This window comes from Miscanthus floridulus, chromosome 2 (assembly GCF_019320115.1).
Source record: "Miscanthus floridulus cultivar M001 chromosome 2, ASM1932011v1, whole genome shotgun sequence".
Classification (NCBI taxonomy): Eukaryota; Viridiplantae; Streptophyta; class Magnoliopsida; order Poales; family Poaceae; genus Miscanthus; species Miscanthus floridulus.
The window spans coordinates 77,151,870-77,223,958 of NC_089581.1; the positions used below are offsets into that span (position 1 = coordinate 77,151,870).

General features: G+C 47.0%; 1 long non-coding RNA gene and 1 pseudogene across 10 annotated transcripts; both read left to right on the top strand.

Moving 5' to 3' along the window:
• Window positions 1-39,637: 39,637 nt before the first annotated feature.
• LOC136539156 (protein unc-13 homolog) lies at window positions 39,638-42,185 on the top strand (annotated as a pseudogene).
• Window positions 42,186-43,756: 1,571 nt separating this feature from the next.
• Window positions 43,757-48,746, top strand: LOC136526307 (uncharacterized). 10 transcript variants are annotated; one of them, XR_010776545.1, is made up of 8 exons: window positions 43,757-43,945; window positions 44,008-44,088; window positions 44,859-44,927; window positions 45,438-46,583; window positions 46,783-46,992; window positions 47,610-47,665; window positions 47,739-47,969; window positions 48,085-48,746. It is a non-coding gene; the product is annotated as an uncharacterized lncRNA (long non-coding RNA). The 10 variants fall into 10 exon arrangements; XR_010776540.1 differs by lacking the exon at window positions 46,783-46,992 and adding an exon at window positions 46,681-46,752 and having other exon boundaries at window positions 43,760-43,945; window positions 45,438-46,133; window positions 46,400-46,583; window positions 47,610-47,969; window positions 48,085-48,743; XR_010776538.1 differs by lacking the exon at window positions 46,783-46,992 and adding an exon at window positions 46,681-46,752 and having other exon boundaries at window positions 43,764-43,945; window positions 48,085-48,740.
• The last annotated feature ends 23,343 nt before the right edge of the window (window positions 48,747-72,089 follow it).

The following is a 72,089-nucleotide window of genomic DNA, read 5'->3' on the forward strand; positions in this document are numbered from 1 at the left end:
GAGTACTCCTGATGGACTTCGCTTGTAAAGTTCATTACCAAGTGCACTGAATGTCTTGGCGTGTCGAGCGATCCATCGCGCTTCAGTCCTTTTGGGTGGGAGAACCTCCTCGAGGAGGAGGTGAGTAGCGGCGCTCGCCAGTTGGTTTGATCGAGTGACAACACGGTGACATAGGCTGGCGATGTCATCACGGAGGCACTGGGGTCGGACCCCCTGAGCACAGGGATGGCATCGGGGTGTGTCTAGATCAAACCTTCCAAGATGTGAGCAAACGGTTCGTGAAGGTCGTTGATGAAGACCCCGTCCAGAGACAGAACCCGCCTGGCAGCCAATTTTGTGAGAAAATCAGCGGCATCGTTGTCCTTTCGGGGGACATGGTGTAGATTGATCCCCTGGAATTTGTCCTTGAAAAGACCTAGGATGTCGCCTAGAGGGGGTGAATAGGTGTTTCTAAAAATTAACACATTTAAATGTGGAAACGATTAGTAAAGAGAGTTTCCAAAATGGAAACTCCAAATTAAGTGTAGTACCACCCCTCACAAGTTAGCCACAGAGTAAACAAGGTATAAAGAATATATATAGAAGTTACAACCCTGCAATACAAAGTTAGAACAGAGAATGAATATATTCAGCACAGGTAGGAAATACCGGACATGTCCGGTAGGTATACCGGACGTGTCCGGTATGCACGTGTTCTGTAGAACAGCCTGTCACAGTGATCAATACCGGACGTGTCCGGTATACACGGTTTCAGTGGAACAGACCTAAACTTGCTTCTTTCGATTTCTAACTTCAAATCAAATTGTAGGTACCTACTAGATATGACAATATACACAGATAACCTACACAAGAGCAAGAGCAACACAAATATCGAATGAAATGCGAATTGAGACACAATATTTGTTTTACCAAAGTTCGGACTCGTTCGAGTCCTACTCTCCATTGAGGGGGCTGCGAGTGACCCAGCGAAGGTCAGCCCAAGAGGATACCATGAAGGTCACTCTAGCCAGAGTCATTTCCAACTCCTTTTCCTCCTTCCACTAGTTGATTCTGAGGTGGCGGAATCGACCGTTACAAACTTTCCGAGGCACACCACAATCTCTCGGGTGCTCTCCGGTGACACCTAACCGTCTAGGATCGAAGAGTCCAAGAGTAACAAATGCGAATCATGAAATAGACAATATGCTAAAGTGCTCAAGTGGTGGCTTGCTCTCTTTTTCAAATTCTCTCTTAGTGCACAAATGGATTTTGCTATTTGGATCACACACTCATTAAGAGAGGGTTTGGGAGAGTTTGCAAGGCTCAAAACGTGTATGTGTATCAGCAGAATCAGCAGCCTCCAAAGGTGGAGGCTTGGGGGTATTTATAGCCCCCTTGGAAAAACTAGTCGTTTTATAGCCGTTGCCATACCGGACATGTCCGGTATGACTTATACTGCCCCAATGGTAACTAAGTTATAGTGACAATGCGAGTTGTCGGAACTCCCGACTCACGTTGGAACTCCCGACCCTCGGCATATTTGAAAACCATGTAACTGAGTTAAAGTATGTGAGGTGTTGGAACTCTCGACTCATGCCGAAACTTCCGACCATCGGAACTCCTGACTTATGTCGAAACTCCCGACTCTCATGGCATTTGAAAACTAGTCATTGGCCTCTAGTCGTCCATACCGGACACGTCCGATATGAATATCAGACACGTCTGGTATGACCACCACAGTCAACTCTCCAAGTCAGTTAAAGCACGAGACGTCGGAACTCCCGATGATTGTCGGAACTCCCGACGAACCAACCCGAGAACAATAATTTTACCATTGCTGGGCACATACCGGATATGTCCGGTATTGTTAGACCAGCAAAACACAAGTTAGCTCTTTTGCCTCTTAAACACTCAAAACTCACATGGGTTGGCTTGAGCACTTATGAAACATTATCTACCTACATGATGCATCCCTCTTAATAGTACGGCATTCCTATTAACTCAAATTTAAAAGTATAACGGATTTAAACATTTTGAGTTGATCTCTTTCAACTAAAGCTGTGTATTCCAATCTTCATCAAGTGAGGGTGCCAACATGTTGATATTGATCTTTTCACTTAAGCATAGTCATCTTGAGCACATGACTTGATTCCATTCATCAAATATGAATAATTCCAAATGTATCAAGTCACTTCCATCAAACACTCCAATAGTGATTTGATCCTTCACATTGACATGACTATCATAGCTTGATTAGTACCTCAACTAAATGCAAGTACTTCCTTCTTCACCCTAGCTAGGTTCTTCGGCTGCCAAGCCGTCGCTTGCCCTTCACCCTTGCTTAGTACCTCGAAGCCTTTCCTCGCTATCTTCACCATCTCAAGCCATCAAGTCACATCTTGTGTTGAATCAACCATTCATTTGTATTGTTATCTTTTTCATTTCAATTTTAGCAAGCTTCAAATATGAGACCATTCCATATGCAATCCCTCATGTCTCATTAATTAATTCTTACGAGCTTGCTTTCACACAGTACATGGAAATCCCGCAATAAATAAGCCTTTGCATGAATTCCATTTGCATTGTTGTCTTGTGCTTGAACAAGATTGTTTATACAACAACGCATCATTTTGGCTTTCATTAAGTACCTGTGAGATAACCTATTACCTGTCCACACTTAGCAAATGGGTTAGACCTTTAATCACGTTGTCATTCAACCATCCAAACCCACTAAAGGACTAGATGCACTTTCAATCTCCCCATTTTTGGTGATTGATGACAACTTGATTAAAGCTTATAAAAGAATATAAACATTTAAACTTTTGGGTTCAATGATTTATGAGAGGCTCCCCCTTAATATGTGCTGATGGTTAGAATTCATGAAATGACCTCAAATGTCAATTGCACATACTAAAACACATAGGAGACTCCCCCTAAATCATTACATCTGTGGAGTGCATGTGTGTGTGACAAAGTAAAACCATGATGCATATGTCAAGATATATCACACAAGAATAAATATAAAGACATCACATCAAATATTTTCATTCTAGCATGCATAGTACTTATGAAAATAAATATAACAAATGTAATGTCACACATAGCACTCATTACAAATTTTCTCAAGTCCACAAGCCACTGATATATAAATAAAGATCATGTCTCAAGAGATACATAGATAAAGCATAAGTGAGTCTTATCTCTCACATGATACAATCTGGCTCAAAAGATTACATTAATGAAGCTCAGAAATTAAAAAGAGTCTCAAGAAACTACAGCCTACAGTACATATCTTTAGGTAAAAGATAAGCAAATGAAACTATCCTAAAGCTTTAATCAGTCTCTCTCCCCCTTTGTCATCTATCACCACAAAGGTCCATGAATGACATACTAAGGACAAAGGGGCTGCAAGCTGTCTCTGAAAGTTGTGATCACTCATCATCATCTTCATCTCTACCAACATCCTCATCATCTGAGCGTGTAGCACCAACTGGATGAGAACCACCCGCACCAGATGGGTCATAGAAACTACCCATGTGGTCACTCCACCAGTCTGAAGCATACTCGTCTACAGCACTAGGATGTGGCTAAGAGTGAGTAGGAACACGAGCTTGTAGTGGTAAAGTGTCAGGGTGCTCTGGAGCCTACTACTGTCGCTGAAGGAACTCAGCAAACTCTACGTCGTACCTGCCCTACTGCTGCTCCTCAGTCTCAGGCTCACTAGCTGCCTCATCTGATAATGGAGACCTAGGAGGATCAAGCTCAAGTCTAGAAGCAATCTGCTTCAAAGTCTGAGTATCCTTCCTCCTAGCCTCCCTCTCCTTCTGCTGATAGGTCCGTATGTCCTTGCACATCCCAAAGATAGCACTGAACATCTTGCGAATAGGAGAAGGAGGACTATGGTGATGTGAAGAAGAATGTGAAGGAGCATGTGGTAGAGGGGAAGCTCATCCTGCTATTGCACCACCTGCAGGTGAATCTACCTCTGGTGCTGTTGCTCCTCCTCCTGGTCCTGCTGGAGGTACCCAAACCTCAGTCAAATCTGTAACAATCTTTAGGGCCTTATGTACCTTGTCATACTCAAAGGTATGCCCTGTGACCTGCTCAATCATGCGCATGATGTAGGGAGCAAAACCATAGCCCTTAAGGGGCCTCTCGCCAACACTCCTGATCTCACAATAGACAAAGTCAAAAATGCTGAAGGGCCAAGCATCAGGTGCCATCCTATGGAGCAGGTTCCTGGAGTAATCTATGATGTTTCCCTTATCTCCACCCTTGTAATCAATGGTCTTCCTGAACATCCTATCCATGTGTCTATAAGTAGGGTGAAGACCTAGAACCTTGCCCACTACTCCTCTCTCACCTCCTGGTGGGTACATGTAGGCCAGCTGCTTTGGAGGAAGTACCTGCTCTATATGGATCCTGTCCCTCTGAAGATCCTCCTCTGAAAAACCAAGCAGGGCAGTGAAAGCATCATAATCCACACTGTACCACTGGCCCTCTAGCATCCACTACATCGCCCCTCATCCTCCTCAACATACAGGGTGGCATAGAACTGAGCTACCACCTCTGTGTTCTAGTCATGCTGGAACTCCATAATCTTATAAACCCCTATATGCTCACAAATGGCAATAGCATGATCAATGGAGTCCTTCTACAAATCTCTAACGTACTGCCAGTCAATCCACTAAGACCTGGCAATCACTAGGTTCTTGGCGAGGATCACACTGGTGTAGAAGTCCATATGAAAGGCTGTCTAAAATCGATGATCAAACTGAATCCTTGACAAGCCCCTTGGATCAATTCTTCTTTCATCTCTGGCCCTTCTGGTCATGCCTTTCCCTTGATAGTCAACTCTAGAAACATAAGAGGGTACACTAGGTGGATGTGGCTCAAGTAAACCATAGTGCATACCCTAACCTGGCTAGTGCTGAGCTGGAGGTACTGCCTGCTCCTCCTCAATCTCTTGCTCATCATCTGAGCTGCCACCATCTGAACCTCTGTTAGTGCTCTTGCTCTTTCTTATACTAGGCTCCACTCTATACTCCTCTGTATCTATCTCAGAGGAAGAACTGTTGTCTCCCTCTTTGTATTGTGGAGCACCTCTAGTAGCCCTAGAGAGTCCTCTGCTACTCCCCTGCTCCTACTGACTATATCTAGGATGCATTTCCTGTCTTGCCTTCTTGTATTTCTCCAAAGCTGGATTATGCCTATGCTTGGACCTAGGCTCCTATCTTCCACTCATAGCTGTTGTCCTGTATCCAAATATTTGCAAGGAATTTTAGATACGTGCCCAAACGATAGCTTATTTTAGTTGATATATAGAAATAAGAATAATTGTCCCATGCTTTGTAATCACCTCAACCAAACTAGGTCAAAAGGTTCACAAAACACAATAGACAATTAAACTTAGTCCTAAGAATCAACCACTGAGAAGATTGAAACAATGGAGCAAAATCTGCTCTGCTATCCCATACCGGACGTGTCTGGTTTGGCTCAATCTTCAACCAATCCAATCCAAACTCTGGGCATTGCTTCTAGACAGGTAATATAGCATCTCTGCCGAAGGGATTTCAAAATCATGCCATAACCGCTTAGATCGGATGAGGTCCGGGATTAGGGTACCTTGTGAGAGTGAATGAAGATACGATTAGAAATCCAAGTCTCGGAGTCTTTGATCTTGATGCAAATCTCCTCTGATCCAATCTACCTCTCTTCCTTTTCACGGTGGAAACTTGAAATCGCCAATGAAGGTCGAGGAGAGGTGGCTGGGTTGGCTGGAAGATAAAAAACCTAACTTGGCTGAAGGGGTACTGGCTGTTTTTATAATTCCGCTCATACCGGACACGTCCGATAGGCATACCGAACACATCCGGTATTTGCAGGCTGGCTGATCTTTTTCCAAATTTCATTCACTTAATTCCAATCCCCTTCTCTATCATTTCTTGATCCAAAACATGTATGTTCTTGATCCAAATAAGGTGTAATTACTTTTCTTATCCAAATGCCATGAATATCACTTCTCTTTTCCAAATATTTGGCATATATAGATTTTAATTACTTGAGAGAGAGGTTGTGAGACATAGTAGATTGTGGACTTAAGAAAGCCATGTCATTTGTAATTAGCCAATCAAACAATCAAGGAGAGCTATAATTATCACATGACAAGGCTAGGTCACAAAGACCAAGATTCAAATAGTTTTTCAAATTCACACCACCTACACATGCTAGTAATGAGTTTTGAAAAACATATCTCCTATGTCACACAAATGCACATTCTAACATATAAAGGGCTTTAGATGCACTTACAATGCATGTATGTAAAGACATACCTTTGCCTTGAGCCCACAAGAATACCACTAAGAAGATACATAGCATGATAATCTTTATGTTGACCTTAATTGCCAAATAATCATGCTAGATACATTTTTATTCAAAGGACTACAAATAATGCTAGATAAATGTGTTAGTCCACAAAGGTGCAAAATAGAAACTGAGCTCCCCCTAAATAAGTGCTTTAAGTAATTTGAATGACTTTCAGCTAGCACTTTATTCTATTAAGAATATGGGAGACAATTTTCTATTTTGAACCATAAACAAATAATTTGCCATATTTAAATTTGATTTCAAGAGATGCTCACAATCCACTTAGATTTGGTAAACCACAAGCTTCTGAGTAAATTGAGGATATATGAAAATATATGGATCAAAGACTCAGTTGTAATCCTATTAGTGTTCTAGTTCCTGCAATACCAGACACGTCTGGAATACGCAGAACAGAAACACTTTCTTTAAGTCCCTAGACATACCAGACACATCCAATGGTAATACCGGACATGTCCGATAGCTGCAGGACAGAAATAATTAATTCACTGCTTGTGATTCTTCGTTTAGCTCTATTATTTATTGTATACCTACAACTCAACAAATGAATTGCTCTACTAGAGAGCTATTAAAAGCATCATATGGCAAACATGATAATTATTAAGTAAAACTAATTAGCCACTTTCAATTTTTCACAAAATGCCTATTTATGAGTCATTGAGCACAAAACAAATAAAGTGGCTATCCTATAAGGTTTAGGTACTTGTTACCAATGGTGAAGATGAAGTAAATGATATATTCATTAAATTATCTTTGGGTCAACCATATAAGAGATTATGATAAGAATTGGTTGATAGATTGAGGGGATATTATCAATTTGCTTGCTCAACCACCCCGAAGCCTTTATCTCATCACCAAGTACCTACATCATTAACCTAAGCACACTTTGGTACCCAACTCTTGTTGGGTCCTTTTGAGTTAGTCAACAAGTGCTTAGGCACCCAAATGGCTTTATCACTAGCTTGTGGTGAACACATCACCTTGCTAGTGCTAACTCCATTTGTGGTCTTCCTAAGCATATCATTATAAACAAATGTGTTCAGCTTAGGTGTGTTACCTGTTTGGGCATTCATAGCTTAAATGCCCCTTTCTTCTACAAGCATAGCATATGCGACCTTTGTTTGCTCCATGCTTGCTTTGCTTGTATGGACATCTATCAACCTTGTGACCCATCTCATTGCATCCATAGCATCTTCTTGTTGCAGCTTGGGCTTCCTTTCTTGCCTCTTTGATCATTGGGCATTTCTTGGTAGGATGCCCCAATTTCTTGCTCATGAGACAAGCGCTTTGTTCATCACTTTTCTTTTGGTTGGCCAACTTGTTTGAGGCCTTTTGTTCGGCCACTTCACACTTGTTGGCCCAACTCTTATGTGGACACATGGCCCACTCATGTCCATATAATCCACAACCATAGCATAACCTTTTTTCATGTTTCTTGCTCTTGGTTGTGTTGGCCTTACTTGAAATGTGATTCTTTTGTTGGGTTTTGGAGGAAGCAAGGTTTGAACCCTTCGCAAGCTTCTTCACCATGTTATCACGGTTATCTTGAGAAAGTTGTGCTTTCTCCTTACCCTTCAACCGAATCACATCCTTCTTTAAACTTTTCACCTCTTCTTTGAGCTCTGTCTTCTATAAGATTTAGCTCAATCGAAGATTGGCTTGCTTGAGGAGCACACTCATCAATACAAGAAATATTTAATTGAGATGGTGTACTAGTGAGTGAATGTGTGAGAGGTTGAGAAAATTTTACCGATGTGATCACAACCTCATGAGCTACCTCAAGCATGAAGCTTGATTCTACTACTTCATCATGAGAGCACATTAGATGAACAAAGTTTGCTTGTAACACATTATACTTGCTTGATAGTTCATCTAGCCTTGCCTTGAGCTCAAAGTTTTCCTTCTCTAGTTGTGAAACACTAGAAGAGGAGTTAGTAACTAAAGCATGCTCAATTGACAATTTTTCATACCTTTCACTTAGAGCCTTTAGTTCTTCCATCTTGGAGGTGAGAAACAATTCTTGCTTTTCAAGTGATTTCTCTTGCTTCTCAATCTCTTCTTCAAGCTCATCATTCTTTTCAACTATCTTCATGATGATGAACTTGTCTTTGCGGTTGAGATGATCAAGGTTGTAGTTGTCTTCAACTTCAATGTCACTCTCATCTTGATCATCTACTTGTACTTTCTCCTTTTCTTGATCTTTCTTGTTACTCTTTTTCTTGCTTTTCTTGGCCATGAGACACAAGTGATGAGTATCATGAGATACTGAGGTTGACTCATCACTTGGTCACCACCGGGCTTGAGCATCGTTGCAAACAGCTGCTTGCTATTCTGCTGCCTTGGTCATACCAGACACTGTCCGGTAGGCATCTGATATGTGTAGGCAGACAGCAAGTCATGCGTTGCTTGCACTTCTTGCTCTGGCTCAGTGCTCTTGAGGTCTTGTGAGGCTTCTTCGCTGCATGAAGACACAATGGACATACTTTCCATTGACTTGATCTCACGTGCATCATCACATTTGGATTTTCCATATAAATCAAAAAGTCTAGTCCAAATGAGATGAGCACTCTCCGGAGGTGGTTGTCCATTGAAGATTGCCTCATCTTGAACCTCTACACTTAATGTACTCAAAATGACATTAATAGCTTGAGCATTGAGTTGCACACATATCTCTTCCTCTTTTGACAAATTTTTGTAGTTGCTCCAATCAACTATAGGAAGAGTTATGCTTGCATCCACAATATGCTCAACAAGAGGACTAATATCCCTAAAAGCATTGAGTACATGAATTGACCAAGGTAGAAAGTTTGAACCATCATTTTGAAGAAGCACCGGCTCCAACTCGATAGGCGTCGACATCCTTTTCTCACGGCGGTGAAGCTTTAGGTGAGAACCTTGCTCCGATACCAATTGAAAGGACCTAGGATGTCGCCTAGAGGGGGGTGAATAGGTGTTTCTGAAAATTAACACCTTTAAATGCGGAAATGATTAGTAAAGATAGTTTCCAAAATGGAAACTCCAAATTAAGTGTAGTACCACCCCTCACAAGTTAGCCATAGAGTAAACAAGGTATAAAGAATATATATAGAAGTTACAACCCTGCAATATAAAGTTAGAACAGAGAATGAATATATTTAGCACAGACAGGAAATACCGGACGTATTCGGTAGGTATACACGGTTTTAGTGGAACAACCCTAAACTTGCTTCTTTCAATTTCTAACTTCAAATCAAATTGTAGGTACCTACTAGATATGACAATATACACAGATAACCTACACAAGAGCAAGAGCAACACAAATATCGAATGAAATGCGAATTGAGACACGATATTTGTTTTATCGAAGTTTAGACTCGTTTGAGTCCTACTCTCCGTTGAGGGGGCTACGGGTGACCCAGGGAAGGTCAGCCCTAGAGGATACCATGAAGGTCACTCTAGCCAGAGTCTTTTCCAACTCCTTTTCCTCCTTCCACTAGTTGATTCCGAGGCGGCAGAATCGACCATTACAAACTTTCCGAGGCACACCACAATCTCTCGGGTGCTCTCCGGCGACGCCTAACCGTCTAGGACTGAAGAGTCCAAGAGTAATAAATGCGAATCACGAAATATACAATATGCACAAGTGCTCAAGTGGTGGCTTGCTCTCTTTTTCAAATTCTCTCTTAACCCACAAATGGATTTTGCTATTTGGATCACACACTCACTAAGAGAGGGTTTGGGAGAGTTTGCAAGGCTCAAAACATGTATGTATATCAGCAGAATCAGCAGCCTCCAAAGGTGGAGGCTTGGGGGTATTTATAGCCCCCTTGGAAAAACTAGTCGTTGCCTACCAGACACGTCTGTTATGACTTATACTGCCCCAATGGTAACTAAGTTACAGTGACAATGTGAGGCATCAGAACTCTCGATGAATGCCAAAACTCCAGACCCTCAGCATATTTGAAAACCATGTAACTGAGTTAAAGTATGTGAGGTGTCGGAACTCCCGACTCATGCCAGAACTTTCGACCATCGAAACTCCCGACTCTCAAGGCATTTGAAAACTAGCCGTTGGCCACTAGTCGTCCATATTGAACACGTCCGGTATGAATACCGGACACGTCCAGTATGACCACCACAGTGAACTCTCCAAGTCAGTTAAAGCGTGAGATGTCGGAACTCCCAATGATTGTCAAAACTCTCCGACCATTGGAACTCCTGACTTATGTCGGAACTCCCGATGAACCAACCCGAGAACAACAATTTTAACATTGCTGGGCACATACAGGACACGTCCGGTATTGCCAGACCAGCAAAACACAAGTTAGCTCTTTTGTCTCTCAAACACTCAAAACTCACATGGGTTGGCTTGAGCACTTATGAAACATTATCTACCAACATGATGCATCCCTCTTAATACTATGGCATTCCTATTAACTCAAATTTAAAAGTATAACGGATTTAAACCTTTTGAGTTGATCTCTTTCAACCGAAACCGTGTATTCCAATCTTCATCAAGTGAGGGTGCCAACATGTTGATAATGATCTTTTCACTTGAGCATAGTCATCTTGAGCACGTGACTTGATTCCATTCATCAAATTTGAATAATCCCAAATGTATCAACTCACTTCCATCAAACACTCTAATAGTGATTTGATCCTTCACATTGACATGACTATCATAGCTTGATTAGTACCTCAACTAAATGCAAGTACTTCCTTCTTCACCCTAGCTAGGTTCTTCGGCCACCAAGCCGTCACTTGCCCTTCACCCTTGCTTAGTACCTCGAAGCCTTTCCTTGCTATCTTCACCATCTCAAGCCATCAAGTCACATCTTGTGTTGAATCAACCATTCATTTGTATTGTTATCTTTTTCATTTCAATTTTAGCAAGCTTCAAATATGAGACCATTCCATATGCAATCCCTCATGTCTCATTAATTAATTCTTACGAGCTTACTTTCACACAGTACATAGAAATCCCATAATAAATAAGCCTTTGCATGAATTCCATTTGCATTGTTGTCTTGTGCTTGAACTAGATTGTTTATACAACAATGCATCATTTTGGCTTTCATTAAGTACCTATGAGATAACTTATTACCTGTCCACACTTAGCAAATGGGTTAGACCTTTAATCATATTATCATTCAACCATCTAATACCCACTAAAGGACTAGATGCACTTTCAGTCCTCGAGCTTGCGCACCTCCTAGCAGTATGCTATCATGAGGGGGCTTTTACAAGAGGACTTCTTTGTGACCTGGTCGACAACCAGCTCTGAGTTGCCATGAACGTAGAGTCGCGTAGTGCCAAGCTCGATGGCGATGCGTAGCCCATTGATGAGGGCCTCGTATTCCGCAGCATTATTTAAGGCTAAAAAATGGAGGCGACTGGCATAGCAGAGCTGCTCCCATCCGGGTAGATTAGAACCACTCTAGCCCCTGAGACAGGCGCCATTACGGACCCATTGAAGTACATCATCCAGTACTCATGGGTGACGTTCGGGGTTGAGAGCTAGACCTCCATCCATTCGGCGACAAAGTCCACGAGAGCCTGAGACTTAATAGCGGTACGGGGGATATACCTGATGTCATCGCACATTAGCTTGAGTGCCCATTTGGAGATTCATCCCGTGGTGTCGCGATTGTGAATGATGTCTCTGAGCGGGTATGAAGTGATGACCAAGACTTCATGGTCGGTGAAGTAGTGCAGGAGCTTCCAAGTCACCGTCAGCACAACATATAGGAGTTTTTGCACCTAGGGGTACCAGACCATGGGGTCGTTGAGTACCTCACCGACGAAGTATACGGGTCATTGGACCTTAAGGTGGTGTCCCGGCTCCTCCCTTTCGACGACTAGGGTGGCGCTTACCACGTGGTTGCTTGCCACGACATAGAGGAGAAGGGGTTCTCCCCATTCGGAAGCGACGAGGATTGGGGCTGATGTCAGTGACACTTTGAGGCTCTCCAAAGCCTATTGTGCTTCCTCGGTCCAGACGAAAGCGTCCATCTTTTTGAGAAGCATGTAGAGAGGCATCCCCCATTCGCCGAGCCAGGAGATGAATCGGCTCAGGGCGGCCAAACAGCCGGTGAGCCTTTGTACGCCGTTGACGTTGCATATGGGGCCCATGTTGGAGATGGCCATGATTTTTTGGGGTTGGCCTTGATACCGTGTTCGGACACGATGTATCCAAGCAGCTTCCCCTTTGGAACCCCAAAAACACATTTTTTGAGATTCAATTTGATGTTGAACCTTTGGATGTTCATGAACATTGCGGCCAAGTTTGCGATCAGGTCGCAAGCTTGAGCCATTTTGACCACTATGTCATCAACATAGACGGCGATTGTTGGTTTTGGCCGCTTGATTTGGTCAGGCTAATCGAGCGGGTCGATTTGATCGTTGAAGCATTGCTGCATGCACTATTGATAGGTGGCGCTAGTGTTTTTTAGACCAAAAGGCATGGTTATGTAATAGTACGAACCATATAGAGTGATGAACGAAGTCACAAACTGGTCGAACTCTTTCAACGTGATCTGGTGATAGCCTGAGTAGGCATCTAGAAAGGAGAGGATTTCACATCCTGAGGTGAAGTCAACTATCTGGTCTATGCGTGGTAAAGGAAAATCATCCTTTGGACATGCCTTGTTGAGGCCAGTATAATCAACGCACATTCTCTATTTTCCAGTCTTCTTTTTAACAAGAACAGGATTGGCAAGCTAGTCGGAGTGGTATACCTCTTTGATGAATCCAGCTGCCATGAGTTTGGCGACCTCCTCGCCTATGGCCCTATGCCTCTCGTCATCAAAGCGACATAGGCGTTGCTTGGTAGGCTTTGAGCCAGGGACGAGGCGTAGTGCATGCTCGACGACCTCCCACGGTATGCCTAGCATGTCAGAAGGTTTCCATGTGAAGACATCGCGATTGGTGCATAGAAAGTTAGTGAGCTCACATTCCTATTTGGCTAGGAGCTAGGTCCTGATCCTACACCATCTTGGTAGGGTTAGTGGGGTCGATCCCTACTGCCTTAGTTTCCTCGAGTGGGCGGAAGGCAGACGAGGAGGCTAGGCTTGTTGTAGTCCAGGACTGCTGGGGTTGACAACTCCCTGAGCCATGGGAGCTTGGAAGAGTTGATGACAATAGTGGCGAGCTCATAATGCTCGCGATCGCACGTGTAGGCAGTGCGAAAAGGTGCTTCCCATAGTGATGACGCCATTCGGTCCCGACATCTTCAACTTCAGGTAGGTGTAGTTGGGGACTGCCATGAACTTGGCATAGCATGGCTGCCCCAAGATGGCATGGTCAGACCCTAGGAAGTCCACCACCTCGAAGGTAAGTACCTCCGAGTGGAAGTTGGCTCAGTCGCCAAATGTGATGGGCAGGTCGATCTGCCCGAGCAGGTATGCCTGTGCTCCAAGGATCACGCTGTCGAAGGGAGAGCTCGCCGGGCGGAGCTTCGATCGGGGATGCTCATGGCGTCGAGGGTGTCGACGTAGAGAATGTTGAGGTCGCTGCCTTCGTCCATCAGCACCTTGGTGAGGCACTTCTTGCGTACGACGGGGTCGATGATGAGAGGGTAGAGACCCTGGTCTATCGACATGGGATGGATGGTCCCTCTAATCAAAAGTGATCGAAGATTCTGACCAACGAAGGAAGGAGGGGACGGCCATTTCGGCGACGCATGCCTCTCTGTAGCGCACTTTGTGTTGGCGCTTGGAGTAGATGGCATCGGATCCCCTGAAGATCATGATGCATTCCTTGGGGTCAGGAAAGTTGTCCCCATCCTTGCCCGTTGTGCCTCCTTTCTTGGCTGCTACCACCTTGCCTTTTCCTTCTTTTGGCCTATCGGCCTGTCGCAGGAAGTGTTTGAGGAGCTTGCAGTCCCTGTAGAGGTGCTTGATGGGGTAGGCATGGTTGGTGTATCGGCTATCCATGAGCTTGTTGAAGTGATCAGGCTGGCCCTGCTGGGGCTGCTTGCCCGCACGATCAGCCGCAGTGACCAACGTAGAGTTGGCTAGTCAGCGCCAATCCTTCTTGTCCTTTTTGCCCCTCTGAGTAGAGGGGCCCTCTTCTTGGTCCTCGCGCTTGGCCTTTCCCTTGTCCCGACCTCCACTAAAGATCGCTCCGACCGCCTCCTCGCTAGAGGTGTGGTTCGTGGCAACATCGAGCAGGTCACGGGTGGTATGGGGCTTTAGGCAGCCAAGCTTATGGATCAGGGACTCGTAGGTTGTCCTAGAGAGGAACGCGCTGATGATGTCCTCATCGACGACATCAAGAAGGGAGTTGCACTGCTTCGAGAACCTATGGATGTAGTCCCGTAGGGACTCATTGGGCTCCTGCTAGTAGCTCTTGAGGTCCCAGGAGTTCCCCGAGCGGACATACGTACCCTGGAAATTCCCAATGAAGATCCTCTTAAGGTCTGCCTAGTTGCAAATGCAGTCATGCGGGAGGAATTCGAGCCATGCTCGAACATGTTCCCCCATGCAGATATGGAGGTACTAAATGATGAAGTGGTCATCATCCACTCCTCTGGCTTGGTAGGTTAGTCAGAAGTCTTCGAGTCATATACCAGGGTTTGTCTCTCTGGTATACTTGGCGATGTTGGTAGGCGGTCTGAAGCGCTGTGGGAACGGCGCTCTCTGGATACGTCGGCCAAAGGCCCGTGGTCCTAGGCCATCCGGGCTGGGACTTCGGTCATCGGATCAGCGACCATGTCTGAGGCGCATTTCGCCGCTCCCCTCAATGGTCTGGCCGGGACCCGTGTCGCCTGCGCTCACCACTGCCCGGTGGACGTCATCATCATGCTGGGCCCAACGCCGATTGTTGATGATGCTGCGAGCATCTTGGTTTGGCCTGAGGCATTTGCGCACAGGTGGCCGGTGTGGAGCAGGCACCAGGTCAGGCCCTAGTGCAGCTGTGGCCTCCTATTCCATGCTCAATGGCTATAGTGGTGAGCGGATGTAGCGGTTGGACTAGCGCGCCCCCATTCCTCCGGTAGGGAAAGACGTCGCTGAGTTTGTGGCATGACATGGAGCTTTCCACCTGTTGAATAGCGGCGGTCTCCACCAGTACCTGGAGGTTCCAGTGGATCTGCCTGCTCCTGTGGGTCGACAGGCTCAGGAAGGCCGCGCAGAAGCATCGCCGCCGCTGATGATGTTCTGGCCAGCTCGAGCGAAACTGTGGGGGATCATTCCCTCCATCGATGATGTTGTGCTGGACCTGGCGGGCAGTGACCCCAAGCGCCGCTCATTGGGTTACGCGCATAGGGCACAATGTGGTGTGCCGAATGCGCCGGCGTAGGTGGCGGTTAGTTCTGCCGCCTTTGTCATAGCTCCTCGTCATGCTCCTATGCACACACGAGGGCCTCGCGTGAGGGTCCAGAGGGGTGTGGGTCTGTAGAGACTCCGCTACCACCGGTGACTGTCCTAGGGCATCTGCCATAGCGCACTCCTAGGACAGAGGGTGGCTGGGTGCCATGACATCACCGATGCTGGAGCCGTCACTCTCAACCTTGTCATCCATGAGGTCGTGGAAAGAAGTGGGAGCATAGCTCACCATCCCCATGAATTTGGATGTGAGAGGGGGCGATGCCAGCATCCTTCGGAGCCCCCAGGGTGTACGCATCCACGGGGGACACGAGGCCGTAGGGGAACCAGTCGTATGGCGGTCAGTGGCAGGGACAACAGGGGTCCCTCCAGGAGAATCGGTGGAAAATAGTAATCAGCGAGTAAATACCAATATGTACGTTACTCACAATAGGGTTTGAGCCTAGCGTAGGCTCAGAGCGAAGCGCAGGCGCCTCATCGTTGAGGTCACCAGGGGTTTCGGAGTCGATAGAGGGCGCCCCTCCGACGGGCGCTGAAACAAGTGCCTTCTCGCGAAGGCGAAGCACACCGAGCTTGGTCAGCGATGAAGTCCAGGCTTCTAAAGAGGAAGGCCTAGGATGGCTCGAAGATGGGAGGAACCCACATCCCAACAAGTGAGAGCGCTGGGAAACTCCAATGAGACAAAACGAGTCATATCGCTTGAGCCCGCCATGATGAAGATGGCAGAAAGGTAGGCCATCCGATGACCAAAAGCGTTAATGTACGGTGTCCTCTCCACGGACGGCGCTAACTATCAGTGCAAAAAGTGACCAACACATAAATATTTGTAGTTTTACCATACGTTGCGATCAGATGTGGCCTAGCACTCAATGACACAGGATTTATACTGGTTCAGGCAATGTGCCCTATGTCCAGTTTGAGTCGGTCGGTGACTTTATTCCTAAGCCTACGTGCTCAAAGTCTATGGGGTTACAAACAAGAGGGAGTAAGACGGGGGGTATCAGAAGTCCGATCTGGACTCCGGACCGAAGGGACGAGTGCGATGGGAGCTCCGACGTGCGGTAAGTGTTTCGAACGTCTGTTGTTCGTTGGAATCGTTGGGTGGTTGTTCGACTTGTTCATGAATTGATCGTCCTCGTTTTGGAGAGAGCGCATCCCCTTTTATAGATGAAGGGGACTGACTTTACAAGAGAGAGAGTGAGAGAAAGAGTGTGCGTGTGCTACCTAGTCTTGTTGCCCACACCGTCGGGTACAAGATGGTTTGTCGGTGCCCATAACACTATTGACGTTCAGATGCATGTGGTAGGTTCCATTGTCTTCTTCTGGTATGGCAGATGTCGGTGCCTACCATACTATAGGATAAATGTCGGTGCCCATAACATTGTTCATGTTCTAACATGTCTAGGAAGGTTGCGGTGCATCCTCCTGACACGGCCTGACAGTACTGTCCTACAGGTGTGCAGGGTACGGCCCTTGTTATTGCGGTTTGACTGGAGCGCCCTGTCTTACTTGCTTTGTCTATTTCCTGGGTCTTCACCGAGCGGGCGTCCCCGGTCGGTAGTTCCCCAGTTGGCTCCGACCTCCCGGTCAGAGAAGAGCTGTAAGAAGAGGTTCAATGTACTCTCGATCGGAGAAGCGAGTCAGAGTCGGAGGCGAGCGTCCTCTCTTCTCGGCCAGGCCTTCCAGTCGGAGGGGTGGGTCGAAGTCGGAGGCGAGCGAGGCCTTCCGGTCGAAGAGGCGGGCTGGAGTCGGAAGCGAGCGCCATTCCTTTCCTTGGCTAGGCCTTTCGGTCGGAGATGTGGGCCAGAGTCAGAAGCGAGCGAGGCCTTCCGGCCGTAGAGGCGGGCCGGAGTCGGAAGCAAGCGTCGTTCCTCTCCTTGGCCTAGCCTTCCAGTCAGAGAGGCAGGCCAGAGTCAGAAGCGAGCATCGTTCCTCCTTGGCTAGGCCTTCCAGTCGGAGACTGGATCGTCCTTCTAGCCTGTCGTTAGGTTTCTTGGGTCGGCCCAGGAGTTGCGCGTCGTTCACAACGTCGTCTGCTGGGCTGAGCTTTTGCTGGGAAGCAGGTCCATGAGGGACCCTGGGTTTATGAACCCGACACCCCCATTCCGTCCTAGTGGACCCACTTGCTAGCATGAATTTGGACATCCCTTCAATAGAGACAGCATCATCTTTCACCCACTCTCTCATTCTCCACCCCCTCACTCTCTCTATCTCAAGAAAGATGAATAAAGTAAGAACTAGAGAGAGAAAGGAACAAGGATGGAGGAGGAAAGGAAAAGGGAGAAGGCAAAGGGCAACAAGATCAACACCTCATCAACCTCAAGGGCATCTCCATTTCAACCTCTAGTCATGGTTAGCTCAAGAGCTCTCATTCCATTTTTCTTGAAATCGTCTCCAAACCCACTAACCCCCCAATCTCTCCATGCATGGATGAAGCATGAAGCTTGGTGATCTCTCCACCATCTCAAGGGTGAGATCAAGGCCAACCTTAGCTCAATCTCTTCACTGAGCTTCTCCAATCTCTCGCTCATCAATTTTCATAAATTTTTGCAAGGAAAAATCATGAATGCCCAAATCCACCTCTTTAAGCTTGGGATCAAGGTTGCTCAAGGCCCTAGCTTCAATCTTCGTGGTTTGGGAAGCCATTTCAGAGCTAAGTTGTCATTGCCCAATCTCAAGCTTTATCTCTCTTTTCTCATGCATAAAACAAATTCATAAATCATTAGTTGCACTTGATAATTAAGGCCTAAAACCTAGCTATCATTAGCCTATCATGTCACCAAAAGAAACATGGACACATCTCACACATGCATAGTGAACCCAACCCTCAAACTAGGTTTGAATCAAACTTAACACTATGAACATGGGTTCTGTCGACAGGGACGGAGTGTCTGTTGTCTTGGACAGAATGTCCGTCAACCCTGCACTTAACCAAAACTCATAACTACGACCTATACCTTCACTATAAACAAATTCATAGAGTATCCATAGAGAATCACGGACTGTCCGTCAGTGATTACAAAGACACTAGGGGTACACATTAACCCCACCAAAGACAAGGGATATCACTCATATGACCCGTTGGTACATAAGGGATACCTCGATGTCTCAACCTTTAATTTCCCTAGTCCGGCCAAGTATGTCCATGAACGATGTCGCGGGGTAGAAACCGCACCAAGCATTGTTGTTCGTCGGGTGTCACTGATGAGTGTGGGTCTTCGTGGCTCGGATGGACTCAAGAACAGAGAGAAGACACAATGATGGGCATGGGAAAGTACCAATTGACATAGGAGTGGTGATAGACTGGGCAATGGAAGGTTGCCTTCACCTCTCCGTCGATAACCAGACAGAAGAGAACGGCATGAACAATGCTCTGGCAGTAAGATGGAAACCTCCGAGGCAAGGGACTCTGAAGATCAACATAGATGGTGCCTTTTTTAGTGATTCCTGCACGGGTGCAACTGGGGCTGTGGTTCGTTGCAGCAATGGAAGCTGCTTTGCTGCATCAGCTCGTTGACTTGGCTCTGTTGGCTTGGCCTTGCTAGCAGAAGCGGAGGCAATACGAGATGGAATTATTATAGTGGAGACAGATGCCTAAGAGCTGGTTTCGCTATGGCAAGACAGAGCAAGGCAACGTTCAGAAGCTACAACTATCCTGGACGACATTGAGGAGATCGCGACGGCCTTCACATCCTTGAGAGTAACACATACATGGAAATCGTCAAATTTCGTGGCGCATCTTTGTGCCCAGCATGCCTTGGCTACGTTAGAGAGTTTTCTTTGGCTCACACCCCCTAGCTTTTTGCAGAGACGTTTGCAAACTAATTGTAATAATGAATCTATTTGAGTAATGAAGCTTTTGTTCATAAAATATGGTTGAAGAGAAGAGAATGCGTGGAGTATAGGAGAACGAGAAGGAGAGATGCGGTGTTTGCTTTGTAAATAAAAAAAAGAAACCAGCTAATGGTTTGGTGGCCGGTGAAAATTTTGGGTTTGGGTGACCTGCTTTCCCTACTGTCAAAGAATTTACCAGGAATAATATATGCCACCATGACAGTTAGGTGGGACCATCTTCCAAACTATATATATAATAATAACTAGAAAAAGATAAAATTCCTAGAAAAAAACATGAGTTTCCCAACGATTATAGAATCTCGCTCTAGGAAAAAACAATCTTCCCTATACGGTACTTCAAAAAAATTCGTAAGAAAAAGAACAATCGTAGGGAAACCATAGTATATTGTCTTGGTGGCAACTGAAAATAGCATCATGCAGTATGTGTTTTCCATGCTAAACTAAGGTTTCGTTTGTTAAATGTGGTGAGCTACTTGGCCTTATCCAGTTTATTTCAAGCTGTAAATTGTTCATACATGTATGGTTAAACAAAAATATTGATATTGTGTGACATGTAAGACAATAAAGTAGAGTAACAATCATTTGCATGTCTTTTAATTTTATCGCTGCATGGCAGTGGAGATTCCTGTCATTGCACTTGGCACGTGTGTTATTTCTCGTACATACTAGTACTAGTTACTGTATCTTGTAATTTGTGCTGGAATTCTATGTTTGCACTAGCTAGGGGTCGTACATGCATGCTGAGTATATTTTGAAGAATCTCTCTAATTTACCCAAACAAGAAGAAGGTAGAGTTGGTTTCCTGGATTTCCTAGAACAAACAACTTTATAATTCGCGTTCGCCGCCCCCCACTACAGCATGCATGGTCATTTTTTTTTTTTTTGACAACAAACAACTTTATAATTAGCAGCAACGCGCTGCAAGTATTGTTACACCAGTTAAGCCTACAGATTGTAGTGCTTGTAGAACATTACATTGAGGCATATGATGCTCTGAAGAAGGAAAAAGTCTACTTCACCCCCCACCTTTCATACTTGGTCTACTTCACCCCCAAACTATGAAACTGCCTGTTTTACCCCCTGAACTTTCTAAAACCGTCTATTTTACCCCTGGGCGGTTTTCAGCGGCGGGTTGCTACAGTAACAGCGGGTCTGCTACAGCGGCAGCGTGGTTTGCTACAGTGCCGGTGGTTTTGAATTTTATTTTTTTATTTATTTTCGGTGAATTTTTGAAAAATCATAGTAAATCATAGAAAAATCATAAAATGAAAAATCTAATTTTATTGGACTCCACATGAGTAGATCTACACAGTGAATATATAATACGGTATGCTTTAGTACAAATTTTTTTTTGTAGCTTTAGATTAATTGGAAAATCCAATTTTTTTTTTAGCTTTAGATTAATTGGAAAAACCGTCCGAGGGTAAAATAGACGGTTTTGGAAAATTCAGGGGGTAAAATAGACGGTTTCATAGTTGAGGGTGAAGTAGACCATGTATGAAAGGTGGGGGTTAAGTAGACTTTTTCCTCTAATGAACAGGAGAATTCCATAGCAGAGTTGTGGAATGCGGAAAGTTGCACAGCTTGGCGGGCCAGAGCATCGGCCGTGGTGTTGAGACTTCTGTGGACCTTGAAGATGTTGGACGAACTGCTTCTTGTGTAGTTAGGCCAAGGTTTGTGTGAAATACTTGATCCACCAGTCAGACAGATTGGAGATGTCATTCTTGTTCAGGAAGTGGACTAACTGTTCACAGTCCGATAAGAAGTTAACACCTGAAAGGCTTTAGGTTGTGGCTGACTGCAGAGGAAAGGGCGAGACTAGCAGCCTCCGCCATGATTACTGAGGAGCAATCATCAAGCCTGGCTTTGACGTAGATCGCCTGGGGCATCTGTTCCTGAAAAAGGAGGATGAATACACCCAAACCAGCAGATCTGGGACTGGAGTTTTGTTGGTCTGGTTCGATGGATGCATCCACGTAGCATCTTGTACCATGAAGCAGGCCTGGTATAGCAATGACATGGCTCTTCATCCTTTGTGCTTGCTGTGTTGCAAGAGGTATACCTTGGGTACCTGGGTGAGTGGGTGACGTTGTGGTTGTGTCTGTAGTTTGTGGTGGCGGCTGAGCGGCGTCATTTGGTCCTGCAATGGAAATCAGCATACCTTGCTGCATGTGGGGAGACTGCTGCGGTAAGTGAGCCCTTGTTTAGTTCCTCCATCAAAACTTTACATACTATCACATCGAATGTTTGGACACATGCATAGAGTATTAAATATAGACTAAAAATAACTAATTGCACAGATTGCGACTACTTTGCGAGACGAATCTTTTAAACCTAATTAGTCCATGATTTGACAATAAAGTGCTACAGTAACACACGCGCTAATGATGGATTAATTATGCTTAATAATTTCGTATGGCGGTTTACTGACGGATTCTGTAATTTATCTTTTTATTAGTATCCGAACACCTCATGCGACACCCCATATAACATCTGATGTGATACTCCAAAACTTTACACCCTTGATCTAAACACCACCTGAGTGTCATCTGAGGTTGTAGTAGGGGATTTTTAACTTTTAACCATCCTTACAGATGCCACTCCTCCATTTGCCAGTTTTACGTGTGCTCCTACACAATTGCCATCGCAAACAGTGAACTTTCTACGCTTTTGCCACTTTCGTTGATGTGGCATGCCAAGTGGGCATGCCAGCGTGGCAGCGAGCCTCGAAATCTCTACAAGGCATGCAAAATTACTTGTTTACCCCTGCTACTTCTCTCTCCCTCCTCTCGCTAACGCGTGGGCCCTACACATCAGCTTCTCCCTTCAACCCCATCTCTTCTGTGCAGAAGTCAGTGCCGGTGATGGTGGCCGTCAGCGCCAGAGCTTCCCGGCCCCCTCCTTCCCGGACGAGCGCAGCTCCACTAGCGCCGACACGCCCAGGGGGAAGCATGACGCGTCCGCCATCACCGAGGCCGAGACCTCCACCGCCTCCACCGAGTCCCGCTGCCGCCGAGCCTGGGCCAGGGCCTCGGCTTCTCCGTCGGCGCGGGCAACAGCGAGGATGGGAGCAGCAGATCCTCCATGGCTGCGAGCGCGCCGCGCATTCCGCTCCAGCGGTGCAACCATGCCTCGGTGGCGCTCTCCCCGCGAGAGCATGAGCGGGGACGGGCCGCCGGAGCCAGAGCTTCCCGGCCCCTTCCTCCCCGGATGAGACGCCTCTACGCCTGCGTGTGAGGGCAAGGATGCCACCGACGGATCAGTGGAGGCCGAGTCGGGTGAACTCATGCACGAACTGGACTCTGACTGATCCCGGCTGACGGAGGTGGGGGCCGGAGGCGAGCTGCGGCGCGCAAGCACCACCACCACCACCACCACCACCCCCCCCCCCCCCGAGCCCGTGGGTGCTCTCTGCGCAGCCTAGAATGGCACGCAGTGGTCTGCCCGTGTGCACTCGCGGTGGTCATGGTAGCTTCGCCGGCGGCGGTGAGCTGCGGTGAAGGAGCCGAGCCGGCCGGAGGAGAGGCGCGAACGGCAAGGCGCGGTGCAGTGGAGGCGGCGGCGCAGTCGGAGGGGGCAGAGGAGCGACGAACGAGGCCCCTCCGGTGTCCTCTGGTTCGGCAACGATGACGGCCATGGAGGTGAGGCGTGGTAAGGGAAAGAGATGGGGTTGAAGGAGAAGCTGACGTACAGGGCCCTCGCGTCAACGAGAGGAGGAAGAGGGACCACTGTCAGCAACTATCGGGAGAGAGAAACAACAGGGGTAAACAGGTAATTTTCGCATGACCGGTAGAGGTTCCCATGCTCGCTGCCGCGCTGGCATGCCCACCTGGCGTGACACATCAGCGAAAGTGACAAAAAAAACATAGAAGATTTACGGTTTACGATAGCAATTGTGTGGCAAACGGAGGAGTGCCGTCGATAAGGATGCTAAAAAGTTAAAAGTCCCCTGTAGTAGTTGTAGTGATAGCCTGCGGTAGTCTTGCTTGGGTGTTGGTTTTAATGTGGGCAGCAACCGCATTATTTATCTGCATAGGAGTCCATGTATGCCTTCGGAAGTGGTTGTCATTCCTAGCTTTCGATATGTATCACTGAGTGAAAAGTATTTTATGGAAAAGAGAATCAGAATTGGTAAGCAAGCCTGCCTCTGTCCTGTCCTGTCGGAGAGGTCGCTCGCCGTCGCCGGTCGCCGCCGCCTGACAAAAGTGAAGCAGTGAGCCAGTGACGTCATTGATGATAATGGCCAGCAGCACCGCACCGGCACGCCGGACGCAAAAACGTTCGGACAGTGGCCAAGATTCGTTCCCTTTACCCATGCATGCAGGGAGGCATTCCTCGATGCATGCGCTGTTGGGCGTTGGCGATGGCCTCGCCGGCCGCCACGACAACCTGCCTGCTGGTGCACGGCCACGTACGGGGGACGGCCCGAGATACATGGCAGGCAGACGGCACCGTGATCACATCACATGCATCCTGGCCTTGCCGGCCAGTTGCATATCCGCTCTCCGTGGCACGTCAACACTCACTCAACCCCTCTTATCTTCTACTTCCCTCCAGTCCTAAATTATAAGTCATTCCAAGAATCTTGAAAATCAAAATATCTCAAGTTTGATTAAATTTATATGACAAGATAATAACATTTATGATAATAACTAAGTATCGCTAGATTCTTTATTAATTATATTTTCATAGTATATCTATTTGATGTCATTAATCTTTGTAATTTTTGTTATAATTTTAGTTAAACTTGAGATGCTTTGACTCTCTAAGATTCTTGGAATGACTTATAATTTAGGATGGAGGGAGTAGTATGCAAAGTGAACTCTCCTTTATTAGCATGCGGCTGCTAGTATTTATCAAGTAAAATTATTTCTTCTTTTGCCATATATATGCATAAATTAAATGGCAATTTGCAATTTTCATTCCTGCCACAAAATGATTAAGTGCTTCTTCAATATTGCATTGCATTGTTCTTTCAGAGTACTTGTAGAAGTGGCTAGGAGGGAAGACGCGGACGCCGTCCTAAGTCACAAAACCGGTGACCAGCAGCCTCGCATGTATTTTCTGTAACCACTTCACCCCTAAGTTATTTTTCTCCATATGAGAGACAAATTCCCCTCGTATTCACTTTAGCTGATTTTGAAATGTATATTTGAGACCCTAGACCAATTCAAACGAAAATGTTTTCAACTACAAAGTTATAGATATCATCAAGATCTAGAATTTTGGTCTTGGTAGTTTCTCCATCGAGCGTTTGAACATATTTAATTTCAAATGTGAGAAATTCAATCACAATTTTCCTTGGATGAATGGAAAAGGTTATCAAATTACAAAGTTGTATAGCTGTTTGAGATATGGGCAATGCTACTGTACCCCCTTTACTTGCTATGAGGTAATATCTCAAACAAATCTGGATCATTGATTTTTTTTTGAATTTTTTTAGATTAACTAATTAACCTAAGAAAAAAAAGAAAAGATCTTATATCCTCAAATCACGGAAGACAAGTGAGTGGGCGCATGGCCCTTCCTTGTTTGTTCCATCGCATGTGCAGCCTTCCATGCATGTGAACCGAATCAATCAGCGGCGACAGCAGTCACGGCTGGCAAAATCTCCAGCCAAAACCAATCAACACGTTAGCTATCTCGTCACTTATTATATTACAACTATAAAATTCCTACGGTCAACATCTACCTGGCAGGACGATAGGTCGTGCGACCCCGCGTCTATCCGGCAGGATGAGTACACATGCGACACCGCAGCCTCCGGCAATTTCTACCTCACCACGCATGGTGTTTCCCAGCAATCACGTCTCATTAGCGGCAAAATAGGCAACCCGGCAATTACGTCCACTATAGCGGCAACAAAGGCAACCCGCGTGAAAGGTCCTTATTTGGTTTTGATAATTGAGTGACAATCTAGATGAACTAATTATGTTTATGTGAGGTACACATGTGATTAGTTCACAGATACATGTGTATGAGCAACAAATGACATGAATGTGAAAATTGCTTGGAGATGTTGCAAAGCTCACACATGTGATGATGAAGGAGCTCATTGCATATGAGACATGACATTGAGTCATGTGATCAAGGTGGACAAGATCAAGACAAGACTTGGCTTGATGTACCGGTTGCAAGCCTGAAGGACAAGTCGGAAGCTTTGGAGCGATGAACCGCGTGGCGGTGAAGCTTGAGCAAGACTTGGCGTCAATGAACGAAGGCAATGGTAAAAAGCAAGTGAAGTCAAGATCGATAAACCAATATAATCACATGATAATATAAAGTGGATCATATCATTTTTTATTGTGTTGGTGCATGTGTTGCATTGACATTGGAGGAGATGGGAATAGGAATGCGCAAGGCAAAGGTATAACCTATGATATTTTATTTCACCGGTCATAGGTGTGTAGAGAAGTTGATGACCTGGGTTTAGGATAGAAGGCCGTACTATCAAGGGGGATAAACTTGTTTGCATATCGGTCATCTAAGTGCTACTTGAGTGATCTAACTTTGTATCATCGCTAAGATCGAGTGGCGTGGCAAGTTGAGTGGCTAATCCTTTGGAAAATAATTGTGAAAATGCTAACACATATACACATGGTGGTGTACACTGATGGTGTTGGCACATTTACAAATGAGATGAAGTTGGAGTTGAATGTGAATCAACTCAGCGATGAAACGGAGGCGAGAAGGGTTCGAAACTTCACCGGCAGAGTGTCCGCCCGTAGAGTGCGGACAGTCCGACGGTGCCACCGGTGCCCTGTACAGAAAAGACAGGGTTTCACTGAGTGCACCGGACACTGGTCACGAAGTGACCGGCCACTGGGGTCCTTCGTCCGGTTAGTGGCACGCAGTGAAGGCCGCCCTCGGTCTCTTGACCGGACTGCTGGCTGAACACTGTTCAACGTCCGGTCGTGCTGATGTGGCGGCGCACAGAGGAGACAGTGAGTGATCGGACGTTGGGCGAGTCCGGTTAGGCTCGGTCACGAGTGGAACCTTACTAGAAATGACCAGATACTGGGGTCCTGCGTTCGATCACTTTGAGCAGCGCGTCCGGTCATAACTTAAATGTACTGATGACCGTTGAGATCGGACGATCAGCGTTTGAAGCAGGGGAACACGTGGCGTGCATCGCGTGATCAGACGCTGGGGTCCTGCGTCCAGTCGATCTGACCGGAGCGTCCGATCACCCCGAGCTGTGCCCAGTGAAGGGGTACAACGGCTCTATTTTTGTGGGGGCTATAAATAGAAGGGGGGCTCGGCCTTGGGCTGTTAGCTGAGCACACTAGAACCTTGGTGGCTTATATGGTGGTGCTTGGGAGCTCTCTAACTCACTCTAGCTTGATAATGATCATCCGATTGAGTGAGTGAGCGATTCTATATGGTGGTGCTTGGGAGCTCTCTAACTCACTCTAGCTTGATAATGATCATCCGATTGAGTGAGTGAGCGATTCTAGTGCGATTGTATCGTGAGGTTACATCGAGTGGTACTAGGTGATCGATTTGCAGGCTGGTGGTGCTTGTTACTCTTGGAGGTTGCCACCTCCTAGACGGCTTGGTGGTGGTCTCCGTCGAAGCCCGCAAGAAGCTTGTGCGGTGCTCCAGAGAAGAGCTTTGTGAGAGGCATTGTGCTCGCCCTGCGGGAGCCGCGAAGAGCAACTATAGTAAAGCGAGACGCGAAGGGCGACAAGTGGTCCGGTCGGGTCAAGTGCTAGGGCTTGTGGTAAGCACTCCACGTGGGAGAGTGTGACTTGCGGGTCACCACTAGCAAGAGGACCGGCGGCAACCTTGGAGCTTGTCTCAATGGGGACTAGCGTGTTGGCAAGCATGTGAACCTTGGGATAAAAATCATCATGTCATCCTTGTATTCCCGTTGGTTTGCATCATCGTTACACAAGCTTGTAATTACTTTTATATATATTGTGCTTGTGTAGTTGCTTTTGTAATGAGTTAGCTTGTGTAGCTTGCTAGTTACCTTCTACCTTGTGTAGCATAGAAGTAGCTCCCTTGCGTGGCTAATTTGGTTTGTGTAACCTTTTTAGTCATATTGCTTAGTTTGTGTAGCTAAGTATTTGCGCTCTCTAATTTGGCATTGGTTGCCGTGTTATTGAGCATTGCTAGTGAGCTTAGTTGGCTTTGTGCTTTTGCTTACTAGCATGTGTAGGAGCTCCCCGTTACTTAAAGTAGTAGAGGCATAGGTTTGTGTGACCTTGCTTCTAGAATTGATTAGGTGAGCTCTAACTAGCCTGATACCTTTGTTGCATAATTAGGATCTTTTATAAGGTGCTTGTGAACTTCGATAGAGGGGTACAGTCTTGTCTTGACCGATAGTTTTAATTCCGCACTCGTTTCGGTTAGCCGGAGCGATTAAGTTTTAGTAACGACTATTCACCCCCTCTAGTCGTCATCTTGACCTTACACCGCGCATCAAAAAAAAGAAATAAAACCTCTCCATTGGCCCCCTGATCATATCACGGGCACCAACAAAAAAACCGACGTGGTCACGCCGGCAGTCTTCACGGGTCGGTTGCCGGCGCCAATTCTCCACCAGTGAGTCTCCCTGGTCATGCCGGCAGTCTTCACCTGATGTGGTCACGTCGGCAGTCTTCACGCGTCGGTTGCTGGCTCCAATTCTCCACCCGCGAGTCTCCCCTAGTCGTGCCGGAAGTCTTCACCTGACGGTTGCCGGCGCCAATTCTCCGTCAGCTTATCCATCAGGTAACAATCTTGCTGTTTAAATCCATGTGGACGGGACGACTCATTTCTGGTTGTCGTCATTGAAGAGATCGTTGTTCTTTCCTGCAAGGGCGAGACTATCCGATCTGTCCACGAGAGACCAGGTACGTTAGTTCTCTTTGACGTGTTGCTTGGCTTTCTTGGCCATCCCTGGCAAATAAACAAAATAGCGAAAATCAAGTCATGACAACTGATCAAGTATTATCTGCCAAGTGCAAATTGTCATCAAATAGAAATCTTTTTACATGCTGCCAAGGACGAGTTATAAGAAATGTATGGTTGTTAAATACAACAGATCTTAATTGATTTCACCCCTCCCCTATAAAGTCACTGTCCACTGCCAAGTGCCAATCAAATTCATTTGTTGACTTTGATGCAGCTCTGCTGATTAGAACTACTCTGACTAGATCCATGAAAAATGCAGCACTATCAGAATGCTAATATATAGCTTCATGTGTTCATAGTCCAATAGTGGTTTCATTAAAACAAAAGGGAATGGCATATGAAATTTTTCATTGATGTTACAAGGCTATGCTAAGATCTAGAAGTCACCAAATGTCTTGTAGTTTCTATTTGCTGTATTTTCATTGATGTTACAAGGCTATGTATAGTTGTAGAATTTTTTCCCCTGCTATTTAGAATGCTAAGATATAGAGGTCATCAAATGTCTTGTAGTTTCTATTTGTTGTATTATCGACCTATCTTTGGAAAAATTAACATTGTAATGCAACATAAGGGCAAAGAGCGACCCGTGGTTTGCAGAATACTTGTTGCGCGTCGGTGGAGGTTCTGAGGAGATGACTGTTGATGATGAAATCTATCTTCCTCATGATATATGTGTTCCGCACACCGGGGAAGATAGTGATCTTGATACTCTAATTGATTGCATATTCCCTATCCTCAATGCAAATATGTCAAGCAAAGATTATTTATATCACCTCTCGAGCGATATTATCTACGCGGAACGAATGGGTTGATATGATTAATATGAAGATGATAGGTCGTTTCCACGGGGATGAGATGGTATACTATAGCTTTGACTGTGCGGTGGATGATCCACACAACTACTACCCTGAGGAATTCCTTAACACTTTGACACCCAATGGTCTCCCTCCACATGTGTTGAAGCTGAAGATTGGTTGTCCAGTCATATTGCTTAGGAACATTGACCCTACGAACAGACTTTGTAATGGTACCAGACTTATCATACGGGGGTTACAAAAGAATACTATAGACACAGAAATTGTGTTGGGACAGCACGCTGAAAAGCGTGTTTTTCTGCCTCGAATACCCTTATGTCGGTCGGGACCATGAGATGTTCCCTTTCCAATTTAAGTGAAAGCAGTTCCCTATTTGGCTCAGCTTCGCAATGACTGTTAACAAGACACAGGGACAAACTATCCCTAACGTCGGGGTATACTTACCAAAACCAATGTTCTCGCATGGCCAATTGTATGTGGCGCTATCAAGAGCTACAGCAAGATTGAACATTAGGATATTGGCTGTGCCGACTGCTGAGAAGGATGCGAACAAGGGAAAAGGAAAAGGGAAGGGGAAGAAGAGACCGACAAAGGATATATTCACAAAGAATATTGTATATAAAAGGGTTCTAACTCTATGAAAGAGGTAATGCATTACACGTCGATACATATTTTTTCAAGATATATCAATTGTACTTTAACTTTAAAAATTAACAAACAACTTATATGCAGGATACTTCTAACTACAGCTTCAACTATCTGCATGCTTCAGATGCAAGAAGTTAGATGCTGCATCTTAGACTTGAAAATCTTCTGGATTATGTTTGATTGGTGACCAGCTGCAGCTTGGTGTTCGTGCAAAGCACATTCTCTTGGTCGAAACATTGAGAAATTAGATTCTTAATTGTACAATATATTGTAAAACACAAACTTGTTATGATTAAGGTGAATACTCGTGTATTGCAACTTGTAAAACATCACGATTACAGTATCTATTTTAGATACAGTATAACACGCGCTCATACATATGTTATCGTGATATTATGTGTACCCGTTGCAACGCACAGGCATTTCACTAGTCACGTAAAAAAAACTAATACTACTAGTACCTAGTAACTTTATGCAGTCGCACGTACAAAAGTTGGCAAGCATCTCGTATTTGGTATTATTTTGTTTCAAAAAGTTACACCAAAGTTCACACATTTGCCTTTGATCACATTATAAAAAAGTTACACTGTAAATCAAGACGTCATACATACTTCTGAGTATATCTCGTTCTGTCTCGTTAAAAAAACATTGCTAACTCAAAACCATCTAAAAAAATATCAGTATAAAACTTTCCAAAAAGAAATAGACAACATAATTTTCTTCCAAAATTAGAAATAATTAAATATACAATTTTATTATTACCTCCTAGGAAGTAATATGTGGTAAAAGATATCCACATCAACGGTGCACATTTATTTGGGTGTACCACAGCAGATAGTCATTCTTCCATTCGAGATTGTTTGAAAATTTAAAATTTACTATGCTACACTTATTTTTAGAGACAGATATAGATCCAACTGTCTCTATAAGTTGATTTTCCAGAGGTGTCTCTAGATCTAGCTGACTCTAGAAATCCATTTATAGACGCGGTTAGATCTAGAGCTGTCTCTAAAAAAAGGGCATTCGTAGAGGCCGCCGGAAATACCAGCCATACCATACAAATGCATTTCTAGATGTGGCTAGTTGAGTGGTTGCGACACTTCGTATGATTTGATCGGTCATGTTTGGAACCACTTTTAATCGATTCGATTATAATCATCGTATGGGGATTTTCTTTCGATTCTTGATTGTGTGCTAGTTCAAAGTTTCAAAGTATGGATCAAAAGAATATAAAATAATAAAAGGATTCTCGTTTTTTTCATCAAGAATCAGACGGTAAGCGGAAACAAAAAGGCCAAAAGGTGCTTTGGACTATTGCATGAGAAACCGAGAATTGTCTCTCCAAAAAGAAAACGAGAATTGTTTTTTTCTTTTATTTATTTATGAGTAAAGTACACCATCAGTTCCTAAATTTATGCCGTTGTGTCGTCCCGGTCCCTAAACTTACAAAATGGTCATCTACGTACCTAGACAATGTTTGAGTCTCATTTTAGTCATGCCGGTTCTCAATCCAGTCCTCAAACTTGTCTACCTATCTTATTTTGGTCCGGAACTATCCAAAAAACTTCTACTCTCTCTCCGGTGACCAGAGGCCGGCACGAAGCCGCTGCCGCAGCGCGTCGCCGCTGAGCTCCCTCCCTCTCTACTCTCCCGAGCCAACGACTCAACCCGTCCTCATGGGCTCATGGCGAACCCATCGTCATTGTTGTTGAGTAGGCAACCAACGCAACCATCATCGGCAGCATCATCGCGTCGGCTCTGCCTCCGGCAGCGCTCCAGCTTCGTTGCTCCTCGCCTCCGCCTTGCACTCGGGCCACCATCCCTGTACACACTCAAACAAGTTCCTCAGCATCTTGTCCATACGCAACAGCAACACAGAGTCACAGACACAGTCACGGTCACACCCTCGCTGACCCCGACGTGGACAAGGTGGTGTGCCAGCTCGCGCGCGTCCGCATAATGGCGACGCGCGTCAGCACCTCGGCGGCTCGGCGCCGAGACGCCGCAGGCCACCGATCAACTGCAGCGAGCGTTGCAAGGCCTTTAATTTGCGCACACGGGGGCCACGAACGTGACGACAGAGACCAGCAACACGCCGGCCGCCTTGTGTCTCCCAAGAGACCAGCAACAGCAGCCAAGCAGCTGCAGTACTGAAGCCCTCCCGTCCCATCGCCTTGTGTCTCCCTTCCTGCCGTGCATTCGAGGAGAAAGATTTGCAGCGCACAAACCAAGCCGCGACTGCTGGTGCCGACTCCACCGCCGCTGGATCCGGTGCCGTGGTAGAGTACTGCTACTGCATAACGGAGGGGACCAGGGGACCAGCTTGTCGTTCCACCTGCAGCAGCGACCAGCGAGGGAAGAAGGGGTTGGTAAAATGCTTGTCTTACCACTGTGTTGTGATTAGAGTTGTAAGCCCCTTTGTGTTCGATCTAGTGGGTTTTCTAAAACGACGCAACTAGCGCTCATGCGTTCGGTGGGAGCACTCGTCCGGATGCACCTTGGGATCATCCGATTGAAATAACAGAAGTCGTCCAATCTCATCGAATAAAACCATGGAAATAATCGCACCTATCCCATACAATAGAACAAGCGCATCCCCGCATCTGAGAAACAAGCTCGCCCCCACGTCTACTCGTGGCGGCCCGTCCCCCGCCGCGCTGCCGTGCCATGTCGCGTCGCCATCCCCTGCCGCGCCACCGTGCCACGTCGCATCGCCATGCCCCGCCACGCCGCCATCCTCTGTGCGCCCTGTAGCCCTCCGCGCCCCATCCCCACCGCTGCTCCATCACCCAAATGTCCCATGAGAAATTTTACATCAGAAGATATGTTGCAACACGGAGCAATGCGAGATGTAACATCAAGTATTACTTGTTGCAACATCAGGAAAAAAAAGAACAACATTAGAATCAGGCTATAGCAACATCAGAACAAAGCTACTGCAATGGGAGATGCAACATCAGAACAAAAAGAGAGACTAATGCAACAAAGAAATATTACTTGTTGCGACATCAGAACAAGGCTACTGCAATGCGAGATGCAACATCAGAAAAAGGCTAATGCAACAAATAAATATTACTTGTTGCAACAGCAGAACAGGGCTATTGCAACATCAAATTCATTCGGCCGCAACTTGAAAAACGTTGCCATCATAAAAAGTCAGACGGCGAGGAAGAAGGGGCCGGCTCGGTGACGAGCGCCAGGCCTAGGCAGAGGCACGGGGCACCGACCGACGTGGGCGCGGGGCAGCAGCCGGTGGTGGTAGGCGGGGGCGCACATGGCAGCGACTGGCGGGGTTCCTCTCTGGCAGCTCGGCCATGGCACATAGGGCGGCAGCAGAGTCTCGCAGCCTCGACGGTCACGGCATGAGCGGATAAGGGAGTGGGGGCTCACTGGATGGGATAAGGGAGTGGGGGTTCACAGGATGAGATAAGGAAGCGGGGCGTCACGTATCGTGGTCCGCGTGGCCGCGTCGAGACGTGAGTTGCGGATAGACGTTCTCGTAGAATCATTAGTTTCTAAAATTATATAAATTCATGTGAGGCCTGACAGTAGTATAGACCATGCATGAGACGAGGTTGGATTGCTGATTAGTACATCCACCAAGTAAACGTTCGCCAGCAAATGTCCTCGGTATTGAGAACGAACTAATTTTGTAGGATGAATAAATCTAAATAAATTCTAGACCTGAGGTGGTTATTAATTAGGAGGTTAGACACTCAACTTTCAGAGAACGTGTTATGATCTATTTGGATTTCTCACTGCACTACCCGAAACCATTTCCCCCCTGACGGTAGGGAAACTCTCCTTGCGGCTGACCACCAGAGATCTGAGTGCCAAGATTGTGAAGGTTTCTCTATGAACCTGATGCCCCCAAATGTCGTTCAAGATCTGATGCCGCCGGCCCGAGATGCATGGCAGATGGCACCGTGTTCACATCACATCCACAGGTAGCTAGCGCGCGTGCAACACACACAGCCTCCTCTTCCTCTCGCACCGTGCATGTGACATATTTGACATAGGAGCATATACTACTAGTAGTAGCACATCCGCTCTCCAGGGCACGTCAACACCTCTCTTATCTTGTCTCTGCAAAGTGAACTCTCCTTTATTTGCATGCGGCTGCTAGTATTTATTAAGTGATAGGAAAAATATTTCTTCTTTTGCCATATATATGCATAAATTAAATGGCAATACGCAATTTTCATTTTCTGCCACAAAATGATTAAGTGCTTTTTCAATATTGCATTGCATTGTTCTTTCAGTACTACTGAGAGTACTTGCAGAAGTGGCTGGGAGAGAAGACCCAAGCAGGCAGCCACACGTGGACGTCGTCCCAAGTCCCAAGTCACAAATCGCAAATCACACACACACACAAAAAAAAAATACAGCCTCACATGTATCTCCTCTAACCACTTCACCCACATAAGCCATTTTTCTCCATATGAGAAATAAACTCCTCTCGTATTCACTTTAGCTATTTTGGCCATGTTCGTTTGTCTTATAATCCGTACTTTTCAGCTTATTTTTTCAGCCAAAACAGTGTTTTCTTCTCACAACAAATCAGCGAGAACAGTGTTTTGGCTTGTTTTTTCAACGAGACGAACGGAGCTTGAAATGTGTATTTGAGACCCTAAACAAATTCAAATAAAAAAGTTCTCAACTACAAAGTTATAGATATCATCAAGACCTACAATTTTGGTTTTAGTACTTTCTCCATCGAGACCGTTTAAAAAAATAATTTTAAATGTGAGAAATTCAAAAACAGTTTTCCTTGAAAATGATTTTAAATGAAAAATGTTGTCAAACTTCAAAGTTGTATAACTCTTTGAGATATACAGCTTTGGTTTTTTGTCATTCTTCCATCTGAGGTCATTTGAAAATTCAAAATTTACTGTGTTGCACCAATTTTTAGAGACAGATATATATCCAGCAGTCTCTACAAATTGATTTATTAAAAAAAATAATTTTAAATGAGAAATCCAAACATAAATTTTCTTGAAAATGATTTTAAATGAAAAGGTTGCCAAATTACAAAGTTGTATAACTCTTTGAGATATACAGCTTTGGTTTTTGGTCATTCGTCCATATGATGTTGTTTGAAAATTCAAAACTTACTGTGCTGCACCTATTTTTAGGGACAGATGTAGATCTAACCGTCTATACAAATCGATTTTTAGAGGTGGCTCTAAATCTGAAATCCATTTGTAGAGGCGGCTGGATTTAGAGCAGTTTGTAAAGAAAAGGGCATTTGTAGAATGTAACACCTCGGGTGTTTAAATATTAAAATCTGACATGTCATCATATGCATTGCAAAGCATTTGGCATTTGGTGAAAACTTTGATGTGCATTTACTAAAACAAGTTTATATTTATGTGGTATGTGTTGCAATGTATTGTTTGACTTAAGTTCAATGTTTGTTTGAATTTGGAATTTTTCCAGAAAACCCCGCTTTTCAACATTTAAACCCTACCCTGAAAATCCATTTCAAAATCTAAGCATATTTTGGGGTTGGGCCCAAAAGCAAAAGTGTAGAGCTTGGCAAGTTATACAAAGTTTGTTTTTGGAGTTTTTCAAGTTGTTTAGAAAATTTTTGAGTAAATCAAAAAGGCGTAATTCGGTAAATTTCCCTATTCAAATTCAAAAGTTCATTTCAAAATCTAGACCGAATTAGGAGATGGTTATAAAAGCAAAGTTGTAGAACTTTTGATTTTGAACAACTTTTATGTTTGGAGATTTTTGAGTTGTTATGAAAATTTGGGAGTAATTTGTGAATTTTGGCGAATGGCAAACTTGTAATTTCGATGAACAGTGTTCACCGCTCAAAGCTACACCGGCGGCGACCTTCGGTTTGCTTCTAGGCGCGGTCGTGGCCGTCTTTGGCGTCGCGCTGGCGCGGTGAAGGCCATAGCGCAGCTTCCTTGCGCTTCTGAGCTGCTCTATTTAGCCCAGGCCGTCGCCGTTGGCCCCGTTCTCTTGCTCTGTTTTCCCGACACCACCGCCATAGCTTCGGCGAGCCCGCACCGTCTCCCTAGCGCCGCGGTCGTCTTGGTAAAGGCCGTTCCAGTTCCATCTTTCTCTTGCGCATCCACCCAGCCAACTGTGGTCGGCTGATTTCGCCGGGAACTCGCTGACCACGCTCTTCTTCCTCGCGGCCGGCAGAGTCCCCGTCGAGCGAGCGCCGTCGTGGCCAGTACTCTACGGTGAGCTTCTGATCTCGAGAAGCATTGTTTCAGCTTCTCCGTGATGCCGTGGTGCTTAATATCTTGTTGATTGCTCGTTTTGTCCACCACAGCCACTGGAACACCGCCGTCACTATTGCTCGCACCGCCGTGATCGCTGTGAAAGCCGCCCCGCTTCACCGTTGCTTCTCCGGCCTTAATTCTTGCTTGAACGTGTTCGTGGTGAGCTACTGGATCTTCCCATGCCCTCTGTTTCCCTGTTTTCGGCTTTGTTTCGCCGGCGTAACGTCGCCGAGCCACCGCATCCGCCATGGCCGACGCCAAGCTCGTAACTCGTAGTAATTCGTCTAGCTAGCACCTTCAGTCGATGCGCCAGGATGATGTGGTCATTTTGGTGCCTTGACCGTCGCCTTTGGACTCGTCGTCGGTGAGTTTGTGCCGGTCAGCGCCGTCGTCGTCATAGTCAACACGCGGGAGGTAGAAGATGACAGGTGGGGTCACCATGTCAGTGACTCAACGTTCAAAATGAATTTTTCTATTTTCAGATTTGAATGAATAGTGTCTATTTTTGTTATTTTTGTGTAGATTTATTTAGAGCTCCAAAAATTATGAAAATTTTTGAGTGACTTCTCTGTGAGGTATAGTATTTAAGAAAAATATGAAATAATGTTTTTCAGTAATTTTTAAATGTGATAAAAATTGCTCAATTTATTCATAAATGGATTTCCATGATTTTTCTAGGCTTATTTATTTATCCAAAAATTATGAAATTTGTTTTGCCACTTAGTTAACATGTAATGAACATGTACTAAAATTTTGAGCTCAAATAGAATAAGTTGATTTATTTCATAATTTTGAATTAAATAATTAATTCATAAAAACAAATAGTAACCTTTAATGATTTAGGTTTTTGTTTGGACTTTTGGATTGAGTGATGACCTCGGGTCGTTTGTTGTTAATGATCCTTGGCAGTTGATGTATGTGTTACGAAAAAGATATAGTTTGTTTGACTTGCAACTGTACCGCGAAGGAAAGTTGTATTCAAATTATTAACTTTGCATCCATCATCGAGCATCATATTTCGTATTCCACATCATGTTAAACATGGCATTGCTATTACGTGTAGTGAACAAAGATGAACACGTGGTAGTTAATCAAGTCGTGGAAGAAGTTTATCCGTCTGTTGAGGTCGGATCGAATACTTGTGAAACGTCGCAGGAATCGGACTTTTCCGTCAACGAAGGCAAGCCCTGGATGCATACAACCCTACCTTGTGTTTTACAAATTAATTTCGCTTTTGCTTTCCGTTACTGCATTAAGTGATTAAGAGTTAAGTAAAAGCCTAATTGGTGCATTACCACCCTTGTTATTCCATATTTACCATATTACCTGTTTTAAACTCGTATATGCCTAGTTTTGCTTAGCTATGCGTAGAACGATGAAAGTCGGGTGACTACCTGCCATCTGCTAGTTTTAAATGGAACATTGGTTAATTATGTTAGCATGTGATATGGGAATGTGGAGTAATAAATCTAGACCGGGCGGACTCGGTGTGTGTGAGCCACAAGACATGGAGGTCTTGTGAGCGGGTTCTTTCTGCCTGTGTTGATTAAGGCACGTCCGTTGTTGAATTGCATGAGGTGAGAATTTGTAGTACTAACCACATACTCCGGTAAGCCTGAACTTGGAGATTCTATTAGGAGAATGGCTACTCGCGCACTGGGAGTGGAGAGATGGCGGGAATAGCGTGTACCCTCGTGGCTGGAATGTGGCCGGATTTGAGGTGTGCTGTATTCTCGGGTGGCGCGGACCCGTTCTTGTTTTAGAGGATCCAAGGGTAGGTTGATATATGTGAGTCGGGGACCTGCATATGTCGTGTGGTCTGGAATCCCAAGCTGGGCTTAATCGGTTCGAATCGTCGTTGCTCCTCGGTTATGGAGACTCAACTCACTGTTCATCATCGTAGAATTAATAATCGGAACTTGAATAAGGCTTGTGAAGGTGCTGAATATGAAGTTTCATGATCTCAGTGCGGATCGTGTCAGCTTTGTATATAATTCTTAAGAAGTTTTCTATATAAAGAATGTTGTTAAAAGAGCTTTTACGCAAAAGAACTTTGATCATTGTTAAAGCTATACCTTGAATCCCTGAGCCTGCATTACTGAGTTTATCAGTTAATATTTCGGATAAGTCTTGTTGAGTACTTTCGTACTCAGGGTTCGTTGACCCCTTGTTGCAGGTGAGCCTCATGAGCAGATCTGTTTTGGATCGTGCTGCATGACTATCGTTCGTTCTGACGATGAGAAGTAATGTGTGATCCTTGGGCAGGATGTTTATTTTGGGTGTTATGTATATATTAATTATGCCACTCCACTACTACTATGGTTTGTAATAATTAAAGAACTTAGTTTGTAAGGTTTGAAATAACTGGTTTGTAAACTATGTTATCGTAAGACTTCCGCTGTTTTTACTCTGGTTTTGATATTTGAATAAATGTTGTAATACTGCAATGACTCTGTAACATGATCCTGCTCGGAAATCGTGGATGATTCGGGGTTCCCCGAGGACACCCGACAGTCTTTTTAAGTTATTGGAAACATATGCATAAATGTCAAAGGTCGTCGGACAGTGACAGGTGCATGTGGGCCTTATAACTTAGGAGGTTCTGCCACATAGAAGCGGGTGGAAATACCAGGCATCCTCTACAAATGCATTTCTAGAGTTGGCTAGCTAAGTGGTCGAGACACTATTAGTATGATTTGATTGGACATGTTTGGGACCGCTATTAACTCATAATCATCCTATCGTGGGGATTTTCTTTCGATTCTTGATTGTGCTAGTTTAAAGTTTTGAAGCGTGGACCAAAAGTATAAAAAATAATCAAAGCTTTTGATGTGATTCTCGTTTTTTATCACCGAGAATCAGACTGTAAGCCAAAACAAAAAGGCCAAAAGGGTGCCTTAGAAATAGAGAATTGTTTTTTCCTTTTATTTATGAGTTAAATGCACCAGAGGTCCATTAATGTGTGAGAAGGTTTCGGTTAGGTCCATCAACTTCTAAAGTGGTTTTTTGGGTCCATAAACTTTGTATGCCGTATCACTTAGGTCCATATCCCACCACGCAGGCTTCTCATACTGATGTGGCTGCTGACGTGTCCTTTTGAAGCAGCTCTTGACAATGTATTTTGTCAAACAGCTTGTGGAGGACGGCGACAGTGTCCCCAGCGCGCCGAACAGCCACAAAGGAGATGTAGTCCTGGAAGATGGACTCTAGGCCGTCGACGAGATCGTGAACCACCTCGTCTTTTGCGCTCGCGTGGACCTCGTCCATGGCCGCGGCGCTCGACGGAGCTCCGGCTGTGGCCGCTGGACACCGTGGAGGTCCGGTCATGGCCTCGACGCCCGCTCTCCCCGCGCAGCTGCTCGACGCCATGCAGCTCCGGTTGCGGCCGCTGGACGCCATGGAGGTCCGGTCGCGGCCTCAACCTGCGCGGTGCTAGGATGCTGTCGGTGCTTCTGCTGCTGGTGGCCGCGGGCGGCGCGGCCGCGTCACACTCGAGCTCGAGGCTCGAGCTCGTCGTGCCCCACGACGCCGCCGGACGCCGGGAACACGCTGCAGGTGTCGCACACGTTCGGTCCCTGCTCGCCGCTGGCCCCCGGGACGGCGGCGCCGTCGTGGGCGGGGTTCCTGGCGGACCAGGCGTCGCGTGACGCGTCGCGGCTGCTGTACCTGACTCGCTGGCGGCCACGCGTACGAGATCATCTTCATGTCCTACCGCTCGTCTGGCCCGGCAGTATCCATCAGGGGCGCGCGCGGCGGATGGGGAGGTGTCGTCTCCCGTTGCTGCCGGCGCTGGCGCGAGGAGTGGCACCGGGGGTAGCGTCATGGGCAGCCGAGTCAAGAAGGCGCTCGGACTGAGGCCAAGGCAGCTGTCGTCGGGAGCGCAGCCGATGATGGCCCGCACGCTGAGCCAGACGTCGGGCCCGGCGTCCCCTGGCCGAGTGCGGCGGCCAATGACGTCAGAGGAGATCATGCGGCAGTAGATGCGAGTCACCGACCCGAGTGACGCGCGCCTGCGCCGCACCCTCATGCGCACCGTCATCGGTCAGGTCGGCGCCCATGGCGGCATTGATCGTTTTCGTCTACATCTTTTCCTTGACAAGTCTGGTTTGCACACAGGTGGGCAGGAGGGCGGAGACGATTGTTCTCCCGCTGGAACTCCTACGGCAGCTGAAGCCTGCAGAGTTCACTGACGCCGAGGAGTACCACCAGTGGCAGTTCCAGCAGATCAAGCTCCTGGAGGCAGGACTCATCCTGCACCCTTCCCTCCCGCTCGATCGCCTCCACGCCGCCGTGCTCCGGTTCCGCGAGGTCATGCGCGCAACCGAGATCCGCGCCATCGACACCGGCAAGAACTCTGACGTCATGCGCGCCCTCACCAACGCCGTGCACGTGCTCTCGTGGCGCTCCGGCACCGCCGGTGCCGCTGTAGAAGCTTGCCACTGGGCCGACGGGTACCCGCTCAACGTGCTCCTCTACTGCTCCCTCCTCCAGACCATCTTTGACCTGAGGGAGTGCACCGTCGTGCTCGACGAGGTTGACGAGCTCCTAGAGCTCATCAAGAAGACGTGGCCTACGCTTGGCATCAACAGGATCCTGCACAACGTGTGCTTGGTGTGGGTGTTCTTCCAGCAGTACGTGATCACAGGCCAGGTCGAGCCGGACCTCGTCGCTGTGGCGCTCACCGTGCTCGTTGACGTGGCAGCTGACACCAAGCAAGGGAGCCATGACCCGCTGTACGCCAAGGTGCTCCTGAGCGCGCTCGGTGGGATGCAGGAGTGGTCGGAGAAGCGCCTCCTGGACTACCACGACAGCTACGAGAAGGGCATCGGTGGCGCTGCTACGGAAGGCATGGAGATCCTGCTGTCCCTGGCACTTGCCGCCGGCAAGATCATCGCTGACCGAGAATGCGCGACCGCGTTGATTATTACGTCAGGTGTTCGATGAAGAGCGCCTTCACCGACGTAATAACGTTGATGTTACTGTATCATGGCACACTGGTACAGAGTATTGATCTATTCATGACCATTTTTCGCTTCCATCTGGTTGCAGATACTTGAGAACGGACTCGGCGAGGCCGACAGCGTGATCATCGACCGCGACAGCGACCCTAGGTCCGTCCTGATGCAGCTCGCCAGGGACACGGAGCAGCTGGCCATGTTCGAGCGCAGGAACTTCAGCCCGGTGCTGAGGCGGTGGCACCCCGCGCCGGTGGCGGTGGCCTCGGTCACCCTGCACGGCTGCTTCGGCGTCGTGCTGAGGCAGTACCTCGCCAAGGTGAACATCCTCACTGAGGAGCTCGTCCGCGTGCTCCACTCGGCAAGCAGGCTGGAGAAGGCCCTGGCGCAGATGACGGCTGAGGACGCGGCGGACTGCGACGACGAGCGCGCCAAGGCTGTCGTGGGCGACATGGAGCCCTTCGAGGTGGAGTCCGTCGTGATGGGACTGCTCAAGGCCTGGATGGACGACAAGCTTGGGCTTGCCAGGGACTGCCTCCTCAGAGCCAGAGACACTGAGGTACTCATACACTTGGACGGCTGAGCTCGAATTTTTCACTTACTGATCCCTGCTCTGCTCTGCTGCGTGTTTTCGATCTAGAGCTGGATACCCAAGTCCAAGGAAGAACCGTTTGCCGGGTCCGCAATGGAGCGGATGAAGCTGGCTAGGTTGACCATCGATGAATTCTCCGAGATCCCCGCGAGCGCGAAAGACGAGGTGGTTCACGATCTCGTCGACGGCCTGGAGTCCATCTTCCAGGACTACATCTCCTTTGTGGCTGCTCGGCGCGCCGGGGACGCTGTCGCCATCGCCTACAAGCTATTTGACAAAATGTATTGCCAAGAGATGCTTTAAAAGGACATGTCAGCAGGTCACGTCAGCACGAGAAGCCTGCGTGGTGGGATATGGACCTAAGTGATACGGCATACAAAGTTTATGGACCCAAAAAGTCACTTTAGAAATTGATGGACCTAACCGAAACCTTCTCACAAGTTAATAGGCCTCTTATGCATTTAACTCTTTATTTATTACAAGTGCAATCAACGGGCACACGCACAAATTAACCGAAGCTCTTCCAAGTCCCACTGTTCTAACAACCACCTCCCTTCCTGCCGGCCCGGCCGCCTTGTGTCTCCCAATAGACCAGCAACAGCAGCCAAGCAGCTGCAGCACCAAAAGATTTGCAGCGCACAAAGCAAGCAGCAGGACCAGGGGACCAGCTCGTCGTTCCCCCCTGCAGCAGCGACCAGCTCGTCGTTTTGGGTTTTTTTTTTATCGAAGCGAATATGACAATGTGTATTTGAGACCCTAAACAAATTCAAATAAAAAAGTTTTCAACTACAAAGTTATAGATATCATCAAGACCTACAATTTTGGTTTTAGTACTTTCTTCATCGAGACCGTTTAAAAAAATAATTTTAAATGTGAGAAATTCAAAAACAGTTTTCCTTGAAAATGATTTTAAATGAAAAGGTTGCCAAACTTCAAAGTTGTATAACTCTTTGAGATATACAACTTTGGTTTTTTTGTCATTCTTCCATCTGAGGTCATTTGAAAATTCAAAATTTACTGGGCCGCACCAATTTTTAGAGACGGATATATATCCAGCAGTCTCTGCAAATTGATTTATTAAAAAAAATAATTTTAAATGTGAGAAATCCAAACACAAATTTTCTTGAAAATGATTTTAAATGAAAAGGTTGCTAAATTACAAAGTTGTATAACTCTTTGAGATATACAGCTTTGGTTTTTGGTCACTCTTCCATATGATGTCGTTTGAAAATTCAAAACTTACTGTGCTACACCTATTTTTAGGGACAGATGTAGATCTAACGGTCTATACAAATTGATTTTTAGAGGTGGCTCTAAATCTGAAATCCATTTGTAGAGGCGGTTGGATTTAGAGCAGTTTGTAAAGAAAAGGGCATTTGTAGAGGCGGGTGGAAATACCAGGCATCCTCTACAAATACATTTCTAGAGTTGGCTAGCTGAGTGGTCGAGACACTGTTAGTATGATTTGATTGGACATGTTTGGGACCGCTATTAACTAATAATCATCCTATCGTGGGGATTTTCTTTCGATTCTTGATTGTGCTAGTTTAAAGTTTTGAAGCGTGGATCAAAAGAATAAAAAATAATCAAAGCTTTTGATGTGATTCTCGTTTTTTATCACTGAGAATCAGACTGTAAGCGAAAACAAAAAAGCCAAAAGGGTGCCTTAGAAACAGAGAATTGTTTTTTTTCCTTTTATTTATTTACAAGTGCAATCAACGGGCACACGCACAAATTAACCGAAGCTCTTCCAAGTCCCACTGTTCTAACAACCACCTCCCTTCCTGCCGGCCCGGCCGCCTTGTGTCTCCCAATAGACCAGCAACAGCAGCCAAGCAGCTGCAGCAACACCGAAGCCCTCCCATCGCCCTGCGCCCTGCCGTGCAATCGAGGAGATTAGAGTTGTAAGCCCCTTTCTATTCTAGTGGGTTTTCTTAAATTATACAAATTGATGTGAGGCCTGACAGTAGTATAGACCATGAGATGAGGTTGGATTGCTGATTAGTACATCCACCAAATAAACGTTCGCCAGCAAATGTTCTCGGTATTGAGAACGAACTAGGTTTTGGAAATTTGTAGGATGAATAAACCTAAATAAATTCTAGACCTGAGGTGGTTATTAATTAGGAGGTTAGACACTCAACTTTCAGAGAACGTGTTATGATCTCTTTGGATTTCTCACTGCACTACCCGAATCCATTTTTCCCCTGACGATAGGGAACACTCCTTGCGGCTGACCACCAGAGATCTGAGTGCCAAGATTGTGAAGGTTTCTCTATGAACCTGATGCCCCCAAATGTTGTTCAAGATCTGAGTGCCAAGATTGTGAAGGGTTGGGCTGCAGTAGTGGCTTGCCACGGCGTTTGCTGCTGTGTGCTGTTTGCCACCTCACAAGACTATGTGTGATTGAAGGTAAAGATGTAGACTGCCACTCTGCCTTATGTTCTTCCTATTCTTTTTGTATGGGAAATTTCTTAGGTAAATTGTGCTGTGTGTATTCCAGTTGGAAATTGAAAGAATGGTCTGATGCATGATCGATCTCCCGCCCTCAATTAAGAAATCTTGGGCTAGTTGGCATGTTCTTATTTTCTCGGTATTAGATTGGAATTTAGTACACTGTCAGGATAATAAAGAGCTTAAGTCTCTGCCATAATGCAGAAAAGTGCTAGCTAGATGTTATTTTCACTAGTGGCAGATGGGGCTGATGCTAAAGGTTTTAATTTTTGGATTTATAGTTGGTGATAAAATTTTCAGACTTATGGTCATAAGGGAGGAGAGATATTTATTGAACTTTTATTTGCTGCTACTACTATCAGAAGAATAAGATAGCATCTTCTGGAAGATATGATCAATGTTCATTCCTAGCTAATACTTCACATGAGTGGTCTTCTTATGCCAGCCACACAGATATTAGTTTGTGCAATGCATTTAGTTAGCACCAGCTCTGCTTCAACAGTTGAGTATGTAGCCATATACAGCCTTACTTCTTTTTATTCGTTGATACGGTGTATTGTGCTCCAGCTTTAGTTTGTAAATACATGGATTTCCATGAGTCTAGGTCGAGAGTGTCTGCTCAATACTTGCAGACAGAACAGAACAATGGGTGATTACTACCTGCTTTCAGTTTTGGATACAAGCCATATGTTGGTTTTGATGTGACATGAGTTGTAAATCTCTAACAGGTAAAATTGACTAAGGCACTTGCTTGATATGGGACTGTATGAGACAGCTTGACATACCACAAGACACAGGCAATTATCCCTTCATATTGAGCATCTCATTTGAGAATTAGTTGTGGTACCTAATGTGCAGTGAACTATGAATTTTTGGTTCTCCAACAACACTTGCTTGTCCATCTCTTACCCCTACTCTTTGATTGTGCATAATAAGATTAGTTCCATTGTCCTACATGCATTTTTTCCTGTTGCTTGTAGTTAACCTCTTTGTAGCTACCTTCTGAATTTTTGATCTGGGCTGCAGTAGCAAGTTCCATGCATGAAAGCTGTCAGGTGCTAGCTAAAAACGACATTGAAGAACTATTTGGTTATATAAGATTTGAGAGGCTAGCATGTTGTTTAACCATATGCTGCTTTATCCACTTTAGCATTTAGTTACCATTTCCTTCCAGCCATTTGAGTTTCTGTTTCTAAAATAAATAAATAAGCTCCTTGAGTTTTTAGGCCAGTGAGCACACCACAAAAATGTCATCTTTGTTTGTTTTCCATGTATTCTTCTCTGATTACTATTTTTTTTCTGCATAGTCAAATTACTTGGAAGATGCATATCAAACTAGGTGAAGCAGAAGGACCATGAAGCCAAGATGCAGGAGCAGAATGAGCATGAAGATGAACATGCCTGCTTCAACAATGTCATCTCGGCCAGTTCCTAACTCTTTTACTATGCATAATGATGAGATTCAGTAACTTGCAGCTAAATCAAACTGCATGATTTAATTCAACACACATACTTAATGATTGTGTTAAATTTTGTCTTTCAGCAAACATCAAAATTGAAGGCTGACTCAAATCCTGACAGTGTGGCTAATTGACTCTACATACTATGGCAGTCCTGAATACATATATGTTTGAATGTGATTAATAGGCTTCTTTTTGCGTGAAAAGACAAAAAAAAAATGTCTACCTGAGATGTTGTGATTGTGTTTTCTATAATCAGGTTATTTGGATTTTGTGTGATGTTGGTGTCATTCTGATACCCACTGAAATTTTCCCAAATATAGGCTACAATAACTTGTTGTGCTGTTGTCAATGGTTTGTGTTTCTTTCTTCGCAATCTCTCTGCATTATGCTGTTGTATTATTGTCAGGGAACAATCCGTGACGGTTTCCACAGCCAGTCCCTAACGGGCAATCCCTGACAGTTACCGATGTGGAAGTTATCCATGACGGTATCATGTACTTTCCTTGATGGGTTTGTCCGTCAGGAAAAGAACTGCCTGGGGTAGTGCTGCTTCCATTTGCTTTACATGTGTATCCTTTCTGTGTCTTTGATCTAGGACAATGATTTAGTTGCATTTGATTTTCCTTTTCTTTTTTTTATTAGCAAAGAGGAACTGCTGCTTTCGTCACCCCTGGTGCTTGCCTGTCAATTGCCAGCAGAGAATTGATTTATGCTATCTCGATTATTCAGTTTGTGTCTTAGGGGAAAAAAAGTTGTTTATGAGCAACAGGAATTAAATTTGAATCGGGCATTTGCTTCTATTGCAGACACTGATGTGGGAGGTGTCAGCCATCTGCGTGAAGGTGTTCATGGGGTAGAAGATCCTGAAATTGCAGTCCAGTAGCTTTGTTGGTTCCCAAAAATTGCAGTCCAGTAATCGTGAAGGTGTCAGCCCCCACATTGTTTGCTTCTGTCTGCCACTTCACAAGATAAGACTATGCGTGACTGAAGGTAAGATGTAGTCTGCCACTCTGTCTTATGCCTTATATTCTTTCTATTCTTTTCATATGGGAAATTTCTGAGGTAAATTGTGCTGTGTGTATGCCAGTTGGAAAGGGAAAGAATGGTCCTGATGCATGATCAATATCCCACCCTCAATTAAGAAATCTTGGGATAGTTGGTAAGTTCTTATTTTTCTTCGAATGCGCAGGAGGGCTGCACATCTTTGTATTATAGGGAGGAAAAACGATCAGCCCCTTACATGAACACCACCACCTCACTCCGGGCCAAGGCATGAGGGGTTGAATGAAACAAAATGGTTTGCACTGATAAAAAAACCCAGAAGGATGAGGCCTGACCAAAAACCCTCACAAACTAGATTTAACTAGCCCAAGCCGTGACCTAGACCAAGAGTCCGTAGGTAAGTTCTTATTTTCTCAGTATTAGATTGGAATTTAGTACTGTCAGAATTGTAAAGTGCTTCAGTCTCTGCCATAATGCAGAATAGTGCCAGCTTGATGTCATTTTCACTAGTGGCAGATGGGGCTGATGCCAAAGATTTTAATTTCTGGATTTATAGTAAAATTTTCAGACTTATGGGCATATGGGAGGAGAGATATTTATTGAACTTTTATTATCTACTACTACTATCAGAAGAATAAGATAGCATCTTCTGGAAGATATGATCAATGTTCATTCCTAGCTAAAACTTTACCTTGTGGTCTTCTTATGCCAGCCACACAGATATTAGTTTGTGAATGCATTTAGTTAGCACCAGCTCTGCTTCAACAGTTTTTTTTTGGGAGCTCTGCTTTAACAGTTAAGTATGTATAGCTGTGTACGTTGACAGTACAACCAACGGGGGAACGTTATCCCTAACGGTATCATGTACTTTCCCTGATGGGGTTCTCCGTCAGGAAAAAAACTGCCTGGGGGTAGTGCTGTTTCCATTTGCTTTACATGGGTATCCTTTCTGTGTCTTTGATCTAGGACAATGATTTATTTTTCATTTGATTTTCCTTTTCCTTTTTTTATTAGCAAAGAGGAACTGTTGCGTTCATCACCCCTGGTGCTTGCCTGTGAATTGCCAGCATGTACGCCACGTAACATAAATCCATGCATTAGGGTCCTTATTGATTAACTAAACCATGAGCTAGGATGGCACAGGAGGAAGATTATGGTGCATCAAACAGTGGTGAAACGCCGTGCATCACCCATGGGGGACGAGTGATGAATCAGGTGATTCGGGGACGGCTACGAAGGAAGAGCCGAGCCATCCAGGACTTGTGTGCAATCAAGCCTGAACCCATGGGTGAGGACTCAGGAGAGTCCAACCAAAGGGATTAAGGTCTTCATTTTTTTACCCCGGGTTGAATGAGTACCTCAAGAAATGCTAAGGTAAGAATGAAACCTAAATGCATAGAGGTGGCGGAAAAAGTTATCAGGAAAATTTATTTTTCTCTTGCACAGAGAATTGATTTATGCTATCCCGATGATTGAATTTGTGTTGTAGGGAAAAAAATGTTGTCTATGAGCATCAGGAATTAAATTTGAATCGGGCATTTGCCTCTATTATTGCAGACACTGATTTGGGAGGTGTCAGCCATCTGCGTGAAGGTGTTATGGGGTAGAAGATCCTGAAATTGCAGTCCAGTAATTTTGTTGGTTCCCAAAAATTACCAGAGCTGTCGTTAGGTTCCTTTTTTGGTGAAGTATTTTGCTCCCTTGAGGACAGCCTACCTTCTGTGACTTGTGTGGTACTAGATATGTGTGTGACCTGTAACTACTATAACTTTATGTTAGCTGCTAACTAGGATTTATGTAAGCAGCCTACCTTCCAGGAGATTAGCTGCTAACTAGGATTTATGTAAGCAGCCTACCTTCCAGGAGTGTTGAATCAATGTGTGAACTGGCTGCAAACCTGCTTGAGTGCTGGAATAATAATACGCATGAATGTGCCATGTATATTTCTGAACATTTGTTGCAGATTTCTGTTAAGCGCAATCCATGTGTGCATGTATCAATAATGGTGTGTATATTCGGTTGTATTTTGTGGGAACGAAGAAATGAGTCGGATTTCACGGAATATGAATAGCGTAGCAGTACACATTTCGGTTGTATTTTTTTTTTGGCAAGGTGCATGCATTCCGGTTGTGCCGAAGTACGAAGATAAGCAGTGCGGGAGGAAAAATGTATACATGATCTTGTACAGCCTTGGGCATCAGAGGCTTGGGGTGCAGGCAGGAGCAATAAAGCCACCAGGACTCCGCTGCCTCCCTCCTCGCTCTCCTCCTGTTTGAGTTGTTCTAGCGAGGCACCGACAGGCGACAGCACCTAGTATAACCTAGCACTAGGACCCTATGTCAATCCTGCCCGCACGCTTTTCTGGGTAAGAATCGAGGAGAAGGGTTTGCATTCAAGACGCACACGCAGACACGGAGCTAGAAACCCATCGATGCGGCCACGAACACAAATTTTCCGGTGATAATCTGAGCACAAGCACAAAGGAGAGTCTGAGTCTGAATATGGTGTGGTGTCATCACAATAATGTACTGATTCATGTTCTTGCTATTTCCACCGTACGTGTGACAACTAACGCGGATGAAGATCGAGGACTAGAAGCAAAAGTTGGAGGAGATGAAGAACATGACCAGGCAGGAGTACTTCACTCACCTGATGAGGTAAGGATGCTTGCTTAATTAGGATGTTCATTTTAAGTGACCGGCTGTGTTGTGACAAAGCGAATGCACATGCATTAATTTATGGCTTAGCATGCTCACATCCATCGCCATTTAATTAATTTGTTTCAGGAAAAGCTCCCGACTCCCGAGGCAGCTCGATCTACCGTGGAGTGACCAGGTTTGTGCACCGCCATCCATTCACGACTGGAATGGGATCAATGTGAAATGCACCGCCATCCATCCTACTCGCCGGCGTCGGAGCGCCGTTGGAGCCGTCGGCCGCACCATCCATGGTCGCCGCCTCTCCAGCTACAGCTAGAAGCCCAGCCAGTTGGTTGGTTCCCAAGGAGGCCGGGCAGAGGAAGGGAGGAGAACCCTGAACTGGAAGGCTGGTGGCTCCGTTTTCCAGGCCCCGCTCGTGGAGAACATGGGCCCTCCTCTGTTCATTGCAACGCGACAGGCGGCAGTGTGTCAGAGCAGGCGGCCTGGCTGTTGGCGTCGTGCCGGCTGCCGGCCAGCCGCCCGGTGCTGCCGAGTGTGGATCCAGCAGCTGAGCCAAGAGCCCAAGCCGACACCTCTCCATTTGTTGGAAGGCACCGAGCCGAGGGTTTCGAGGGCAACGACGGCATCTGCAGGTGCGGTGCGGCCTGGCCCCTCCTGGTGCAGTGCAGTAATATTTTGTTGGATCCCAAAAATTACCGAAGCTATACTTAGGTTCCTTTTTTTTTGCGATGGTGAAGTATTTTGTTCCCTTGAGGATAGCCTAGTGGAAGGCCAAGCTGCAGCCGACCTTCTGTGACTTGTGTCGTTACTATGTAGATGTTTGTATGGCCTGTAGCTGCTAACTACAGGCTTTATGCTTTCCAGTACGTAGTGTTGAATCAATGTGTGAACTGGCTGCAAACCTGCTTGAATGCTGGAATGATACGCATGAATGTGACATCTATATTTTTGAACATCTGTTGCAGATTTCTGGTAAGCACAATCCATGTGTGCATGTATCAGTTTAGTGGTGTGTACATTGCGTTGTATTTTTCGGAACAGAAGGACGAGTCAAATTAAATTTCACGGAATATGAATAGTAGTATTTTTTTTTTTGGCAAGGTGCATTCTGGTTGTGCCAAAGCATGAAGATAAGCAGTGGGGGAGAAAAAATGTACATGATCTTGTACAACCTTTCACTAGTACAGAGGAAAAAATTACAGATGGCTCCTATTTTAATAGAGACGGACGACTTAGGAAACCACCTGTAACCTTGGCGGGGAGCACTGTAGCTAACAAACCGTTGTTGTAAATCAATTTTCAAGGGCAGGTTCTATTAGGTAAACCATCACTGAAAATATACCTATTTTCACGGACGGTCGGCTTAAAAGAACCACCCCTGAAAATAAGATTTTCAAGGACGGTTGCTTATTGAAAGGATCAAGATGCCTAAGAGGGGGGTTTGAATTGGGCTAATTCTAAATTTTCTTGCAATAATTAAATCCTACGGTTAGCCCAATTAACCCCTTGTGCCTAGAAAAGTGTTTCTATTAATCTAACGCACAACGGACTTGCAACTTATGTTCCAAACTTACTCTAGCATGGCAATTCTATATATTGAATTGCTCAAAGTAAATGCTCAAAGTAAATAGAGAGAGAGGAACGCGGCGATGTTTTGCCGAGGTATCGGAGAGTCGCTGTAACAGAACCGACCAATTATACGAAATTAAGTAAGAAAATCATTCGCCAGAGCAGACGATTTAGCAAACTTAAGCCCGTATAACCCGGTAGTCCGTGAAACCACGAAGGATTTCAAACCAACTTCCATTCCAGCCAAGATCGTAATAAGTTTAGCGGTCACCATTACATATTACATAAAAGTTTGCATCTCAGATACATCAGAGTTTAAACATAGTTATTACAAAACAAGTTCGAATAAAAGTAGCGGAAGCCGTTTGTTCAAAACCACACGCACTCACACGGAGTTCAAATACAGTGCCAGCGAATGATCATCTCCAACAAAAGCATCAGACGAGATGTAAGGAATGACCATGCCCATGGTCCTAAGCATCACCCATCGTAGGATAAAGGCAGTTGATATAGTAGCCGTAATACATTGCCCATCTGCAATAGGGAATAAAACCCTAAGTACGAGAAGGTACTCATCTAGACTTACCCGACATAACCAAAAATAAGTGACATCAAGGATTATGACGGGCTTTATAGTAGGGTAGCTGACTCATTTGCAAAAAGAAGCATTTTTAGCATTTCAAGAATCTTTCCAAAAGCATTATTGTCAAGTTAATTATTATTATTAACCTGTCGACTAGATTTGCACCTATACTAGAGCAAACATATGATTAAGCAGATAATGATAACCAATGATCATTAAACAACTTCCATAAAGTCATATTCATTATAACTGTCCAAGTGTTCCATCAACATTACTATGATGAAGTAACTCAAGTCAAGTGCTCACTGTCCAGGAGCGATGGCGATTCGAATCGATTCCTAACCAGCTGGTGATTTATTCCTTACACAAACCTCACTCACCCGCTAAAGTGAGATGTTGATCACCGAGTCAACTATCCAGGAATCTTGAGTTTGCCAGGAACCACATGTACCCGGGGGCCGACCGACTGCACTTTGGTCTTATCATCTCGCCCCCGTGTCCTACCACACCTGCTCCGGCACAGTGCGCTGCGGGCAATCTACTCGGCCCGAATAATCTCCCAGCTTCGCGGTCGGAAGGTACTTTATCCGGCCAGCTAAATGTAAGGCATGCGTTCAACATGACTCGAGGCCCAACAACGATCGGTCCTTAATCGACACAGACGGAAAGCACTACAGTCCTAAAACTCTGCAAGTCTTCCGTCCGGTCTCAACTTCATTTAACACTTAGTTATACCATGACTTCATAGTCATCCAAGCAGATCCAGGTAACCACCTATAGCTCGCAGGTGACAGGAAATCACCCGACTTCTACCGGTCTAAGCCAGCTAAGCATTGACTCGACTGCGGATACCAGGGTAACAAGGATATAGTATAACAAAGGTAGACAAGGTATAATGCAGCAACGGTTGCACACAACTCCTAAACGTAATGCATCAATTAAAGTAAAGCATTGAATTAATAATTGCAAACTGGGAGAAAATGCTCCGGGGCTTGCCTCTCTCGAAGGAGCTCGAGCGGTGATCGGGGCACTCCGGAAGTTCCTCAACGTCCTCCTCGTCAGCTTCGGGCACTTCCTGTGGCTGCACCTCGAGCTGCTCCTCAGGCTCCTCAGGTATGACGACTGGGTTCTCGGTTTGCGATCCTATATGATGCAATGTGCATAAGCGCTTATGCAATCGGTGCATCTAATGAGATGAATACAATGGATATGTTTGATTGTAAGGTAGTCAACATCATTCAAGAACATATACTACAAGCACATGTCATCTACTGCATTCTCTTCTACTACTAATATGCTAAATCAACACATCTTATTAAATGCTTCAAAAATACACCAAAGCTTCACTAATTTCTTAATCACACATAAAACAACACTTGATTAAACCCTAATTAATAATAGGTTTGAATAGTAACATCTATTTTTATTGCTTAGAAAAATCTTAGAAAATTACCATAGCACAATACTACCCTAAGTAGTCTACTATCAGATTTTCATGGTATTTGAATGAGTAGATTAGCCTACACAAAAATAACCAGCTATGGCATGATTATGAACATGAAAATACTTTGTACTGTGAAAAGTGTCAAACAACAGAGTTAGCATTTTTCCTATGATCTTCATAGCATACAATCACTGTACAAAAATTATCACATGCATGTTTTATACAAAGTTTGCTCTCTAGCTAAAATAACAAAAATCAGCCATTAAAGGCACTTGAACTACACCTCATAATTTTTCTATAGTACATGCATGACACCTATTTTTCCTAGGAAGTACATTACATAAGAAGATTAACAAACTTGGAATCATATTTTTCTGAAGCCTATAGGTTTTTCTACACATTTTTCAAGTTATCAGCAATATCCATGATTAAATAAAGTTCTACAGAAAAGTATCTCAAAAATGACATACAATAATTTTTCCAAGTAGATCTGGTGATAAGGAACCTAGCAAAAAATTATTTCAACAGATTTAGAGCAATTTTGAGTATCCAAACATTTTCCAAATCATTTCTTTTTTCAAATAATAAAGAAAAACTGAAAATAAAACATCCTATTGCTGCTGGGCCGGCCTAGGGGAATCAGCTGGCCCACGGCCACACTTGGCCCAGCTCAGGCCGAGCGAAGGGGTGCGGCGGCCTGGCAGGGGCTTCGGCCCATGGCCACATGGCCCAGCTCAGCCGAGGCAAAGGGCATTCACGCCGGCGCCGAGACGTCGCGACGGCGCGGCTCGGCCAGCGGGCCGGCGGCCATTGCCGGCCGGGTCAGGGCAAGCGGGCGAGCGCCTGAGGTTCGCGAGGAGTTGGCGAATGCGGGCAGGCAGCTAGGCAGGGAGGAGAAGGGGAGGAAGGGGGAGTTCCATGGCGGCCGAGCACGGTGGCGCCATGGCCGACGGCGACGAGGCGCGAGAATGCGCTACCTGGGCTCAACAGACGGCACAATCGCGAGCACCAAGTGCCGGAGAGCGAGGCGGAGCTGCTGGCGCTTGATTGCTGGCCGAGGTGGAGGACGGGCGGCGAATTCGCCCGACGGGCTGCGGTGGCGCTCGGTGGCGAGCTCGCTGCGCGCGGGAGGAGGGGCGAGCACGGGAGAGCAAGAGAGCGGGCGGGATGGAGTGGAGAGGAGCGCAGCGTGGTCGGCAGGTGTAGGCGGGCGCGTGGGAGCGGACACAGGCCGGCATGCGGCGGGCGTGTTCTGCTGTGGTCGGGACGCGGCGCGGGCGAACGGCGTGGCGCAGCGTGGTCAGCAGGCCAGACGCGCGCGGGGTTGGGCTGGGCCGAGGCGAGGCACGCGGCACTGTGGGAGGCTCGCTGGGCCAGCTTCTGTGACTTGTGTGGTTACTCTGTAGATGTTTGGATGGCCTGTAACTATAACTTTATGTTAGCTGCTAACTACAGGCTTTATGCTTTCTAGTACGTAGTGTTGAATCAATGTGTGAACTGGCTGCAAACCTGCTTGAATGCTGGAATGATACGCATGAATGTGACATCTATATTTTTGAACATCTGCTACAGATTTCTGTTAAGCACAATCCATGTGTGCATGTATCAGTTTAGTGGTGTGTACATTGCGTTGTATTTTTCGGAACAGAAGGACGAGTCAAATTAAATTTCACGGAATATGAATAGTAGTATTTCTTTTTGGCAAGGTGCATTCTGGTTGTGCCAAAGTATGAAGATAAGCAGTGGGGTAGAAAAAATGTACATGATCTTGTACAACCTTTCACTAGTACAGAGGAAAAAATTATAGATGGCTCCCATTTTTAATAGAGACGTACGACTTAGGAAACCGCCTTTAACCTTGGCGGGGAGCACTGTAGCTAACAAACTGTTGTTGTAAATCAATTTTAAGGGCGGTTCTATTAGGTAAACCATCACTGAAAATATACCTATTTTCACGGACGGTCGGCTTAAAAGAACCACCCCTGAAAATAAGATTTTCAAGGACGGTTGCTTATTGAAAGGATCAAGATGCCCAAGAGGGGGGGTAAATTGGGCTAATTCTAAATTTTCTTGCAATAATTAAATCCTACAGTGAGCCCAATTAAGCCCTTGTACCTAGAAAAGTGTTTCTATTAATCTAACGCACAACGGACTTGCAACCTATGTTCCAAACTTACTCTAGCATGGCAATTCTATGAATGTAAAGACAAGTATTGAATTGCTCAAAGTAAATGCTCAAAGTAAATAGAGAGAGAGGAACGCGGCGATGTTTTGCCGAGGTATCGGAGAGTCGCCACTCCCCACTAGTCCTCGTTGGAGCACCCGCGTAAGAGTGTAGCTCCCCTCTTGATCCGCGCAAGGATCAAGTGCTCTCTACGGGTTGATTCTTCGACACTCCAGTCGCAGCGAATCACCCAAATCCACTCACAACTTGAGTTGGGTCACCCACAAGCTCCGTCGGGTGATCACCGAGCTCCCAATCACCAGCAAGCCGTCTAGGTGATGGTGATCACCAAGAGTAACAAGCACGAACTCTCACTTGACCACGCGAAGCCTAATGAGAACGGTGGATGCACACTTTTGCTACTCTTGATTCACTAATGAGGCTACTCTCTTGGATTCTCAAATCTCAATCACCTCACTAGGACCTTGCTCTTCTTGGCACTCACAAACATGTTTCTCAACTGTTGGAATGAGCAAAAGTGACTCCACACACGAGTGGAGCTTCTATTTATAAGGCAGCCTAAAAAATGAACCGTTATGAGCTTTCTGCGGGGTGACTGGATGCTCTGGTCATGTTGACCAGACGCTCCGGTCAGTTCAACCTGCATTCCAGTGTTTAAGTGTTGACCGGACGCTGGCGGGGTCCGATCACCACTGATCGGACGCGTTCGGTCGCATTAAACCCTCACTGGATGCTTACTGTACTCGACTGGACGTTGGATCCTCAGGGTCCAGGTCAGTATTGACCAGACGCGTCCGGTCGCAGATTTCCTTCTCTGAAACCTTACTGAAGTTGACCAGACGCTACCTCTCAGCGTCCGGTCACTTGACCACTCCAGCGTCCGGTCGCACCGAACGCAATCACCTTGATCAAATGTACTGACCGGACCCTACGGCCAGCGTCCGGTCGCACCGGAGCCAGCGCCCAGTCAGCATTTGACCCTCCATTCACTTCCAACTCTCGAACATATGTGAATGAAGTTTGCTCCATAGGATCATAGGGCTGTTGTGGAGCTACCTAGTGCTAGTTTTAACAAGTGTGCAACACACCTAACTCACTAGACTCACCTCGGTCAAGCTACCCATCCATACCCCCCTTAATAGTATGGCCAAAGGAAAAATAAAGTCCTAAACTACTCTAAGTGTCTCTCCAACTCCAGTCGACACTTAGAACTAGTCATCCTTAACCTTGTCGTCCATCCTTTGAAAACCGAAACGATTTCCATCGTAGGGGCATGACCACCTCGATTGCCCAATCGATCTCTATTACCATGACCTAACTTAATTGCCTCTGCAAAACACACGTTAGTCATAGTAATCTTGTATTGTCATTAATCACCGAAATCCAACAAGGGGCCTAGATGCTTTCAATCTCCCCCTTTTTTGGTGATTGATGACAATACCACCTCGAGTATGTGAAAGAGTGAGGTTTTTGATGGGCTTGGTTCATATAAGCTTTTGTCAATAAGAACAAAAGAGTTAGGCAAGCTTATATGACCCAAGCCAACATAATGTACTCAAAGGATATGAATTAAGCATGAGTACAAGTAACAAAGCTCATTTGCATCAAAGTATAAACGCGGAAGCAAAGGCAAATGAGCATAACACAAGTGATATGACATATAAAGGAATTCAAAAAGAGAGCACACATGTCATAAATCACAATCACGTAGATATCACTATCACATAGATATAATAATATGCATGAAAGTAACACACGAATGCATAATAGTAATAGTGTTTCACACAAATAAAACTCCAAATGTATATAATAAGCTAATAAAAGATAACTAGCTCCCCCTAAATGTCGCTCCCCCTGAGTCTACATACTCGAACCCTCTCCCCCTTTGGCGTCAAACACCTAAACCTAAGGGTCGGTCGGTGGGGCTGCAGCAGATGAGCCGGGCGCTGAGGTACGAGGAACAAGATGAAACTGAGCGCCATCATCATCTGACCCTGAGCTCTGTACTGACTGACCCTCTGTGGCTGGAAGCGTCTCTGAAGCGGTCTGGGTCTGAGCTGGGGCAGGTGCTGCCTGTGATGCTGCTGGTATGTCTGTCGTAGGATCTGAAGAGGCGACAGATGAAGGGAGCCTCTGAGTAGTCACGGACGACAGGGGCTACTGTAGAAGGACCAGCGGTATGCATATGAGGCGGTGTAGGCATGCCTGTCAACTCGCTGAAAGATGCTCCAAGACTCCTAGGAGACTGACAGTGTTAGGCATAAATAGCGAGGAAGACTGATCTAGTGAGAAGCCCGTATGATATGGTGTGAACTACGGGGCTACAACTGGCGAGGACAACCACTGGGACACCTAAACTGTGGGTGAAGCAAATGGAGCTGGAGGCTATCCCTGACTCTGAAGCCCACTGGGCTGTACTCTAGAGTTGTCGTAGTGGTGGCAGGCTGAGCAAGGTGGGGCAAAAGCTGTGGCTGTGGGGCCCCAAGTGCTGTTACTACATGCTGCATAAATCTCATAAGCTGCTGCTGCTGAAGGAGCTGCTGCTGCCACTGGAACTTGTCTTGACGAGCCTGAAACTATGCAAAGTTGGCAGCGGTCTCCTGAGCCTATCGTGCCTGATCCTGCTGCATCCGCTCAAGAATAGCAATCAAGGCGGGGTCCATCTACGGTGCAGGTGGAGCTGAGCTAGAACTACCGGCCTTTGCATCATGTCTACGTGGAGGCATATGAGGAATCGGTAGATAGTCGTCATCCGAACTGTCACTGGACTCTGTCACCTCCTGTTGTGCCTCAAGCTGCTCCTCCTCAGTAGCGGCTATGCCTCTAATAATCTCGTCCTGCTGAGCTGCTGACTCTAGAACATCTAGACAACGGCTAGGCTTAGTGGGTGCCTATGGTGTGCTGTGTCTAATCCTCTGTGCCATGTTATAAGCTAGAAACTCTATGGTGGCACCTCTGTACTCGGCAACCATCTCTGGGGTCCTAACCTGCACAGACTTGAGCATCAGGAATGTGATCCAATGTGCATATGGAAGCTATCTGCGACCCTTGAAGCCCTCAGCTATAGTATCCTCCATCTCTGATAGAAGAATGTCCCAAATGTTGAACACGGTCTGCTGCATCAGGGCATTAAGGAGCCAAAGCTGTAGGCAAGTCAGACCCTCTCTGTATCCTAGCCTAGGAAGTAGTGTCCTCCTGATGATAGCCTCTAGCACTCAAGCTATAGGAGTAAGATCACTGGGGTTCCTCCTCGACCCCTCACCAAAGGGCTCCTTGAAGCAATGTCGCACAAGATCAGTAGGGGGCACCATCCCTCCATGAGGACGTTTAGGAGGCTCCTACTATCCATAACATACCTCATGTAATCTGACAGGCTACTCCTATAGCCTCAGTATCTCCCTAGCCCTAAAACTCATCACCCTATAGTCTCTGCCTCTGAATGCAAAGTTTATGAAGTTATGATGCGGGTCAACGTAGAGCGAAGCATAAAACTACCGAACCCAAGATAGTACATACACTCCTGTCCACCCAATCAGATCTGTCAGCCCCGGCAAATATGATAAGTAGGGGCGGATATGCTCTCCGGCTGCTGCCACAATAGCCTCAATACTACAGACTCTCTGAGATTAGAAGACTGCCCCACTATTTAGATATGCGTTGTAGAAGTCTTCCTGGAGCGGTGTATAGAAACCCTCTACTGCTCTCTCATCCCTCCTCGGAGGGAACCACACCTCAAACTCAACAAACCTCAGCTGTCGAACCTACCTAGCCGTGGCGGCCCTCAAGTCAAGATGTACCACTAGAGGCGAACCCTGTGGTCTAGGCAGTGGGCATGAACCCCTGCGTTGTGTAGCTGGCCTTGGTGGAACTGTAACACTGGTATGACTAGAGCGGCATAGCTGGGGTGCCTGCTCAGTCTCCTCGGACTGCTAGACCTCCTAAGTCTCCTGAGCTGGCTGAGGCTCTGCTGGTGGGGGCTGCTGCTGTGGCTCCTGCTAGGACTCCCCTTGAGGCTGAGGCTCCTCAATAGCTAGACGATGTCCTGCCATCATGATAGTCCCAGGTGGACCACCATGAAGACGCTCAGCCTCCTCAACTGCTGCCCTCTGTGCTGGTGTAAGCTGCTGATCTACAATGACCACACCACTATGAGCACCTCCTCTCTTGGCACGCTCTGCGGCCTCAGCGACTGCTGCTGCTCTCTCTATCTCTGTGTTGGGGTAATTGCGCTTCTTAGATGTAACCTGCTTTGTTGCCTTGCCTTTGGTTCCTGCGAGCAAGCGAGGCGGGGGCCTCCGATCATCATCTCCTGGACCACCACCAACGTTCTTGGTGCGAGCCATCTAATCTAACAAGAGAAAAACTACCACTGACAAGAACAACTATCTACTGACACTTTCGAGGCTTGGCCTTGATCCGTACTTGTTAGTTTGGCTCCGAGTTAACTGACAACTGGACCTGTCACCTCAACGGCACCGACTCGCTGCATGATGGAATAGATGGATATACAGATAAATATGATATATCTAGTAGATGCGAAACCCTTGGAAGCAAGCAATGTAGGTACAAAATTGAAGTGACAGACATGCTACCTGACGATCGGCGATCCGAGAATAGAAGAGACGTCATGCGAGGAACCTCGGAACCGGCTAGGGTTAGGGTTCACAATGAATCGATGGCCCTAGATGCAATTTGAAATTAATGCTTGATAGCAGTGCGGGATTAGGGTATGACGGTGTTAGGTCAGGGCCTTACCGAAGCGGTGGAGACAACACAAGCTACGCTGGCGTGGAGGTAGGGCACTGGGGCAGTGGTGCGGCATGGTCAGTGCAAGCAGGCACATGGGCTCTCTGTGGTGGCGCGCGGGAACAAAGGCATAGGTGGCGGTGGCGGTTCAGCGTGGGACAGTGGTGGCATGGAGATGACGGCTACGGCGGTGCGGCGCTCAGGCATGGGAGAGCTGCGGCGGCTAGGGTACGGCATACGGGAGGCTCGGTGAAGGTGGCGTATGGGGTTAGGTCAAGAACGCTCACGACGGCTGTGGTTAAATGAGGACCCCATGCGTAACAGAGAAGGAAACGGGGAAAGAGATCTGATTCCGCACGTTTTCTACTGACCGGACGCTCCGGTGGTAGCGACCGGACGCTACCACCTAGCGTCCGGTCGATTCCAGAGAGGTCCAAATCCTCTGGAATTAGGACCGGACACGTCTGGTGGTCCATGACCGGACATAGGCAGGGTCCGATTAGTTGCCTTCAATGCCATGTAGATCGATCGGACGCTGGAACCCTTCCTGACCGGATGCTCAAACATAGAGTCCGGTCACTCTTTTCCAGCAAATCTTCAATGTTCCTCAGCGCTGCCTGTTCCCAATCAAGTGCCAACAAGAATAAGATCCAAATAAACACCAATTGGGACTGATGTGAGTGACCTCTCTCAAACCCTCATATTTTTCATAATATTTTGCCTTAGGCTATAATTCTTTTTAAGAAAATAGGCAATAAAAGGGCAAATGGAACAAAACGACAAAACAACATCCATGCATATGCAATACTTTGTAAGTAAATCTAGTTGCTTGTCAAGTTTGATCCAAGGTTAAGCTTCTTCACATGCTTTTCGGCGGTTATCTTAACCATGTTAGACAAGCCCTATATGCTTTACCAAAAATTAAACATGTTGTATATTACAATGAATGCAAGGGACAACACAAGCTCAATTTTTAGTGAAGTTACTAAAATCAAGTACATTGAGCTCATTCCGCAATCTACAAAATGTAGCCTCATCTAGCGGTTTAGTGAAGATATCCGCTAATTGATCTTCGGTTCTTACACCTTCTAGTGATATATCATTTTAGCAACATGATCTCTTAGAAAGTGATGGCGGATATCTATGTGCTTGGTGCGAGAGTGTTAAACCAGATTATTTGCAAGTTTTACCACACTTTCATTGTCGCACAAAAGAGGTACCTTTTCTAGAACTACACCATAGTCTAGCAAAGTTTGTTTCATGTATAAAATTTGTGCACAACAAGCACCCGCGGTAATGTATTCCGCTTCGGCGGTAGACAAAGCCACACTATTTTGTTTCTTGGAGGACCAAGACACAAGTGATCTACCAAGCAAATGGCACCCTCCGGATGTGCTCTTTCTATCAACTTTGCAACCGGCATAATCCGAATTGGAATAGCCAACTAATTCAAATATGGCTCCTTTGGGATACCAAAGGCCAATGCTTGGTGTGTGCTTAAGGTACCTAAGGATTCTTTTTATGGTAATTAAATGTGTTTCCATAGGACTAGCTTGAAATCTAGCACACATACACACACTAAACATGATGTCAGGCCTAGATGCAGTTAAATATAACAAGCTACCAATCATGGAATGGTAGAGAGTTTGATCAACCGAGTTACCTCCCTCATCTAGGTCGAGATGTCCATTTGTAGGCATTGGTGTCTTGATTGGCTTACATTCATCCATCTTGAATCTCTTGAGAAGATCTTTTGTGTATTTCTCTTGAGAGATGAAGATGCCTTCTTTCATTTGCTTGACTTGAAAACCAAGAAAGAATGTAAGCTCACCAATCATGGACATCTCGAACTCCTTCTACATCAATTCACCAAATTCTTTGCATGAGTCTTCATTTGATGATCCAAAGATGATATCATCAACATATACTTGACAAATGAAGATATGCCCATCAAGCTTCTTGGTGAATAGTGTGGTGTCGACCTTCCTGTCGGTGTTTCGTACAAGCACCGACAAGTAAATTTATAGTAATGCACGTTAGGCTCGGATGGTGCGCTAAAGGACACAAGATTTATACTGGTTCGGGCCGAATGTCCCTACGTCTAGTTTGTTGCTGCTCGTGTTATTAGCATCGTGAACGATTTGTAGTAGGGGATACAAACGATCGAGAGAGGGACTGGTCCCAAGTCTCTAACGGAAGGGTCAAAAGGAGGTCAAGAGCTTCGTAGCAGCTTGACTATGTGTGTGTGTGTTGTCTTGTTTGGTCCAAAGTCTATCCCCTTGATGGAGGAAGCGCATCCCCTTTTATAGATGAAGGGGCTGGCTTTACAAGGGTGAGGGCTTTAGGAAGCGTACTCTATGTCTTGTGGTTCATGTCTCCCCAGCCTCGTCCTTCATTCTGATGAGTGCGAAGGAAGATAAGCGCCTATAATACTGTCGATGCCTTTGTAGAATGTCAGGTTGGTTACAGAATGCTGCCCTGCGCAGGGTATGGGTTGTAGCACGGTGGTTTGACTTATGAGCCTCCCCAGCCTTGCTCCGCATGCCTTCTGGTTCCTATGAGTCTTTGTCGGAAGGACGTAGGGTCGGGGTCTGGAGTAGTGTCGTAGGCAAGCTGTCCTGACCTGGTGGACCTGAGGGGTCGGGAAGGGAGCTCTGCTCCCTTGGGTCCATATTGTAACGACAGAAAATTAGTCATTCGTGGGGATAACAAATTCTTTTTTGGAGCGTAGCGGTTGTCGTATGTCTCTGTCGGATTCCGTGTCCTAGAGCTAAAGGCGGCGCCCACAACTCTACAGGGCGAGGAGCACACACTTGTAATACCTTTTGGGCTCTGTGGCACCTAGAAGGGTCTAAAGCACCTGTCCCATCGTTCCCTGGCAGTACTTTTCCTGCTAGGGCGCAGGGTATGGTCCTCGGAGCCATGGTTGACCCGAACGTCTTATCTTGCCCTGTACCTATCATCTTTGAGGGAACGGGGAGAAGTTGTCAGGTAAGATGAATCTAGTCTTTAGATATGGAGCAGGGTGAGGCTCGTTCCTTGCCGTCGGGTGAAATGGAGACCAATCCCTATCTCTTGGGAAAGACCGACCCTGCCACTCCAGGGTCGGGCAAGGCGGAATCTATCCCTCAGCCCTCAGGCGAGACTGAGCCCGCCATAAAGGCATTGGGCAAGACGGAGACTAGCCCTGAGCCCTCGGGCGAAGTAGAGCCACCTCAAAGGTGTCGAGCAAGACAGAGTCTATCCCTCGGCTCTCGGGCGAGACCGAGCCTAGCCTAAAGGCATCGGGCGAAATGGAGACTTACCCTGAGCCCTCGGGCAAGGCAGAGCTATCTCAAAAGGCGTCGAGCGAGGCAGAACCAAACTCCTATCATTCGAACAAGGGATGAAACGGTGCTCTTATGCGTCCAGAAGTTTTTAACGTTCGGTGGTTATTGGTTCCACCTTCTGGGGTACCCCGGTATTAGGTCCCCGATAGTAGCCCCCGAGCCTCTAGATGATTCAAGTAGAACCACCTGGAGGGTGTTTTTTGATTTCGTTGAAGTTACTTTGCCAAAGGGTGGACGCGAGCGCACCCGATGGGTGTAGCCCCCGAGCCCCCGGGTGATTCGAGTAGAGTCGCCCGAGGGGTTGTATTGGTCCCTTCGCGGGTAAGGCCGAAGGACTTAGTTTTTCGTCAACTGGATGTTTTCCTAAGGGGATCGTGGCATCCCGTTCGCGGGGAACTCATTCAGGGCTGACCTAACTGGTGCTTGCGCCCTTGATTTCGGATCATTCATGGACCCTTCCTCAGTTGGGCTGACCGTCGAGCTTCTGGGCCCTAGGTGGGCCAAAGAGAAAAAAGGTCCTCATGGCTTGCGTTTCCTAGGTGGGTAGAGAGTCCGAATTCGCCTGGGGAAGGCAAACCATCCACCGTGATTTTTGGGGTGAGACGATAGGGACTGCGCGCGCGTGTCCCGCGACGTGACGTGGCGGGGCGCGTGGTAGGCCCGGAGATTGAGGCGGATGGTTGCCCTTCTTGCGTCCGTCGCCCCTATAAAACCACGGGGTTCGCCCCCATGGTTCCATATTTGGCTCCCTTGTCCCTATGTCTCAAAGCACCCGCCGCCAATCGCCCTAGCCTCCTACGCCCGTGCCGCCACCGTCAGCCGGCTTGCATCCATGTCGTAGCCACCGTCAAGCTTGCGCCTGCCCCATAGCCGCCGTCAAGCTTGCGCCTGCCTTTCTCCCCAATTGCTTTGATGGAGTTGTGGGGCAGATCTAGCATCACCCCACGACTGTTTGGAGGGCCTCATCCACCGTGGCCTTCTCCACCCGCTGTCCGCCGTCCAGGAGTGGCTGCTACCTAGCGATGAGGGTGAGCCGGTGCCACCCAAAGGGTATGTCGTTTCTTTCGCCATCTTCCATGAGCGAGGATTCGTGGTACCCGCGCATAGATTCCTTCAGGGGCTGCTGGTTTATTATGAGGTGGAGCTGCAACATCTAACTCCCAACGGGGTTCAACACATGGCAGCATTTGTTGCCCTATGCGAGGGTTTCCTAGGGATCGATCCCCATTTTGATCTATGACGGTATTTCTTTAACATTAGTTTGTCAAAGAGGAAGATTGGGGGGAAAGATGTGAACGCGCCAATGGGATGTGCCAGCATTCATCTGCGCCATACCCGGTTGAGGGGTTACCCATACATGCGTCTAGCGACATCCAACAAGGGATGGCACTCGCAGTGGTTTTATGTTAGGGATGATGTGAGTGCCACCCAACCGAAGGTACACTGGACACCTTATTGAAGAGGCTCTGGAGTCAGTGGAGCTAGGGGCATCCAGTCCAAAGACAAGAAACACCTCTCTGACCTTCTTTCCACCCTTCAAGCCCTGAAGGATCGGGGCGTAAAGGGGACGGGGATTATCGGTGCCTATCATGCGAGGAGGGTGGCACCGCTGATGGCGCATGTGGTTCCCCTGCATCGGATGATGTCCAGAATGTCGTTCGAGGGGACGGTGCTTGTTGATGAGGCACTCCCTTTTTTAGAAGTGGCACAGTGCATTAAGGAGGTGACGAAGCCCACAAAGGATTCCAAAGGCAGCGTCCTCGACATTGTGTATCTAGTGCCTGGACATCCCCCAATGCGGCCAGAACCTGGGTTCTTTGAATTCGTAAGCCCTCTTCTCTCGTGCTCTTTTCTTTTTCCTGAATCTCCATTTTTTAATACTTGCTTTTGTGACGTTGGGACTAGCTGAGGGGGCTAGTCTTCAAGGATAGTCTAGTTCTGCTGCCGAAGGACAAGGCCGTGGCGGAGGTGAATCAACTCGTGGTCGAGCAGGACAAGAAAGCAAGGGAGGAGATGAAGAAGGCGAAATGACTAAAGCAGGAGGCATGGGATCGGGGAGAGGACGTGAGCAGTGAGGATGACGACGATGACGATGACGACAAGGTAGCCATCGGCGTGGATTGGGATGTCTTGGAGGACGAGGATACGCTGACAAGTAGCCACCCGTCCATGCAGGGACCCTTCCCGTTCCACGCAGAGGGAAGTGAATCGGTGAGGTCGATGGAGGCCGGTGAGTTCGCCGCTTCGCATGGCGTGCCGGCCGAGGACCGGTGGATGGAGGAAAGTGGGCCTACCGCTACCGACCCTAAGGTGACTGGGGAGGGGAGTGGCTCTGGTGCCGCGCCCCATGAGACGATGGAGGGGAGCGGCTCTGGTGCCGTGCCCCACGAGGTGAGCCCCCCTGCCCCAGAGCAGGGGGTAGGCTCGAAACGGTCCCACCCAAATGAGTCAGGGCAGGGATCTGGGGATCCATCCCCAAAACACTTCTGCCGACCGAGGACGTCAACGTGAGCTGCTGATTGCCCTGTTTTCATCCTTTTTCCATTTCTATTTTGATCTAAGGGCTATTACCTTTGTGTAGGTTCTTGCGGATGGGTCACCCCTTGGGGCTGGTGCCCAAGAAGAGTCTTGCCATTCAAGTGGGACAGATGGCGTCGCCTGGCGTCACCTCTGTTTTGGGCAGGAGTGGTCCCGATGTTGGATCTATGTTGGCCAACCCGACGGCGTCTGTGGTGGCGCCCACGCCTGCGGAGGTTACTGAGTGGGCGGCTTCCTCCATGGCGGACGTAGTACAGCCGGCCGAGGGCAGCATACCGCTGGTGGAGGTGGTCGTGACCGCGCCATGCCAGGATCAGCCGAGCGTGGCCATGGTGGCGCTCAAGGGCGTAGTGCAATCTACGCCACCGGGGGCCCGGGTGGATCCGCCCATGGTGCTTGAAGCGGCCCAGATGGAGGAGGATCCAATCAAAGGGTCCTCGAGCATGGTGGTGGTGCTGCATAGGGTTAGGAGGGAGCCGCCCTTGGCCCCTTTGTTGGGAGGAAGCCGCTCTCCCGCGCGAGGGGAGCCGCCGCTTCAGTGGATGGCCGCTCGGGACCCGACGTCGGCTCTTTTCTCGCTCGATGATCATTCCGAGAGCATGGAGTGGGAGGGTCTTGACATCGGAATTTCAACCATGCTGGAGGCCCTGGACCAGGCTAGAGGAGCCCTACGTGAAATCGTCGTTCCTACTACCCAGGTGTTCGCTTGATTTTCTTCTTTCTTCGCATGTTTTTGTGTTTTCGCATTTCTGATACCAGTCTTCTTCCTCTTCAGGTTCTTATTGCTCATAGCCGGAATAAATCCTGATTCCTCCATGAGCAGAAGGCGGAGTGGGATCGCCTCTCTGAGGAGGCCTGGCTGCGAGCAGACATGGCCGCACAGCTTGCTGCCGCCCAGGAGCGGGAGGCCCAGGCGCGTCAAGATGTGGAGGAGGCCCACGGGATGTTTGAGGATTTGTCAGTGAGGTCCAAGGTGGATGGGAAGGAGATTGCCAGGCTCCAAAAGGAGCGAGACGAGCTGCTGTAGAGGAATGCCGTGGCTAATGAGAAGGCCGGCGAAGTCCTAAAGGAGCTAGAGATGGAGCGGGACATCTGGCGGAAGGCCGAGAGTAGGGCCACGGCCCTTCAGGAGAAGGTGGCCAAGGACATCGAGGTGGTCCGCTCTCTCCGGGCGGAGCTCGGTGACGCAGTGAGCCGAAGGTTGAGCGCCGAAAATGTCTCCGTTAAGCTGGAAAAAGAGGTTGCCCATGCATGAAGGGCCCTTCAGGTTGAGAGCGATGAGCATGATCTTCTGCAAGCTACGATCGGGGTGGTCCTTGATGCCCTGAAGGTGGTGGAGCCGGTGGAGACCAGCCCACTCGTGGCTCGTGAAGCAGGTATAATGGCTCGGGTGGGCCAGCTCGAGGAGAGTGCTTTTCACACCGGGATCATCCAGGCCTTCACCATCGCCCATACTCATTATGAGAAGGAAATCAACCTGAAGGTGATGAGTGAAGGTTTCCCGTCCACCTATGAGGATGATGAGCTGGAGGCAATGGAGAAGATGGTTGCTCCCCTTGCAAAAAACCTGGCAGATAATCTGAAAGAGATGGTTCTCCCTTCGCAGGAGTAGTTAGTCGAGTAATTTTGAGAACAACTTATATGTAATATGTGGACAAGTGTCGGTATTTTTGAGTCTGGACGTGGTTTCGTGATTTTGCATCGTAATTTCGTTTTGTTTGATTTTTTGCGATCTTACCAATCAGTTCCCCGAATCTTGCCGTTGGTCTTGATGCGAGGAGATTGTTTTGAAAGAAAGAAGAGAGGTAGCCATACCTTAACCAGCCCCTGAGTAAGGCCCGACCCCCTGCATTTGCTAGGGTCGGGGGTTACTGGAGACCGAAACCGTGGTTTTGGTGACAGGGTCGACAAAGTCCTTGGATGGTATTGCAACATTCCCTGCCCTGTCTTCCAACAGAAATCCCCAACTAGGGACTCTATGGGCTCGGCGAGGTAGGGCCTTCAAACATGTGTCCCTGTATCGATCGGCTCGAGCCCCCGAACCTTGTCAGGGTCTGATAGGGGTCGGCCGTAATTTGCGTGTTACCCCATCCTCAATTTTCATGATTGGAGGGGTTGAGTAAACGACACTTGCCTCGATGGCTCGAGTATCGTGCTCAATGAGCTCACTAATGGGTACGTTCGTGTGGAATTCAGGTCCATCATTTGCTGATGGGGTCGGTAGAGCCCTCTGGTGGCACTCCACAACTTCTTAACCCGCCTCCCAGCAGATGCTCGAGCCGTTCGATAGGCTCAGGCGACCCGATGGCCTCTCCTCGATGGAGATTCTGTGGGTTTGGCTCGGGGTTAGAATCAAACGAGAAAAGGTTGAGACATCCCTGTTCGCTTCTGAGCGGGGTCAGGTAGGGCCACTAGGGCTTGTCTTAGTTATTTCTCCCTGGCTCTATTTGGCATGAGGCGGCCTCAAGCCCTTTGCAGGCCGACCTTTGAACCTTGGCCTATGGCCACCTATATCGAATGAGGCGATGGCCGTTTCGTGATGCGACACGAAGCGTTGGGATGTTTTGCATATGTATAATATAATCAAGATGAAGGCGGGGTCGGTAATGTTACCTTGGCGGTATGAGTGACGAAAAGTTCCTACCAGATGTGTCCATGTGGGGTTTAACCCTGATGTTCATGATGAGGTTAGAGTAACCTGCATAAGAATTGCTATTCTTTGTTTTTCGTATCTCGGTGGTGGTCCGAGCCGTTTAATTAACTTGGGAAACCTGATAGCTTCTCCTTTGGGGGAGATTCTGTAGGCGGACCCCTCCGAACCCTTCTTGAGAAGGCAAATGTCGAAGCTAGAGATGCGAGGGGCGTTGAGCATGATTTCTCTAGCGAACAGAAACACCATAGCTACCGAGGCATAGGGTCTGCTAGTTCGTTCAGTTTTACTCAAAGTTTTATGCTCGTATTTCGCGTCCTTAGTTTCAAGCGTACAGAGGGGGTCGGGTGAGGGGGGATGTCTAGATTGGTAGACATCCTCGACAGCCCCCGAGTGATGTTCATGTCCCCACCGTCTAACGGGGTCGGAAGCTCGAGAATGAATTTTAACGTGTAAAGTAAGAAGGCAGAGATGCTTATCTTTCTTTGGACGTTCGTTCGTCGCTCTTCTGGGCCAAATGGCCAGCCTAGGAGATCCGAAAGGTCCTATCGTCAGATCATCCCATGGTCCTACATGGGGAGGCGAAGGGTTGTCTGCCTATGTGGGCACCTTAATTGCCACGTTCGGAGTGGGTCAGTGGCGGGCCATACCCAGGCAGTGTTCATGTTTGACCATGGGGGATGCCTCGTCGACCGAGGTGCATCCCTGTCTGTTCCGACGCGTCCCCTCAAGTATCAATCAGCACTGATTCCGTATTTAAGGAGGGGAAGGGAGAGGGTTTTTCGTCCAACCTTTTGCCTTTCCTTAGCTACTATGGCTCTTCTTTAAATAGGGGAGGGGGAGGGGAGTTCTCATCCCACCTCTTCTTCTGCCTCTGAGCCGCTATCTCTCCTTCTTCTTCCTTTCCGCTGAATGCATCCGTGCGTCACGGCGGTTCCTGAGCAAGAAAGAGTAATGCCAGAGAGAGAGAAAACTCACAAATCTACTCGTGAATCCGGAGTGTGATATCGAGCCGGAGGTCATCCAACATAGATGAGATGGTGCATGCTGCCCTTGCTGAGGAGTCGCTGCTACCGAAGGAGAAGGGGCGCTGGTGGGCACCGTGCGTCGTCGACTTCGCCGTCATTCGCTGTGCTCCTCCTTTGGTGGGAGGGGTTCCTTGCCCTGACGCCGTTGTTAGGGTTATGGCTAGCGATGATGGCGTAGTCCCCGGATGCCCTAGCGGAGGCGTCGCTATCGAGGTCGTGGCTGGCGGCAATGGCGTAGTCCCCGGACGCCCTGGTGGAGGTGTTGTAGATGACGGCATCCTCGAGGATCCTGCAAAGCGGCGGGATGTCACCGATGGAGAGCAGTGGCAGCGGTGACCTGCAGTAAACTGAGCTAGGCCCATGTACATGCCCCAGGGCGTCGCCGATGGAGAGCGTGGCAGCGGCGGCCGCAGCAGTACTTGTAGTAAAGCTAAGTAGAGACTGTAACTGAATAATTTTGTGGGGGAAGCCCCTGAGTAAACAGTCCTGAATTTACAAGTATATTAGTCCTTTTTGTAATGAAATCACTTTATAAGTGGTGAATTTGTGCAAAAAAATAAACAAATCTTCATCTTTTGCCTATGGCAAGTAGTTTCATAACTTTCTCTCTTTTTGTACAAACGGTTTTAGTGTCCTCCAACCCTTCTCATGGTCTAAGTCGTAAGAAGCTAAGAACGTGGGTGAACTAATTCTGATTTGAGCTGGTGAGCAAAGAGGTTGCAGCTGCTGGGGCATGGGTCTCCCGTAGTCCTACTAGTTGTATTAGAATTTGTTCCCAAAATCTTAGCCTTTAGGACTTATTTATGAGAAGAATGGAAAACTTAGTGAATGTTTGCAAATATAACATAGGAGGTTTTTGCAAGCGTAATACTTGTATTACATATGTCATATGTTATGACCACATGTTAGCCCCGAGCGAGGTTTGACCCCTCATGATTTGCAGGGGTCGGAAGTCACTAAGGATCGGGGTTTTGTTATGATAAAAACTAAAAAGGAAGAGTGTATGCTTATTTTAAGGATAAAAACGCCGTAGCGACTCAATGTTCCAGGCGTTGGTGAAGACCTCGCCATTGATGGTTTTCAACCGGTAGGCGCCTGAGTGAAGTACTTCCGCGATGACGTAGGGCCCTTCCCAGGGCGGGGAGAGTTTGTGGCGGTCCTGGTTGCTTTGCACAAGACAGAGGACGAGGTCTCCGACATTGAAGGCTTGACCCCGCACCCATCGGCTGTGGTACCATCGCAACGCCTGCTGGTACTTAGCCAAACAGAGGAGGGCGACGTCGTGGGCTTCCTCTAGCTGGTCCATGGCATCTTGGTGGGATGCCTCGGCCCCCTGTTCGTCGTATGCCCTAATTCTTGGCGCTCCATAGTCAAGGTCCATTTGAAGAATGGCCTTGGAACTGTAGACCATGAAGAAGGGTGTGTAGCCGATGGTCTGGCTAGGAGTTGTCCTTAGGCTCCAGAGCACGACCGGGAGCTCAGTGAGCCAACGCGTGCCAAACTTGTTCAACCGGTTGAAAATTCTAGGTTTAAGGCCTTGAAGGAGCATGCCATTTGCCTGCTCGACCTGCCCGTTCGTCCGGGGGTGTGCGACGGCTGCCCAATCGATTTGGATGTGTTGTTCATCACAAAATCGAACAAATTTCCTACCGGTGAACTATGTGCCATTGTCTGTGATGATGGAGTTTAGTATTCCAAAGCGATGGGTGATGTCGAGGAAGAACAGCATAGCTTGCTCGGATTTGATCGTGGATATTGGTCGAGCTTCAATCCATTTTGTAAACTTGTCTATGGTGACAAGTAGGTGGGTGAAGCCCCCGGGCGCCTTTTTGAGTGGCCCAACCAGGTCGAGCCCCCAGACCGCGAAGGGCCACGTGATGGGGATCATCTGGAGAGCCTGAGCCGGGAGGTGTGTTTGCCGAGCGTAGTACTAGCACCCTTCGCAGGTGCGTATAATTTGCTCGGCATCGGCTACTGTGGTGGGCCAGTAGAAACCTTGTCGGAATGCATTCCCAACCAAGGTTCTTGGTGCAGCATGATGACCACAGACTCCACCGTGGATGTCGCCCAGCAGGAGTTTTCCCTAGTTCACCAGGGATACAGAGTTGCAGAATCCTGATGTGACTTCGTTTATAGAGTTCGCCCACTACAAGAACGAAGGACTTGGCGCATCATGCGAGCCATCGGGCTTCCGTCTTGTCTGGCGGTAGTATGTCGTGGAGGAGGTAGTCGAGGTAAAGCATTCTCCAGTCATCGGGAGGGTCAGACTCCATTGTTGGGTCATCTTCAAGCTCCATGACCTTGGGGTCGGGTGGAGCAGTTGGCTGGATCGGCCCCTAGGATCGGACTAGATGGGCCATCGTCGGCTCATTCCTGACCCTGCATAGCATACAGAGGGTTTGTGTTGATCACTAGCAAAGACACCTGTTGGGACTAGGCTCTCGGCCAGACGCTGCTTTTGCAAGTGTGTCAGCTACTTCGTTGAGGCACCTTGGGATGTGATTGAGTTCGAGGCCATCGAATTTGTCCTCCAGCCGTCGAACTTCTTGATAGTATGCCTCCATCTTGGCGTCGTGGTAGCATGACTCTTTCATGACCTGGTTGACGATCAGCTAAGAGTCGCCCCTGATGTCGAGGTGTCGGATGCCTAGCTCGATGGCAATTCATAGGCCGTTGACGAGCGCTTCGTATTCTACAGTATTGTTTGATGAGGGGAAATGGAGCCGAACCATGTACCTTATGTGGACCCCGAGGGGAGATAC